At 44.9% G+C, this 72,089-nt stretch overlaps 1 long non-coding RNA gene across 1 annotated transcript; it reads right to left on the reverse strand.

The window, feature by feature from the left end:
• Positions 1-24,047: 24,047 nt before the first annotated feature.
• On the reverse strand, positions 24,048-57,392 carry LOC141174655 (uncharacterized). Its single transcript, XR_012252934.1, has 3 exons — positions 57,115-57,392; positions 24,705-24,781; positions 24,048-24,155 (listed from the first exon to the last, which is right to left on the reverse strand). It is a non-coding gene; the product is annotated as an uncharacterized lncRNA (long non-coding RNA).
• Positions 57,393-72,089: the final 14,697 nt, after the last annotated feature.

Here is a 72,089-nt window from a genome sequence, read left to right on the forward strand (position 1 = left end):
AGGAAGCAGGGTCCCTTCCTCAGAAACCCAGTGGTGGCAGAAGCGGAGAGATGTTGTGGGCCGATGTCAGCAGTGAGGCAGAGCTGCTCTTCTGGCAGCCATCTTCCTGAAGCCATGGTCTACAGGAAAAATATCCGCCGAAAGGGCGCATGCGCAGACTGGGATCTTGGAGCTGGGAAAGGTCTGCCTGACTGCCGATACCAGACCCGCAGCGTCACACCGCTTCTGCCACCGCTAGGTTCCCGAGGGAGGGACCCGGCTTCCTGCTATCCCGCTCCATCACCACCGCAACTCCCCGGTAAGCTACATTCGGACCATAAGATGCACTCCCCATTTTTCTCCCAAATTTTTTGGGAAAAAAGTGTGTCTTATGGTCTGAAAAATGCGGTATTTGATAGAATGTAGTCAGCAGTGGGCCACTGGAAAAAGTCAGTCACACTTAATTCCAGCTGAACTTGTTAAAATCAGGCATTTCAACCAACCTTTATCTTAAGAGTATGACCATCTTTAAAGGGGTTGTCTCATTACAGATATTTATGAGACTATAAGTGATAATGCTATTGACATTTGTTTTTTACCTTGAAAAAGGCGCCGGTCCAGCGCCTAAATGCGTTGGGACAACAAAGAACCATTTTGGGACACAAAAGGCTTCTCACTTACCACACTGCAGTCCGGTCAACGTAATATCACCCCCCTCTACTGATAAATGAAAAGGCAACTCTTAAAAGCAAAGGACCTAATGATACATGTATGGGCTGCCTTGTGGCTCCGTGGTTAGCACTGTAGCCTTGCAACTCTGGAGTCTTGGGTTCAAATCCCACCAAGGAAAACATCTTCAAGGAATTTCTATGTTCTCCCCATTCTTGCCTTGATTTCCTCCGGGTTCTCTGGTTTCTTCCCACACTCCAAAGACATACTGATCGGGGCATTAAATTGTGAGCCCCAATAGATCAATCTATTTGTCTTTCAATATTCATCTCATAGTGTTTTGCATTTATCAATGGAAAACACCTCCCAATTATTGTACTTTAAGATTAGACTCAATGCAGGAGACTTTAATGCTTGAATAATGTTACCAATTCCATAGTGGCACAGACGTTGGTCTAGTGTTAACAGCCAAAAAGTACAATTTACCCATGATTGGTTCATTAGAGTTTGAACAATTTGTGACGGTGATTTACACAGAATCAATAACTTTCCCCAAAAATTCTAATTATGCGAAATGCGTAAGATGCATTTTAACAGACATTTTATTGAGAACCTGTTAGCTTTAATTTTCCCTGTATATACAACTCTAAACTGAGCCAGCTGGGAAGGCATTATAGTTCAGCGATAAAGCTTTATGCAAGCTCTTTATTTAGTTGTACATTTTAGATCTTTATCTCCATCTCAGGCATTTATCTTATTTTATGTTTATCATATTGATTTTGCATGGCTCGGTGTGGATAGCATTGCTATGTAAATTCTTAGTGACTTAATGCTAAGCTGTGTGCAAAAGGAAATAAAAGGCTATAACTTGGCTATATGCAATATGGCTGGAAAGGGAAAGTGTTGCTTATCCAGAAATATATTTTAAATGATATCGCCAGAAGGTATTTTTTAGAGGCCAGAGGAAAACTTTCTTCTGGGGAGACATTGAGATCTTGGTAGAACTTTATTACACAGGTTTTTAAAATGCTCATTTAAGAACTGTATAAAGTAATTGAATATCATAATCTGATTGTAGGGATCCCCCCTAAAAAATTTTTTTTTTTAGGAATATGTGAATTTATTATTATTAGACATTTAACCCCACCCCGGGAATAGCCCAAAAAGCTATTTTACGAAAATTAGCATAAAACCAATCCTTTTCTTCATTGAATATGTAAAAAGTTGGTTTGTTGGCAAGACAAAAGTATAATGATGGTTATTGCTACCCACTGCACAGGGCTTTATTTGTGCATTTAAACAACATATTGCCTGGCATTGCTTATAGACAATGGAATAATGTAAGCTAAACCTTTTTGGTTTTGATGGGAATGGCAGATCATATAATGCAGTGTTCCCCAACTTCAGTCCTCAAGAGCCACCAACATATGTTTTCTGGATTTCCTTAGTATTGCACAGGAATTATTACTTGTGCAATACTAAGGAAATCCTGAAAAAATAATCTGTTGTTGGCTCTTGAGGACTAGAGTTGAGGAACACTGATCTAATGTGTATGGAGACCTTCTGACTGTCTTGCATAATTTTAACGCCCTACCCTTAACCACCAATAGAGGTCGCAGCTGAAGAAACAGGCGTCAAAATGCAACTAAAATGAGTCTGCATAAGTATGAAATGGTTGGGAGGATTAGCTTTCTTATGGACAGTTATCTAAGGTGAATGTGACCCTTCACTGGAGCATTAGATTTAATCAAAGTCAGTAAATAACCATTATAGCATCATCTGTCTGTAGGGAATCTTTTGGTTCAGTTAATGTTTAAAGGGGTGGTACCAAGCATATAAGTAATCACCTATCGATACGATAAGGGTTAACTTATCGATCACTTAAAGTCTGACTGTTGGGTCCTCCACTGATCCAGAGAGCAGGGAGCTAAAGAGCCCTGTCTGAATGACGCAGTACTTGGCTATGTCTGGCATTTCCCTATGGAATGAATTGAGAAGAGGTGCACATGCTCTGCTCCATTCAGAAAGGGCACTGCTCAGGAGAGGTGGGTGTCCCAGAGGTCATAAACTTTTGCAATCAATAAGCTATCCCCTATTCTGTAGATAGGTATAACCTAAATACTTTGTTCAACGCCTTCGCAGTCTTTTGATTTCCTCTTATAGACCATATATACAGTACAGACCAAAAGTTTGGACACACCTTCTCATTTAAAGATTTTTCTGTATTTTCATGACTATGAACATTGTACATTCACACTGAAGGCATCAAAACTATGAATTATATACTTAACAAAAAAGTGTGAAACAACTGAAAATATGTCTTATATTCTAGGTTCTTCAAAGTAGCCACCTTTTGCTTTGATGACTGCTTTGCACAGTCTTGGCATTCTCTTGATGAGCTTCAAGAGGTAGTCACTGGAAATGGTCTTCCAACAATCTTGAAGGAGTTCCCAGAGATGCTTAGCACTTGTTGGTCCTTTTGCCTTCACTCTGCGGTCCAGCTCACCCCAAACCATCTCGATTGTGTTCAGGTCTGGTGACTGTGGAGGCCAGGTCATCTGGTGTAGCACCCCATCACTCTCCTTGGTTTCCTAGCAGCTATTTTACCATGAAGGCCAGCTGCACAAAGTCTCCTCTTAACAGTTGTTGAAGAGATGTGTCTGCTGCTAGAACTCTGTGTGGCATTGACCTGGTCTCTAATCTGAGCTGCTGTTAACCTGCGATTTCTGAGGCTGGTGACTTGGATAAACTTATCCTCAGAAGCAGAGGTGACTCTTGGTCTTCCTTTCCTGGGGCAGTCCTCATGTGAGCCAGTTTCTTTGTAGCGCTTGATGGTTTTTGCAACTGCACTTGGGGACACTTTCAAAGTTTTCCCAATTTTTCGCACTGACTGACCTTCATTTCTTAAATTAATGATGGCCACTCATTTTTCTTTACTTAGCTGCTTTTTTTCTTGCCATAATACAAATTCTAACAGTCTATTCAGTAGGACTATCAGTTGTGTATCCACCAGACTTCTGCACAACACAACTGATGGTCCCAACCCCATTTATAAGGCAAGAAATCTCACTTATTAAACCTGACAGGGTACACCTGTGAAGTGAAAACCATTTCCGGTGACTACCTCTTGAACCTCATCAAGAGAATGCCAAGACTGTGCAAAGCAGTCATCAAAGCAAAAGGTGGCTACTTTGAAGAACCTAGAATATAAGACATATTTTCAGTTGTTTCACACTTTTTTGTTAAGTATATAATTCCATATGTGTTAATTGATAGTTTTGATGCCTTCAGTGTGAATGTACAATTTTCATAGTCATGAAAATACAGAAAAATCTTTAAATGAGAAGGTGTGTCCAAACTTTTGGTCTGTACTGTAATTTGAAATGACAGCTGTATATATTAATAATTTCTTTGTAGCTCTTGCTTTTTCCTAGTTCTATATTTCATCTGTCCATGGGTAAACCTGTTATCCTTACAATGGGCACTGACAGTGCGCTGTGCTCTGCTACCAGAATGTTACTACTGATCAGAGTTCGCAAAAGAGTGCACTGCCATTGTGGACATCACTAGAGATGAGCGTTGTTCTACTCGAACTGTTCGCCAATCTCAAATTCGAGCTGTTTTGGGCGGTGTTCGAGCCGTTCGGCGAACACGAACAATTTGAGAAAAATTCGGCTGTTCGAGGTTATGTTCGATAACTGTTCGTGCACCAAAATCATAACTGGATTTTTTCTCAGTAATGATGAAAATTAATGTTAATACGCAGCTTGAGTGTACAACGGGGTGGGGGGAGGGGCAGGGGATGGATCTCTGCAGGAACAATGAAGATCTCCATTTTTTTTTCTCTTTCCCGCATTTGCAGTGGGGAGGTGCAATCTGTCAGCCTATCAGCAGCGCACACACGGAGCGAAGTGCTTTTTTTCACACAAGTAAGGGCATGTGTCATTGGCAGTGTATGTCACATGTCCTTGCCCTATAAGACCAAGCCATTTTCCCCGTCGCCACCATTTTCTCACTGCTGCAGCTGCGTGTTAGACGGCACCACTGTTGCTGTGTGCGCTATACCTTGTTAATTTCAAGCCAATTTTCGCACAAATATACAGATAGCTTGGGAGTAGGGAATAGTTGTGATTGCAGTCCTTTTAAGGACTAGGTTACAGCATTTCCTACGACTTTTATCAGGGAGGTCTGTGCTCTTAAATAGATAGGTTGTGGGAGTAAAGACTAATTGTAATTGGAGTCCTTTTCAGGACTAGGTTACATCAGTTCCTATCAGTTTTTGCCAGGCAGGTCTGTGCCAGTGCTGTGCAAGTTTTATTCACAGCATTTGGCTGAATCTAGCAAAGCTAATCCTTTTTGGCCTATTGCAGAATGTGTTAGTCAGTGGAGTAGCCTATCTGTGTTGCAAGATATACCACCTGTGTATAGAATACCAATTTTTTTACTGCACCTAGTGAAGTAAAATCTTTTGGGCATAGCATCATTCTATTAGTCCATCTATACTGACCTCCATCAGGTTGCAAATTAAAACTAATTTTTATCTGCATCTACAGTACCTCTGAAAAAATATTTGGGCTTCTACCTGTGTGTGGGACTTGTTGTATTAGTCCATCTATACTGACCTCCATCAGGTTGCAAACTGAATATATTTTTTTCCTGCATCTACCTCTGAAAAAATATTGGGCTTCTAGCTGTGTGTGGGTTTTGTTCTATTAATCCATCTATACTGACCTCCATCAGGTTGCAAACTGAATATAATTTTTTTCTGCATCTAGCTCTGAAAAAATATTTGGCCTTCTAGTAGTGTGTCGGACTTTCTCTATTAGTCCATCTATACTGACCTCCATCAGGTTGCAAATTAAAACTAATTTTTATCTGCATCTACAGTACCTCTGAAAAAATATTTGGGCTTCTAGCTGTGTGTGGGACTTGTTGTATTAGTCCATCTATACTGACCTCCATCACGTTGCAAACTGAATATATTTTTTTCTGCATCTACCTCTGAAAAAATATTGGGCTTCTAGCTGTGTGTGGGACTTGTTGTATTAGTCCATCTATACTGACCTCCATCAGGTTGCAAACTGAATATATTTTTTTCTGCATCTACCTCTGAAAAAATATTGGGCTTCTAGCTGTGTGTGGGACTTGTTGTATTAGTCCATCTATACTGACCTCCATCAGGTTGCAAACTGAATATATTTTTTTCTGCATCTACCTCTGAAAAAATATTGGGCTTCTAGCTGTGTGTGGGACTTGTTGTATTAGTCCATCTATACTGACCTCCATCAGGTTGCAAACTGAATATATTTTTTTCTGCATCTACCTCTGAAAAAATATTGGGCTTCTAGCTGTGTGTGGGTCTTGTTCTATTAATCCATCTATACTGACCTCCATCAGGTTGCAAACTGAATATAATTTTTTTCTGCATCTAGCTCTGAAAAAATATTTGGCCTTCTAGTAGTGTGTCGGACTTTCTCTATTAGTCCATCTATACTGACCTCCATCAGGTTGCAAATTAAAACTAATTTTTATCTGCATCTACAGTACCTCTGAAAAAATATTTGGGCTTCTAGCTGTGTGTGGGACTTGTTGTATTAGTCCATCTATACTGACCTCCATCAGGTTGCAAACTGAATATATTTTTTTCCTGCATCTACCTCTGAAAAAATATTTGGCCTTCTAGTAGTGTGTCGGACTTTCTCTATTAGTCCATCTATACTGACCTCCATCAGGTTGCAAACTGAATATATTTTTTTCTGCATCTACCTCTGAAAAAATATTTGGCCTTCTAGTAGTGTGTCGGACTTTCTCTATTAGTCCATCTATACTGACCTCCATCAGGTTGCAAATTAAAAATAATTTTTATCTGCATCTACAGTACCTCTGAAAAAATATTTGGGCTTCTAGCTGTGTGTGGGACTTGTTGTATTAGTCCATCTATACTGACCTCCATCAGGTTGCAAACTGAATATATTTTTTTCCTGCATCTACCTCTGAAAAAATATTGGGCTTCTAGCTGTGTGTGGGTCTTGTTCTATTAATCCATCTATACTGACCTCCATCAGGTTGCAAATTCAAAATAATTTTTTTCTGCATCTAACCCAGCCAATAGTTTTGGCCTAATACCACAGTTTGGCCACTCAGCTCTGCTCGGTTACCATCCATTGTTTTTTTGTGCAAACAACTCCAGAGTTGTGAATTAGTTAACCACCAAAATGAGTGGAAAAAGGCCTGCTGCTGGTGGAAAGGGGAATGGGCGTGTTGGGAAGTGGAAAAAAGGTTGTGTCCTTGGGGTAGGTGTTAAAGCAACAGTAACATCTGCAGAAGAAAGACCATCTTCCAGCCAAACTAAAATGTCTACTTCTTTTAGCGGACAATGTGATAAGATCCCTTTCTTACGGCCACGCCAATCGCTACAAATTCCAGATGAGGCACAAAAACAGCAGGTGCTTCAACGGATATCAAGTGCTCCTTTAAGTGGGCTCTCCTCCACATCAACTTCAACATCACAAATACTCCAGTCCTCAAAGGTGTCACCCAAATCGCACTTGCTTCCTCACAGCTCCCAAATCTCCAGCTGCCCGTCTGAGTATGAGGTAGAACAGATGGTTGAGTCTGCAGAGCTGTTTACTCATACTATAGCCTGGGAATCAGAGGTCGACTCCAGCGCTTCTGTGAATCCAGACGAGGAAATGATCTGCACTGATGCCCAGAATCTTTATGAGTCGGATCCAGGACCAGACGCAGAAGGTTCTGACCATAATGTAGACCCTCATTCCCAAACTGTAACTCCTGTTGGTGGAGACAATGAGGAAGACGATGATAAGACTCAAATACCTGATTGGAGCGACAACTTTAGTTTTTTGTCAGGGCAGGAACAGGTTGGCTCTGAGGACGACGGGTGTGATAACGCACAGGGTGATGATGATGAGGTCGGAGATCCCACTTACTGTCAACCCACAGTCAGCCAAGAGATTAAGTCAGCAGAGGAGGTGGAGGAAGATGCTAGTGACGACGAGGTCAGGTTGCGCCTTCCTGGACAGAGACGTAGTACTGGAAGCACGTCAACAACTGCATCCTCAAACACAACTCTGCCTCTCACCACAAGTCGTGGTGGCTCTTCAGGTCGCATGGGTGCTAAGCCTTGCATAGCCTGGGCATTTTTTCAGATCGATAAAGATGACCCAACTTGTGTTATCTGTAACATTTGTCAGCAAAAGCTAAGTAGAGGCCAAAAAATACATAGTTTGAGTACTTCATGCATGAACCGGCACATGGACATGAAGCATAAGTTGCAGTGGGAAGCTCAGTGTGCTACAATGCGGCCTAGCCGGCCGGGCCAACCACCGTCTGCCATATCTTGTGCATCCACGGCCTCTTCATCCTCTGTGACTGGGGGGACAGCAGTCACACCTGTTTTGGGGCGCAGACCTGCCACCTCTTTACCCGCAACAGCCAGCGTGATTGGCAGGTCATCATTTTCTTTGGAGGTGGTAACACCAGCTGGTGTTGAGCGCTGTCCGACATCGATAGCACCACCTTTGGATCAAGGCAACCTAACATGTCCGCCTGCATCTTCCTCACAGACCGGCAGTTTGCCGGGGACACCCTTATCAACCCCGTCTAAGCACAATAGCCAGCCCTCGGTCCCTCAGATGTGGACAAGTAAAAGACCATTTCCTCCTAGCCATGAGAAAGCTAAGAGGTTGAATTTCACCATCTGCAAGCTCTTGGCTACAGAAATGCTGCCTTTCCGCCTGGTGGACACAGAGGATTTTCGAGACCTTATGTCCGTCGCAGTGCCCCAGTACCAGATGCCCAGTCGGCACTACTTCTCAAAGAAAGGTGTGCCTGCGCTCCACCAGCATGTCGCACATAACATCACCGCTTCTTTGAGAAACTCTGTGTGTGACAGGGTGCATTTCACCACAGACACTTGGACGAGTAGGCATGGACAGGGGCGTTACATGTCGCTGACTGGTCACTGGGTAACTATGGTGACAGCAGGACAAGGGGCTGCTGTCCAAGTCTTGCCGTCCCCACGAGTTGTGCGTCAATCCTCTTTATGTCAAAGTTCCTCCACTGCTTCTGCCTCCTCAACCTCCTCTCGGTCTTCCACCTGCACCCAAAGCCTGTCTGGTCATGCCACAAGCTTTCTAACTGCGCAGAAGGGATCCTGCACACCTCCTTACTATGCTGGCAGTAGGGCTCAACGTCATCAGGCGGTTTTTACATTGAAATGTCTGGGAAATGTGAGTCACACAGCTGAGGAGTTGTGGTCAGCTCTGGAGAACCAATTTCATGAATGGTTGTCTCCACTGGACCTGAAACCAGGGAAGGCCGTGTGCGACAATGCTGCAAACCTGGGTGCGGCCCTTCGCCGGGGCAATGTCACACACGTGCCTTGTATGGCTCACGTGTTGAACCTGGTTGTCCAGCAATTTTTAGCCCACTATCCCAGACTAGATGGCCTTCTGCAGAGGGCACGGTCGCTGTGTGCTCACTTCCGCCGTTCGCATCCCGCAGCTCAGCGACTTACATCTCTACAGAAGTCGTTGGGCCTGCCACTTCACCGGCTAAAATGCGATGTGCCTACCCGGTGGAATTCAACTCTGCACATGTTGCAGCGACTGTGGCAGCACCGACAAGCCCTGGTGCAATACGTTCTGACGTATAGCCTGGGCCAACGAGATTCAGAGGTGGGGCAAATCACGCTGGAGGAGTGGTCTCAGATCAGGGACCTATGCACCCTTCTGCACAGTTTTGAAATGGCGACGAAGATGTTTAGTGCTGACGATGCCATTATCAGCATGACTATTCCGGTGATTTACATGCTGGAGCACATGTTAAACAGAATTCGGAGTCAGGTGGTGGCACAAGAGGAGGTGGAGGAAGTAGAGGAGGAGGAGTTGTATGCGGAAGGGCTAACATCTGCAAGGTCCAGACGGTCGGCAGCACCAAGGCGGCAGGCATGTGAGGGTGGGGGAGATGGTTTTACCAGGGCGCATGGTAGCAGCCAAACTAGTGAGGAAGGTGCAGGAGCCCAGGAAGAAGTGGAGGACGAACTGATGGAAGACTCATCAGATGAGGGAGACCTTGATCACATTTCTTTTGTGCGAGGTTGGGGGGAGAGGACAGAGGAAGGAAGCATGATTGTTACCTCGCCACCAACACAACAGGGACTTGGTGCTCCTGGATGCGCAACACACATGAGTGCCTTCTTGCTGCACTACCTGCAACATGACCCTCGAATTCTGAGAATTAGAAATAATCCTGACTATTGGGTTGCCACACTGTTAGATCCCCTAACAAAAGTAAATTTGCAGAAATTATTCCTGCCATAGAAAGGGATGCACGCATGCAGGAGTATCAGCAGAGACTGTTGCAGAATCTTACATGTGCTTTTCCACAAAATACCAGTGGTGCACGTAGTGAATCTCACAGTTCCAACTTGCCAACCGTGGGACCGTCAAGTGTTCAGCGCTCAAACCATAACAGAACCACAGTATCTGCTGGTAACATCAATTTTGCAGAATCATTTCACCACTTTTTAGCCCATCCTTTGCAAGGCCACAGGAGACAAGAAGTCTGACACATAGTCAACGCCTAGAGACGATGGTACAGGAGTATCTCCAAGTAAACATTGAAGCCACGACTGTGTCACTGGACCCTTGCTCTTTTTGGGCTTCCAATCTGGATAAATGGCCGGAGCTAGCCACTTACGCCTTGGAGATCTTGTCATGCCCCGCAGCCAGCGTTCTGTCTGAACGTGTGTTCAGCGCTGCTGGTGGTGTGCTGACAGATAAGCGCACGCAGCTCTCCACTGATAATGTAGACAGACTCACGTTCATAAAGATGAACAAATCATGGATCCGAAACGACTTTTCTACCCCTGTGTCATCCTGGGGAGAGTAAAAGCTTGATGATTGGTTAAAATCACCCTACCAACCGTTTTAAGCTTTCAAATTACTAATCATGTTTATCTGTATCTTGACTGGAAAATAATTTGGGCTTTGTAGCAGTGTGCAGCACTGATCCTATTAGGCCATCTATACTAAAGCTTCACCAGATTTAAAATTAAAAATAATTTTTAGCTGCATCTAGCCCGGAAAATAATTTTGGGGCTCCGAGATGCGCAAGGCACATAAGTGCCTTCTTGCTGCACTACCTGCAGCATGACCCTCATATTGTCAGAATTCGAAGTAATCATGACTACTGGGTTGCCACACTCTTAGATCCCCCAAACTTTTCGATCAACCTTTTCATTTTAATAAAGACCAAAAAAATGGTCATTTTTGAAATTATAAGCATTAGCAGGTTGTTAGAAACTGAAATCAAACAGTTTTCAACTCAAAACTTTATTCTAGGTGATGTTACATTTTCACATAGGACCCCTTGTTCGAAAGGAGCTTCTGAACTCTCTCGTCCATTGAATTTGTCAGGTTTTGGATGGTTTCTGCTTCAATTGTTTTGCATGAGGACAGAATACCCTCCCAGAGCTGTTGCTTAGATGTGAACTGCCTCCCGCCATCATAGACACTCCTTTTAATGATGCTCCAAAGGTTCTGAATGGGGTAGAGGTCAGGGGAGCATGGGGGTCACACCATAAGTTTGTCCCCTTTTATGCCCATATCAGCCAGAGATGCAGATGTTTTATGTGCAGCATGAGATGGTGCATTATCATGCAAAAAAATGATCTTGCTGTGAAATACACGGTTCTTCTTCTTGAACCATGGCAGGAAGTGCTGTTTGAGAAAATCCACATACATTATGGAGTTCATCTTTAGCGCCTTCAGGGATCCTAAAGGGGCCGACAATCTCTCTCCCCATGATTCCAGCCCAAAACATTACTCCACCTGCTCCTTGTTGGCGCTGTAGCCGTGTTTGCGTGGGGTGTCCATCAACCAGCCATCCTCCACTCCATCCATCTGGACCATCGAGCCCTGCACGGCACTCATCCGTGAACAAAACAGTTTTGAAATCAGTCTTCATGTAATGTTTGGCCCACTGGAGCCGTTTCTGCTTGTGTGAAGTGGATAGAGGAGGTCGACAGGATGGCGCATGCACAGCTGCAAACCTCTGAAGGACCCTGCATCTTGTTGTTCGGGGGACGTTGGAGGCACAAGCAGCTTCAAAAACTTGTCTGCTGCTATGACAAGGCTTTTTTGCCGCTGCTCTTTCAACCTGACGTAATTGCCTGTAGGAAAGAGTCCTCAATTTGCCCTTATCAGCACGCACACGTGTGTACTGTGAATCAGCTACATACTTCTTGATTGCCAAGATACTTCATCCTGATCATCGCACAATGTTGATTGTAGTCATGCCTTGACCTCAACACTCCACAATTTGTTGCTTCTCAGCAGCCGACACATCCTTTTTCTTTCCCATTTTGGCAGAAAATGTAGGCTGCTTAATAATGTGAGAGAGCCTTCTTAAGTAGTCTTGCCTTTCATTGGACACACCTGCCAAACTAATTAGCACAGGTGTCTGCAATTGCTTACAGTGATATAAAGAGCCCTGACACACATCACCATCAATGAGTTTAACTGACAAACAAACAAATTCTTCCCTTATCACTCCTAAACACTTTTTGCATAATAATTTGGAACGCAGTGTACATGTGCTTTTCCACAAAACACCAATGGTTCACGTAGTGAATCTTACAGTTCTAACTTGCCAACCGTGGTCTGTATGGAGTTGTTCAATAAAGGGCCCAAAATTAAAATAACATAGATGGGAGAGGTCTCTATGAATAGGAATTCCTAAGTATTTGATACCCTGTGAGGGCCAGGCAAAGGGAAAGTTGGACTGGATGGAATCCTATATGGATTTGGGGAGGGAGACATCGAGGGCCTCAGACTTCGCTGCATTGATTTTAAAATTTTACCATGTAACAAAGTGATCTATTTCAGCCATAACAGCATGGATGGATATATGTGATTGAGTGATATATACTAGGACATCATCAGCAAATAGAGAGCACTTGTACTCGGTGCCTCCCACCTCAATCCACCTAATATTGGGGTTATGGCGAATTGATGAGAGCAGGTGCTCCGTCACTAGGATGTATAAGAGAGGGGACAGAGGACATCACTGCCTTGTCCCATTGGTGATTGTGAAAGGTGATGAAAATGTTCTGACGCACCCCCTGGGCCTTGGGACACCCGGAGCCGGACCCTTTTTGGTGGATGCTGGTGGTTGTAGTCTTCGTGGCGGCGACCCGGTTCCGTGGCTCAGGGCGGTCAAACCAGTGGCGGAACTATTTATGTGGTTTTGATGTTTAAATGTCCGACTACGCCACCCGTGGATTGCGGTCAGAGTGAACCGCCGCTACAGGGCAGACCGCTGAGGCTGGTGTTGTGGGTGCAGCAGAGCGTAGCATAACTCCCCACGGGAGGAGTATAGCCTCAGGGCAGTGTATGCGGAGGATGGGGGTGATGGTGCAGGGCAGCAGCAGTAACGACACGGAGTCAGTGATGCAGTTCAGGGCCTTTACTCACAGTTCTTATTATCCAGACCACGTCTGCAGGTAACGGCTGCCCACGTCGTACTGTGCTCACCAGGTGAGGGGCTCAGACAACTCCCAGATAACTTTGGAGCACTTCACAGGACCCCCTTTGTGTGTCCTTTGTCTGGCCTTTCTTACCAACACTTCTGTCCGGCTGCCTCGGGCCTCCTCTTGGTAAACTTGGCGCCAGTTTCCCTGACCCTATGTGGTGCCTTCCTAGCGGGTGTAGCGAGGGGCTGCGCCACATAAAATGTCAGAGCCTCCGGTTTCTAGCTGAGGGTCGTTTCCTGCCTCCACTAGTTCGGGGACCGGTCTCCCCCTTTGGCCTGACCCCTCCACGCAGGTGGATTCGGGCGTGCGGTGGCGACTCGCCCGTCCGCACCCCTGGGATCCCTTCATTCCTCGTTCCTGGAGCCTTCTCCGCTCCTCTTCCTTCCTTCTCCCTCTTCCAGGCCTGGGCCTCTGTTACTAGGCCCGCCTCCGGAGCAGAGCTCATGCAGAGCCCCTGCTCCCTGCCACTTCTGCTCAGACTTCTCTGCACTGAACTAAGATGGTGCCCACCTTTTATACTCCCTTCTCAATGCACCCAGGAACTGCTTCCTCCCTGCTCCTGCACTACAGGGTTCCCCTTCCTCAGTGTTCCCTCCCCCCACTCCAGCCAGGGACAGGGACTGTCGTGCCCATCTCAGGGGCATATTGGTCGCCCTGCCCCACGGCAATGTGGTGTAATGCATGCAGGTGTCGGGTCCTGATCCACACTCCATCCTTACCTGAGAGTGAGATATCACACCTCTGGGTGAGGTGCAATACGTCTGTAGCAACCGAGCCCTCAGGGTGCTACAGTTCCATTTATCTTCAGCCTAGGTGACGTATTGCGATACAGGGCCGTGATTTTGGCTATAAAAGGGTCCCCTAGACCCTTACCCCAAGCTTTTTAAGAGAATCATATATGGCGTGCCAGGAGACTCTATGGAATGCTTTCTCAGCATCCAACGAGAGTATCTAATTACAAATTTTTAACTGCATCTAGCCCAGGAAATACTTTGTGCCTAGTAGCAGTGTCTGCTAGTCAGCGGATTATCCCGGCTGTTAAGCAAGCTGCACCACCTGTAGTTTAGACACTTAATTTTTTCAAAGGAAATGCTTCGGGACCATGGGATACTTAATGAAGAGCATCAGGAGGCACCCCAAGGCATAGGGGCTGGGACTGGCAGTAGGATGCCTTGCGGTGGACAGCCGAGCTCGATCCTTATAAAAGCTTTTTAACTGCAGCAGCTTTAGTGGACGCTACTGGAGCTGGAATTACGCGGCTGCTGGCATGAGACTTGCCCTCCAATAGATCCTTGTAAATGGATTTAAAGTGTATTCATTCAAATTAGAGAGACAATTTAAATTAAAAAGCTTAGAGCTGCCTCCACCACAGGGGGGCTCGCTCGACCCACCAGCGGACAGGCACCAGTATTGGGAGAGGGGGGCTGGCCGTCAGGGTTCACCGCGGCTCTGGCACAAACCCGGCGACACGGAGGTGGCACGGGCAGGAGCGGACTGGCCGTGTCGGCTTCTCACTTTTTGGATTTTAGAAGGGCATGACATGCCTATATCTGTGTCTCCTCCTCCTTTTACTCCTCCACCTCTTTTATTTTCGCATGACTATATGTACTTGTCACTTTTCCATGTGTTAGTTATGTCTTCTGAGCAGTTTGTCAGCTTTTGGACACCTTTGAAGGTGTTTTCTATGTGTTTCTATGTGTTTTTGTTTGCCTGCCATTGGTTTTAACGGTGTTCGACGAACAGTTCGACGAACAGTTCGGCGAACACACGGGTGTTCGACGAACCGAACCGAACTCGAACACTACGGGGGTGGCTCAACACTAGACATCACACTGTGACAGAACAGGGACTAGCCCAACCCTGAAATGAAGGCCACAATGACATTTCATTTCAGGGAGGGGGCAGGGGCTGTGGCGGTGAACGTTGATTTTTCCCCTAGAAGCCGCTTTGTTTGAGTATCCCAGCATGTACTGGTATTTTCAAATGAAGCATCATCAAAAAGGAAGTTGTAAAGAAAGAAAAGCAGCTAAATAGTGTAGTTAGGGAAGGATAGGGAATTTTTAACTAAAGTGTATTAGAAAATAGATAATATTTTGGCATTAGATGGATAGAGATTTAAGAGGTATTCCTATCTCAAAGATCCTATCCAAATATATAGTAGATGTAATAATAATAATATTAGCAAATACCTCCAATTAGAAATGTAGTATAGTTTTTCTGATTCGCTATGTTTTTTGTCCTCATGTGCGGGCATTGCAGGACCTTAGGTATCCATGGATGTGACAACTAGCAACTAGGTAACTAACTGTCAATATATCAGTGGTCATAACCATGGATACCTAAGGTCCTATAATGCCTGCACATGAGGAAAGAGACGTAGCAAATCAGAAAAACTATACTATATTTCAAATTGGAGTTTTTTGCTAATATTATTATTATCACACCTACTACATATTATGATAGGATCTTGGAGATGGGAATATCCCCTTAGGATAAAAATTAATTTGTGTGTCACTCCAGCTCTGTTCCCTACCCAGCGTCGCCTCCTCCTTCTTGATTGATGGTTCCTTTTGGCTGAAGTCACACAGCATAGAGACTGCCAGTCAAGCAGGAGAAGGCTGTGCTTGCTGTGCGGGAAAAGAGCTGGAATGGCAGAGGCTTCAGATGTACAAATAGATATTCAGCCTCATTTGCATATAAATTAAAACACTGATTTCTCAGTATCGGAAGAACAGACTGGCCAGGTAAAGATGATGTTGGACTTTGAAAGAGCTCCATCTATAATATAATGGGAGATGCGTGTCTCTGTCTGAAGCCTTTATAGACTGCGCAAGAGCGACATGCCTGTGCAGACTGGCTCCAGACAGAAGCACGCATGGAGCCGTTACAGGTAAGAGGAGTGTATGGCGCCGGAGATTGCGTTATGTGTAGACACTGAACTCATACCGCGTTCTCCGGCGCCATACTTACATACTTATCTGACCGGGAGGAGTGTTGCCGCGGTGCCTTTCTTCGCCAGAGACCGGGGCAGGAGTGAGGCGTCGGAATCGATGCATGCGCATAGCGCTATCCGGCGCCATTTTACTGAAGACACATTTGAACTGTGTGTTCAGCAAAATGGCGCCGGACAGCGTGGTGTGGGCACGCACGTACTCCAGCGCCGCACTCCTCCCCCGGCCTCCAGCAGAACAGGACACAGCAGCGCTAGAGCACAGGGAAGAAAGGTGAGTATAAGTGTTTATTTTTTTGTATGTGTGCAGCATGAAAGGAATGAGGGGTGCCATACATACCCGGATTTGGGTGTGAGGGGCCCACACATACCAGGATTGGGGGATGAGGTGTACCATACATACCAGGATTGGGGGGTGAGGAGACCACGCATACCAGGATTGGGGGTGAGGGGACCATGCATTCCAGGATTGGGGGATGAAGGGTGCCATGCATACCAGAATGGGGATACCATAAAAACCAGGATAGGAATGTGTGGTATCATGCATACCAGGATGAGGGATGGGGTGCCATGCATACCAGGATGAAGGGTACCATACATACCAGAATAGGGATGCGGGGTACCATGCATACCAGGATGAGGGATGGGGTGCCATGCATACCAGGATGAGGGGTTCCATACATACCAGAATAGGGATGAGGGGTACCATGCATACCAGAATAGGAATGCAGGGTACCATGCATACCAGGATGAGAGATGGGGCACCATGCATACCAGGATTGGGGGATGAGGAGGCCATACATACCAGGATTCGGGGATGAGGGGTGCCATACATACCAGAATAGGGATGAGGGGTGCCATACATACCAGGATGAGAGATGGGGTGCCATGCATACCAGGATTTGGGATGAGGGGTGCCATGCATACCAAGATTGGGGATGAGGGGTGCCATGCATACCAGGATTGGGGATGAGGTGTACCATGCATACCAGGATTGGGGATGAGGGGTGCCATGCATACCAGGATTGGGGATGAGGGGTGCCATGCATGCTAGGATTGGGGATGAAGAGTGCCATGCATACCAGGATAGGGGATGAGGGGTGCCATACATATCAGGATTGGGGATGAGGGGTACCATGCATACCAGGATTGGGGATGAGGGGTACCATGCATACCAGGATAGGGATGAGGGGTCCCATGCATACCAGGATAGGAATGAGGGGTACCATGCATACCAGGATGAGGGATGTGGGGGGGCCATGCATTCCAGGATTCGGATGAGGGGTCATGCATACCAGGATAGGGATGGGGAGTACCATACATACCAGAATAGGGATGAGGGATACCATGCATACCACGATGAGGGATGAGGGGTACCATCCATACCAGGATGAGGGGCACCATACATACCAGGATAGAGATGAGGAGTGCCATGCATACCAGGATGGGGGTGAGGGGCCCATGCATACCAGGATTGGGTATGAGGGAGTCATGCATACCAGGATGAGGGATGAGGGGTGCCATGCATACCAAGATTGTTGATGAGGGGTGCCATGCATACCAGGATTGGGGATGAGGCGTACCATGCATACCAGGATTGGGGATGAGGGGTGCCATGCATACCAGGATTGGGGATGAGGGGTGCCATGCATGCTAGGATTGGGGATGAGGCGTACCATGCATACCAGGATTGGGGATGAGGGGTGCCATGCATACCAGGATTGGGGATGAGGGGTACCATGCATACCAGGATAGGGATGAGGGGTCCCATGCATACCAGGATAGGAATGAGGGGTACCATGCATACCAGGATGAGGGAAGTGGGGGGCCATGCATACCAGGATTCAGATGAGGGGCCATGCATACCAGGACAGGGATGGGGAGTACCATACATACCAGAATAGGGATGAGGGATACCATGCATACCAGGATGAGGGATGAGGGGTACCATCCATACCAGGATGAGGGGCACCATACATACCAGGATAGGGATGAGGAGTGCCATGCATACCAGGATGAGGGTGAGGGGCTCATGCATACCAGGATTGGGTATGAGGGAGCCATGCATACCAGGATGAGGGATGAGGGGTGCCATGCATACCAGGATGAGGGATGAGGCATGCCATGCATATCAGGATTGGGGGAGAGGGGTGCCATGCATACCAGGATTGGGGGAGAGCGGACCATGCATACCAGAATTGGGGGTGAGGGGTGCCATGCATACCAGGATTGGGGGTGAGGGGTGCCATGCATAGCAGGATTGGGGGTGAGGGGTGTCATGCATTCCAGGATTAGGGGTGAAGGGTGCCATGCATACAGGGATTGGGGATGAAGGGTGCCATGCATACCAGTATAGGGATGAGGGGTGCCATGCATACCAGGATAGGATGGTGGGGACAGGATGGGGGGCAGCACATATCAGCATGGGAGACCATATACCAATTAAAATACTTGCCACCCAGGCGTAGAACGGGTTCAATAGCTAGTGCACATATAAGTAGAAATACTGCTGACAGATTCCATTCAAGGCTGAACTTGATGCATAGATTTTCTTTCAACCTTAACCCCTTTATGATCTATGATGTATAGGTACATCATAGGTGGTATCCCCCTTTTTGGTGTGGGCTCCAGTGCTGAGTCCGCATCTTTTCAGGCACATGACAGCTAATCTGATCATCTGTCATCTGCTGCTAGCAGCCGCAAGTGGAATCGCGATCCACCCGCTGCATTTAACATGTTAATTGCCGCTGTCAATCTCTGACAGCGGCATTTAACATGTAAAACGCTGGAAGGGCTTCAAAAGCGCCACCTGTCGGTGCCCCGTCACATGATCACGGTTGGCATGTCAGCCGGGGATGTGCAGGGACCCCTGTGGTTATCATTGTCGATCTGCTATGAGCGCTGCCCAGTGGCCAAGGTTCATAACAGATGAGCATTCCTGATACACACAGTGACACAGGCAATCGGATGATAGCAGCTTCTAGTCTCCCATGGAGACTATTGAAGCATGCAAAAAGAAAAAACATAGTTTTTAAAAGTATTAAAAAAAATTAATACTGGTCGCCGCAACATTGCAATAAAATGCAATAACAGGCAATCAAAACATCATATCTATCTCAAAATGGTATCAGTAAAAGTTTCACCTAAGCACGGAAAAAATAAGCCCTCACTTGGCCCTAGATCCCGAAAAATGGAGACGCTACGGGTCTCGGAAAATGGCACCATTTATTTATTTATTTTTTACAACCTTTGGATTTTTTTTTCAACACTTAAATAAAAAAAGAACCTATACATGTTTGGTAGCTACAGACTTGTAATGACCTGTAAAATCATAATGGCAGGTCAGTTTTTGCATTTAGTGAACATGGTAAAGAAAAAAAAAACAATTGTGGAATTCCACTTTTTTAGCAGTTTCATCACACTTGGATTTTTCTTTCCTGTTTTCAAGTGCACTATGTGGTATAATCAATGATGTGGTTAAAAGTTAAAACTCGTTCCACAAAAAACAAGCCCTTACATGGCCATATTGATGAAAAAATAAAAAAAAGTTATGGCTCTGGGAAGAAGGGGAGCATAAAATGAAACCGCAAAACTGGAAAATCCCAAGGTGGTGAAGGGGTTACAATTATAAATCACATACTACAAAAACCCATGAAAGAGTGCAACTCACATCACAACATCTTCTTCCTTTTTAACCATAAACCAAAGCATATACATCTTCCAAAATTTAGAAATTAAAATTTTCTTCAAAGTTTGCCAACTCGGGATAAATCAAGCAAAGAAGAAAGGTAAGGAAGGACACAGAATGTCGGACTAAGGTGCCAAGGGCTCACCAGTGACCAACTCCTGGGCCCCACTTTTCAGCTACATGCAAATGTGACATTGTCCTCCATCACAAATTAATATACCAATGAGCTGGGTAAATTGTTAAATAAATAAAATGCTGCCTTTGTCTGTACATAGTGATTCAATGTTGTGCCACATGCTGTTCATATAAGAGGGTGGTGGCCCACTGGAGGATTCTCCTGTACTCCTGCCGGCCAGTCCAAGCCTGATGACACATTTCTAAGAGTAGTCAGTGCTGTTCACATAAGTGGGTGGTGGCCAACCCGAGGATTCTCCTTTTCTCGTGCCAGCCAGTCCAAGCCTGATGAAACATTTATAAGAGTAGTCAGTGCTATTCACATAAGTGGGTGATGGCCCACCGGAGGATTCTCCTGATCTCGTGCTGGCCAGTCCAAGCCTGATGACACATTTATAAGAGTAGTCAGTGCTGTTCATATAAGAGGGTGGTGGCCCACCAGAGGATTCTCCTGTTCTCGTGCCGGCCAGTCTAAGCCTGATGACACATTTATAAGAGTAGTTAGTGTAGCACCCCGAGGGCTCGGCTGCTACAGGGGTATTGCACCTCAAACCAGAGGTGTGGTATTCCACTCCCGGGTAAGGATGGAGCGTGGACCAGGACTCAGTAGCTGCATGCACCACACACACCCCATTTCCGAGGGACAGCTCAACGGTGCTCCCACAAAATAGAAGTGCAGGCACGACAGCATCTGTCCCTGACTGGAGTGGGGAGGGGAAAGTACACCCAGTGGTGTAGGAGCAGATAGGGGTGGGTCTCTGGGCATAGGCAGGAGCCCATTGGTTGCTAGTCACCTGGGCTCGGGTGTTAGAAGGAGGTATATAAGGTGGGCACCATCTTAGGACAGGAGCCAGTTCAGAGAGAGGAGAAGAAGACAGGAGTTCAGCCAGAGAGGGCTGACAGGGAGCTGTGGCTCAGTCTGGGCCCAGCTCCAGAGGCAGGCCTGGAGTGGAGGCCAGAAACAGCAGAAAGAGAGAGGAGAAGGAACGGAAAGGAAAGTAAGAAAGGAACTGGAACAGAGGAGAAAGGAAGCAAGGAACACAGAGAAAGGCCCAGAGACACGAAGGCAGAAGGAACCCCATATGCCCAGGAGATACAGGGTGAAGGGTTGGCAGAGCAGAGTACCGGAACCCAAATTGATGGAGGTGACTAATCCTCAGCCAAAACCGGAGGTTGTGACAACATCTTGGTGCGACCCCTCACTACATCCACCAGGAAAGCATACCACATAGGGTCAGGGAAACCGGAGAGAGGTTTCGCCAACAGAAGGCCCGAGGAAGCTGGACAAAGGTGGGTCACTGGTGGGGACGGCCAGAGAAAGGAAAGGAAGGGAGCCCTGTGACACTCTCTGGAATTGCCTGGGAGTTGGTCGAGTCCCTTGCCTGGTGAACGCAGCTCGGCTCAGGCGGTCCCTCATGTGCACAAGTGACCTGATAAAGAACTGTGAGTAAAGCATTGAAAACTGCAACTGCACGTCTCTGTGGTTCCTCGCCACACCAGCACCATTAGTACTGGGACGCTCCCACCATCACTCCCATCATCCACATTAGCTGCCCTGAGGCAATACTTCTCCCGTGGGGAGTTATCCCATACTCGGCTGCGCAAACAACATCTGCCTCAGCGGTCGGCAGCGCAGCGGCGGTCCCCACTGACCGCACTCCACGGGTGGCGTAGTCGGACAATTACAATACCAATAGACTGCCACTGGTTTGACCGCCCTGGGCACGGACCGGGTCACCGCCACGGAGGACTACAACCCCCAGCGATCCGGCTCCGGGTATCCCCCCGCACAGCACAGGCCCAGGGGGCGCGTCATTAGCGCTGTTCATATAAGAGGGTGGTGGCCCACCAGAGGATTCTCCTGTTCTCCCGCCTGCCAGTCCAAGCTTGATTACATATTTATAAGAGTAGTCAATGCAAGCAGCAAATACAGTGTTTCCAAGTCCATATTGAGTTATTCTTACCTAATGATATTATATATGCAGATCAGACCCATAGATGACCTTACTAGTTACCTGTAAATTAAAGACCAGATAGAGTGCACTGAGGTTTGAAGTTAATGCTCGGTACGGATGACTGCTGTACATATAATGGCTTTTAAGTGCCTAGTCTAATGTGAATTAAACATGCCTAATTTAATGTAGCGATAGATTCGCTATGCATCCTGATAGTACTTGTCATCTCTTACGTCTTCTCTTTCACAGATTGTAGCATCTACTGCTTGAAACCCTGACAACCAGCCCTCCAGGTCAATGTAATTTGTAAGCCTTATAATACCAGTAACATTAGAACATCTGTAGTCAATACTTTCTTTGTTTTCCGCCTTAATATAGAAAACTGTACAATCCTAGGAAGGTAATTAATTCCCCAACGTATAATATTGTTTCAGGTAGATTAAATATAGACCAAAAATTAAATCAAATTATATTTTGTGTGCTTGGTTTTCTTTAGGGAAACCAAAAACCGCTGAAGTGTAAATGTCTAATTAATTATGTTGAATGCTAATGGATTTTAAATTAAAATACCGGCAATATTTAGCGCGACCAATTTCCAAGTGACTAAAAAGATATAGATCTGAATCAAAATAAACTCTAAGTATGTACAATATGGTTTATTTAGAAAAGCAAAGTCATTAAAGGGATTTTTGAAGATTGGACTATCGATAGGTCCGATCAGTGAGGGTCCGCCCTTCGGCACTACTGCTGATCAGCTGATGGGGTCATGACACTCTGAACTTTTGAAGTATTATTCAAGAAAAGTGAATTCGACAATTTTACAATACCGTGCCTGCAACAAACACTATTAAGTAGACGGAGCACAGATAGAGCTCGTGCACATGACCATAATATCTGTCCAAGTGATATCCATCAAAACATCAGATTTCACTTGGACCAATGTTATTCTATGGGGCCGTGTATATGTCCAATTTTTTTGCCTTGGGCAGTCTGTTCGAGGAAAAAATTGCAGCATGCCCAAGTTGGATCCAATTATCGGATCGCACTCAGCCATGCAAGACAATGAGTCCGTGGAAAACATTGTGCTGCACTTGAATGACATTTGAGTGAAGAGCGATTTTCATGAATGACAGAATGGAGAAGATGGGGATCCAGTTGAAATCATATTTTTTTAGCCGGACAAAAAAGTTGTGTCTGAACAACATTTTTTGTCAATGGATTGCTTCTGGATCCGTTTTAATGGAAGCTTACTGGACATGTGAACATAGCCTAATAGGCAGGTAGTTGCTAACAATCTCTGGACAATTCTGCTGCATCAATTGACCACTTCCCAACAGAGCAGCTCCTCCTCTTACAATCTGCTCTGTTGATGAGGCATCATTGCAGACATCTTGCTGGTTGATAGCTGGCTCCCTGCAGTTAGGCAGTAGGGATCTGGCTGTCAATCAACATGACATCAGCAGAGACGCCCTGTCAATAGTGCAGAGTGGAAGAGAAAATGCTCTGCTGAAGGGAAGTCACGAGATGGAGCAGTCTGACCGGCAAAGATCTGAGCATGACAGCTCTGAGCCGGCAGAGATCAGCACTGGGCAGAACAGGCAGGTAGTTAGCAGGCAGATAACACCTCTAAACACAAATGATAACACAGGATCCACCATTTACAATAGGCGATATCACAGCTCACATGTTTCCTCTCCCTTCTCAATGACTTTTGAGCATGCACCTTAGATGCTTCCATACAAAAGATGGGGTCAGAGTGTTGCCCTTTTGTGTATTGACCACTAGTGGCTGCTATTATTTACTTTGAAAATTTTGCTGCATTTCCACTTCTCACCACTGGAGGCTGTTATTGTGTTTCTGCAATCACCCTTTAGTAAAATGGCTGATGTTGAACCAGTGGGAAGCCATCTGGTTTCCTATTTGGGTCAAATTAAAGCCACATGGAACTCTCACTCACTGACTTTAGTCTAGTTCCAATCTCCAGTTCCAGAGAATATTCTTACCCAGACTGTTCCCACTCTTCCTCGCATTATTCCTAGTATTCCAAGTGCTGCTTCCAACAACTTTAACTACCTTTTGCTTTGCCCTGCTTATGCTCCTCTGGCCATTGGATTCCAGCCGTGCTCCACCAATATCATAACACAGAGTCCGCTCATTGTTTCTAATGTACTTGTGAATTTCCTGAAACAGGAAACAGGAAGTTAAAGTCTCAAATGCCCCAGTGGCCAGTGTGAGTATTGCTTAATTTTAATTTATTATTTTATTTTTTGATAGGCATTGAGATACGAAAAATACAATTCTGAAAATTGTTAAAAATAATAAAAAAAAAGAGATTAAACACAAAACCTAAATTAAGCATCAGGTTATTTTCTCATTAAAGTTTCCCTTTAACCTATTAGGAATTAGTGACTGTCAATGGAATGGTGTCATTGTTCTTTTCTGTCCTCATTGGTGACATTTGCTTTTGTTCTCTCCAACAGTAAAATAAAACTGAGTTAAGACCTTGTTTTCCGAGACTTGATTAAAGTTTCATAAATAGAAGAGGCTTTTTGTCAGTAAGTAGCGAGTTCTGTACGGACAACAATGTAGCAAGAATTCTAAAAACCCATAAAACATCTCACTAGGACAGTCACCTTCACTGGAACACATTCAGTTTAAATTTACAGTAATAGTGTGTTTCTTTCAGTGGTTCTCGCTGTGTTTGTTTGCAAACTAGTATGCAGTACTTACAAGTCTGTGGTTTCATTGACATATTCTTTCCCTCTCCTGCGGTTTTTAATTGAAATTCCTACTGCTCGGAGAAGCTCCTGTAAAGAAAGGAGAAAATGAAATAAATAAAACTTTTGTGATTTTCTTCACAAAAAAAAAGATCTTCAATTAAATTTTTTTTTTCTACCAGATCTTTCAAAATTAATTAAATAGAAAATGAAAGAAAATAAAAATTGACCTTAGGAAAATAAATGATTCTATTCTGGAGGTCAAAATAACAATATACTTACTATATCCAATCTACTCTGATTTTTGGGGTCCTCTGCAGTTATGCTGTTCGATGCTGCGGCGAGCAGGAACAACAGATGTTATGTTCCAAAGAAAAGGAAGAACAGCGGGAAGGGACAAATGGCACTGGCAAGAAAAGGCAGGGCCACACGACAATGGCAGCGCAGGACCAACCTGGAATTGGAAAAGTATGCTGCATATATGGAATAGTTTCTTATTTTTTATTTTGACCCCAAACACTGAGATTTCAAAATCACATAAGATCTATGATATCCCACTAATTTCCACTAAAGAGTTTTTTGTAGACCATAAAAAATGACCTACCGTGTTTCCCTCAAAATAAGTCCAATTGGTGGCCAGCAGCCTTTGAACATAGGATCTGCAAATTCACAGTAGGTGATGTAACAGCTCACCTCCTCCTCCTCCTGTACAATGACTGATAACACCTCTATATACAGTAGATAACACAGGATCCACCATTCATAATATGTGATGTCACAGCTCACCTCCTCCTCCTGTACAATGACTGATAACACCTCTATATACAGTAGATAACTGTTATGATCTGCTACAAGCACTAAGGAAAGAAAGGAGATCTGTCCCTACAATAGAACTAAGCTAGATCCCTACGATGTAACGGGGAACCTGATCCTGCGATCAGACCCGCTAAAGTCCTCGGCTAGTCTGTACCAAGACCTATAGATGCAAGGGAGGGATCCCTACAAGAACTAGGGACTGGGATAAAGTTGGGCACCTCCTAGCAGAAATTGTAGCAGTAAAAGACAAACACACAACATAGAACATAAAGGTTCGAAGACCAAGCTAAACAGACTGAGAAAGGAATCTAAGCACCAGGCTAACTTAAGAGTAGAAATTACAATGAAGTCCAGCAAGGCCAGGAGGGCGGAGTAGGATTAAATAGGCAAACAAGGTCATGTGACCAGCAAGATAGAAAAAACCTAACAGGAGAGTTCTAACAGTACCCCCTCTTCTATGAGGATCCTCCGGATCCCCTAGGCCCAGGCTTATCAGGAAACCTCTTGTGAAATGCTCTGACAAGTCTGGAAGCAGAAACATCATCCGCCCTCACCCATGAGTTATCCTCGGGTCCGAAACCTTTCCAAGCGACGAGATACTGCAAACTCCCTCTATACCGTCTAGAATTTAGGATGCGGGAAATTTCGTAATCCCCGTCCTCCACCACCGGAGGAACAGTGGCAGAGACGTCTCCATCCGACACACAAGCTCTTTTCAACAGAGAAACATGAAACACCGGATTAATCTTCCAGGAGGTAGGAACCTCCAACCTAACAGCAGATTGGTTAACTACCTGAAGCACCTTAAAGGGCCCTACAAACTTGGGACCCAATTTTTTAGAAGGAATCCTCAACCGCAGATTCTTAGAGGACAACCAAACCATGTCACCAATAGCAAACAAAACCTCTTGCCGTTTCCTATCAAAGTACCTCTTAGATTTTTTGCTAGCCTCCTGAAGATAACCACGCACATCTGTCCAAACTCTCTCCAAGTCACCGGAAAAACTCTCCTCCTCAGGCACAGCCGATACCAATTTGGAGAATGACCCAAAAGACGGATGTCTCCCAGAACAACAAAAAAAAGGTGAACAACCAGCAGAAGAGGATGTATGGTTGTTAAGAGCAAACTCAGCAAGTGGCAGAAACTCAGACCACCCCTCCTGATTGTCTGCCACAAAACAACGCAAGAACTGCTCAACATCTTGATTCTTCCTTTCTGTCTGGCCATTAGACTCAGGATGATATCCGGATGAAAAGGACAAATGAACTCCCAACCTGTCACAAAAAGCACGCCAAAAACGAGCCACGAACTGAGGTCCTCTATCCGAAACAATGTCAGTAGGAACACCATGTAGTCTGACAATTTCCTTGACAAAGGCCTTAGCGAGTGTCTTAGCGCAGGGCAGTTTGATGAAAGGAACCAAGTGACACATCTTGCTAAAACGGTCCACGACCACCCAGATGACTGTGAAACCCTCAGAGGGGGGAAGGTCAGTAATAAAGTCCATAGCCAGATGTGTCCAAGGTGCACTAGGAACCTCCAGAGGGCAAAGAAACCCCGCTGCAGGAGTATGTGAAGACTTAGATCTAGCACACACCGTACATTGACGCACCCACTTAATGACTTCGTTCTGCCATCCAGGCCACCAAAAACTGCGACCCACAAGTCTCTTGGTCTCAGAAATTCCTGGATGACCTGCCAACCGAGACTCATGACACTCAACAAACAAATCTCTCCTAAAGGTCCTAGGCACAAGCAACCTCCCATGGGGAGTGTTAGATGGGCATTCTCCTGTGCTTTAAGAATCTCATCTTCCAAAAAGGAGTCCAATGCAGCAATCACAACACCTTCTTGTAAAATGCTCCCCTCCTCCTCAGCACCGACCATGGGAGAAAAGCTGCGAGACAAAGCATCAGCTTTAACATTCTTGGTACCGGGATGTAAGTAACGGAAAAATTAAACCGCGAGAAAAAAAGTGCCCACCTAGCCTGACGGGCATTCAAGCGCTTGGCAGCATCAAGATAGATCAGATTTTTATGATCAGTGAAAACCTGAATGGGAAATTCAGCACCTTCCAAGAGTTGACGCCAGTGTTCAAATGCGAGTTTAATAGCCAGCAATTCCCGATTACCAATATCGTAATTAAATTCAGTCTCAGAAAAATTTTTTGAAAAAAAAGCACAGGGATGTACTCCATCCTTGATTTCCTGAGACAACACCGCACCGACCCCCACCGAAGAAGCATCAACCTCAACCAAAAACGGCTTAGTCACATCAGGCTGCATAAGGATAGGAGCAGAGCTGAACCTTTCCTTTAGAAACACAAAAGCTTCAATGGCCTCAGTAGTCCACTGGACAGCATTAGCACCTTTCCTGGTGAGATCGGTCAGTGGTTTGACCATAATAGAAAAATCTTTAATGAATTTTCTGTAATAATTGGCGAAACCCAAAAACCTCTGTATCGATTTCAAACCAATAGGCCTAGGCCATTCCTGAACCGCCTGAACCTTCACAGGGTCCATCTCAAAGCCTTCGCTGGAGATAATGTAGCCCAAAAAACTAATTCTCTGTACAGCAAACTCACATTTCTCCAGCTTAGCAAAAAGCGAATTGTCAATTAATAACTGTAATACCTCACGTACGCTCCGCCAATGAGACTCCAGATCAGGCGAATAAATCAAAATGTCATCCAAATACACAACCACATTTTTGCCGATCAAAGGTCTAAGGATGTCATTAATAAGATTCTGAAAAAATGCTGGAGCATTGGTAAGACCAAAAGGCATAACCAGGTTCTCAAAATGACCCACAGGAGTGTTAAAAGCAGTCTTACATTCATCACCCTCCTTCATGCGCAACAAATTGTATGCCCCCCGGAGATCAATTCAGAGTAGAACCACAATCCACAAATATCCGAAATTCAATTAATTCTTCCTGAGCAGTGGTAGTAGCAGAAAGAAATACCCCTTTAGAATTTAAACAGGCAATACGGGCGTAACTGACCTTTTTTTTTCTTTGTTCATACGAAGTACACAGTTCTTAATAAAATGATCAGATTTTCCGCAATAAAAGCACAAACCTTCAGAAGATCTGCGGTCTTTTTCCTGAGAGCGGGGAGCCATCGCACCAATCTCCATTCGCTCTCCAATGTCAGTACAGACCCTCTCAAGACTCGGAGCTGACATGGCAGAGGATTTACTTTCATTAACCCTTGCACGCAGTCTCCTGTCCACCCGTATAGCTAATTGCATAGCCTCCTGCAAGTTTCCAGGTGTGGGATAAGCAATCAGCAAATCCTTAACCCTTTCACCTAGCCCCGCAAGAAACAAACTTTTCAAAGCTGAATCGTTCCACCCCACCTGGGCAGACCACCGACGGAAGTGAGAACAATATTTTTCCACATTACCGGATCCCTGCCTCAAATGTCTTAATTCAGTCTCAGCTGATGAGACACGATCAGGATCATCATACAACAAACCCAAAGCAGAATAAAAACTATCCACTGATCTAAAGCATGGATCACTAGGTTGGAGAGAAAAGGCCCATCCCTGAGGTTCTTTGCGCAAAAGTGACATTATGAACCCTATGCGCTGTGATTCATCACCAGAGGATCTGGGTCTCAAATGAGAATACAATAAACAAGCATTTTTAAAGGAAAAAAATTCCTGTTTTTCACCAAAGAATAAATCAGGCAAGCGTACCTTTGGCTCCACAAAATGTGCTCCAGAACAGCTACTCACGTGTTGTTGGAGCTCGGCCACCTCCAGAGAGAGTCCCTGCAGGCGTTGAGCCAAATCCTGAACCGACACCATGATGGAAACTGGAAGTCTTTCCTTTGAGATATTTTTGGGCTGGACTTACTGTTATGATCTGCTACAAGCACTAAGGAAAGAAAGTAGATCTGTCCCTACAATAGAACTAAGCTAGATCCCTACGATGTAATGGGGAACCTGATCCTGCGATCAGACCCGCTAAAGTCCTCAGCTAGTCTGTACGAAGACCTATAGATGCAAGTGAGGGATCCCTACAAGAACTAGGGACTGGGATAAAGTTGGGCACCTCCTAGCAGAAATTGTAGCAGTAAAAGACAAACACACAACATAGAACATAAAGGTCCGAAGACCAAGCTAAACAGACTGAGAAAAGAAACTAAGCACCAGGCTAACTTAAGAGTAGAAATTACAATGAAGTCCAGCAAGGCCAGTAGGGCGGAGCAGGATTAAATAGGCAAACAAGGTCATGTGACCAGCAAGATAGAAAAAAACTAACAGGAGAGTTCTAACAATAACAGGATCCACCATTCACAATAGATGATGTCACAGCTCACCTCCTCCCCCTACTGTACAATGACTGATAACACCTATATATACAGTAGATAACACAGGATCCACCATGCACAACAGATGAAGTCACAACTCACCTCCTCCTCCTGTACAATGACTAATAACACCTCTACATACAGTAGATAACACAGGATCCATCATTCACAATAGATGATGTCACAGCTCACCTCCTCCTCCTCCTGTACAATGACAGAAAACACCTCTATATACAGTAGATAATACAGGATCCACCATTTGCAATAGGTGATGTCACAGGTCACCTCCTCCTCCTGTACAATGACTGATAACACCTCTATATACAGTAGATAACATAGGATTCATCAATCACAATAGGTGATGTTACAGCTCACCTCCTCCTCCTGTATAATGACTGATAACACCTCTACATACAGTAGATAACACAGGATCCACTATTCACAATAGGTGATGTCACAGCTCACCTCCTCCTCCTCCTGTGCAATGACTGATAACACCTCTACATACAGTAGATAACACAGGATCCACCATTCACAATAGGCGATGTCACAGCTCACCTCCTCTTCCTGTACAATGACTGATAACACCTCTATATACAGTAGATAACACAGGATCCATCAATCACAATAGGTGATGTCACAGCTCACCTCCTCCTCCTCCTGTAGAATGACTGATAACACCTCTATATACAGTAGATAACACAGGATCCACCATTCACAATAGGTGATGTCACAGCTCACCTCCTCCTCCAGTACAATGACTGATAACACCTCTATATACAGTAGATAACACAGGATCCACCATTCACGATAGGTGATGTCACACCTCACCTCCTCCCCCTCCATTCACAATGGCCTTTGTCCAGATTGGAGGATACTCAGATTTGAAGCTCAGAAGGCTTCCACACAAATCAGTCTATTGCTGCTAATGTCCATGTGCCCAACAGGAAATAGAAGTCATATTAGGCCTAGACACCAGTGTGAAAATTGCAAGTATTTATTTTTTTATTTTCTATACATAGTAGTAATATAAATCATAATAATAATAATAATACTGCATAAAAATGCATTCAACATAAAAACCTTGTTTAAATAATAGGCTCTTTTGTAGTGTCACACTTCCTTTAAAATCAGTTATTTTTGCTACCAAATCGGTTCAGATCTGCTATACAATACTAATTTTGAAATGCCTACACTGCATCTGAATAAATAAAAATACAATTTTCCTCGAGTGCTTTCCGATAACTGGAGAACTGAACAGCTTGCGAATGTGTCAAATCTTCTGTTGTCTCCATTCCTTCATAGCGTCCTCGGCACTTATCAATCAGGCATTTCCCAATTGAATAAAATTAGTTCTTGTAATCATCGTATGAAGATTATGATTACATTGGCATAATGTACAGCACTCAGATTCATTTTATAAACTGCACTAGCGACTTCATAACCAGTGTCTAGTGGTTCAATAGCACATTTTGCCTAATAGGAATGCAATCTCTGCTGTAATTGCTGTCTATGATCATGCTTACTCTCAACTTACATTTTAAAGATGCGCTATCACTTTAACTTAATGATTTTTCTGCAAATGTCATTTACATATAAAATAAAGGAGATGTTAGAAAACTGTAGCTTTACAATACCAACTTCAGAAGAAAGATGGCGCATGGTCAATTTAATGAAATACTGAGATCAATTCGACACAAAATAGTATTTTAATATAGAACCCAATTGTGTAAAAAGCCTACTTTGCAGATCTCTAAAAAAAATAAAAGGAGTGCCAGCCGATGAGTTTTTTTATTTGTTATTGAATATTTTTATCTATTAAATTAATTCTGCAAGTATCTGGCTGGATTGGCAATCATTCCAGTATATGGTTTAACTTCCACTGTATTGTTCAGTGTGCAAGGAGGAGAGGCTGACCTGGAAGAAGGGGAAAAGGAATCTTTCTCCCCCCTACAAAGTAAGTGGAGCTTCAATCCTTCAACTCCCCTACTTCCTGTGTTGACTTACCGGGGCTCCTTGGCTGGCGCTCCTTTTTTGTTTGTTTGTTTCAGCTGTCTTACAATACGCGCGAACCTGGTATCAGCAGGCTGATTGAGCTGTAACAAAGTTTCTACATTCAAGATAGATATTTATTTAGTGTGTTTTGTTGGTTTTTCTTCCCCTCCTCGCCCCTCAGAAGCGCTCCTTTTCAGCTTTTTTCTTGCTTTTTACTTTGCAGATAAGTCCAGTGCAGGAAAAGTAGACAATTTTTGTATATATTCAAGACAAAAATTGTATTGTCTGGGATATAAATATATATATATATATATATATATATATATATATATATATATATATATACATTTTTTTTTTCTTTCTTTCATATATATATATATTTCAGATATTTCTTTTTTTCCAAAGCAGGACTTTGACATGGATGTACCAGAAATGTGAATTTTCTAAGTCATAATCAATATGGTGTTGGCAAGACAGGGATCCTATGTTTTTTTCTGTCAGGGTTTGTACCAATCAAAGCTTGGACTGGCCCACAGGAGAACAGGTAAATCCCCGGGTGGGCCAATGTACATGAGTAAGACCCACATGTTCATATATGAACAAATTTAGGAAATCTAATATTGACATGTAGCTGTATAGTGAGTCTCCAGAGTCGATGTTACTGGTGGGTCCACGGTAATCCAGTCTGAAACTATACCAATCTATATCTGGAATAGTGATGAGCGAGCACTAAAATGCTCGGGTACTCGTTGTATGAGTCAAGCAAATTGGAATGCTCGAATGCTCGGACCAAGTAATGAGCCGAATGTAAGTCTATGGGAAACTCGAGCATTTTTCCCGCGGCTCCCCCCTGGCGGTCTGCAGAGGGCCTAAAAATTGCCCAAATCAATGAAAACAGTGCTCAAATGCCATGGGAACAGCATGGGGAAGACCCCTGGAAGCATTTCTGACTCCCAGGTCACTGCATAAACAATGTTGGCAGAGGTATTACGCCACTTTTACGGACTCACAATAAAACATACAAAAGCGAAACCAAAATGGATTTTCCTGGGAAATATGTTAAAGAACATCCTTTCCAGGGTAATGACTTGTATATAAGGCAAAATAAATAACCAAAAACAAAAATGCTCCTCCACACCTTGGGCGATGTTCACACGTAGCGTTTTTGATGCGTTTTTGCATTTTTGCATTGCTTTCAACCAAGATTCACCGGGAAATGTCTTTTTAACATTTTACTACCTTATCTGACCATGTGGTGTGTGACACATCATCAGACACATCCTGTTTAATTTATTATGGAGGGACTCTGATAGTCACAAAGACTATTTTTATAGGGTCATCAGGCGACCCTTACTATTCTTAAAGGGCCAGAAGTTGGCTATGTTTTGTTGTTCCCATTATTAACGAATGAGTCTCCTATACTGTTATTATGTATGCAGTGACATTCAACGGCTGCAAAAAATTTGGAGGGACTCCAATGCCCCTTGCAATAGACGTAGAGGTTGGAGGGCTTCCTGCAAAAAATGCTCCCATTATTAGGAAGTGTGTCTCCCACACTGTTTGCCTATGCAGTGAAGCAACTGCAGCCAAAAATTTGGAGGAACTGCAATGCCCCTTGCAAGAGACACAGAGGTCGGAGGGCCTCCTGCAAGAAATTCTCCAATTATTAGGAAGTGTGTCTCCCATACTGTTTGCCTATGCAGTGAAGCAACTGCTGCCAAAACTTTGGAGGAACTCCAATGCCCCTTGCAAGAGACACAGAGGTCGGAGGGCCTCCTGCAAAAATTGCTCCCTTCATTCGGAAGTGTGTCTCCCATACTGTTTGCCTATGCAGTAAAGCAACGGCTGCCAAAACTTTGGAGGAACTCCAATGCCCCTTGCAAGAGACACAGAGGTCGGAGGACCTGCTGCAAGAAATTCTCCAATTATTAGGAAGTGTGTCTCCCATACTGTTTGCCTATGCAGTGAAGCAATGGCTGCCAAAAATTTGGAGGAACTCCAATGCCCCTTGCAAGACACGTAGAGGTCGAAGGGCCTCCTGCAAAAAATGCTCCCATTATTAGGAAGTGTGTCTCCCACACTGTTTGCCTATGCAGTGAAACAATGGCTGCCAAAAATTTGGAGGAACTCCAATGCCCCTTGCAAGAGACACAGAGGTCGGAGGGCCTCCTGCAAAAATTGCTCCCATTATTCGGAAGTGTGTCTCCCATACTGTTTGCCTATGCAGTGAAACAATGGCTGCCAAAAATTTGTAGGAACTCCAATGGCCCTTGCAAGAGACGTAGAGGTCAGAGGGCCTCCTGCAAAAAATGCTTCCATTATTAGGAAGTGTGTCTCCCACATTGTTTGCCTATGCTGTGAAGCAACGGCTGCCAAAAATTTTGACGAACTCCAATGCCCCTTGCAAGAGACGTAGATATGTTGATATGGTACATATGGTGGTGATATGGAGGTGGAGGATGAGTATGCGGAGAAGGAGGAGAACAAGAGCAAATTGACAAAATCAGGAAGCATATACCAATGTCTTGGTGTGAAGGCAGGGCTGCATGGGAATAGAGTTATTCCTCCCCAAAAAAGACACTCTATTTTAGTTTATGTTATGCTGCTATCATGCGGTGGTGTTGAGAAGTCTGGCCCAATCCAGCCCTTGTTCATTTTTATAAGAGTCAGCCTGTCAGCATTTTCAGTTGACAGACGGATGCGCCTATCGGTTATAATTCCAACGGCGGCACTAAAAACCCGCTCTAACAAAACGCTAGCGGCAGAGGAGGCCAGGACCTCCAAGGCGTAGACAGCCAGTTCATGCCACGTATCCAGCTTGGTACGATTTGTGTCTCTCTCACCTGTACTCCTTGGTTATCCAACGAACTGTGACCTTTGCCGCCAGCGTTTTCAGATGGGAATTTTTAAAATATTTCTGCAACAAGGGCCTTCTCGTACTGCGCCACTTTATTAAGCCTGTCCTGCAAGGGAATAAGAGACAGAAAGTTCTCCTTGTAGTGTGGGTCTAGAAGTGTCACCAACCAATAATGACTGTCACCCAAAATATGTAAAACGCGAGACTCATGGGAAAGGCAGCATAGCATAAACTTAGCCATGTGTGCCAGACTGCTAACAGGCAAGAAATTCCATGTCCTAACCAAGAGGACGACTGACCATGCTCTCCTCCTCCTCCTCTTCCTCCTCCTCCCTATCCTCATGCCATCCACGCTGAACTGACGGTATGACAGTTGTGCAGGTAGTACAATCTGTAGTACAGGAAAATAGCTCCTGTTCTTCCTCCTCCTCCTCTTCTTCATTGTCACCCAATCCACGAAGACAGAGAAGCAGGATGGTGATGCTAATTATGGTGTCATCACCGCTCACCATCTTGATGGAGTCCTCAAAGTTTTGGAGAATGGTACATATGTCTGACATCTATGTCCACTCCTGAGGTCTTATGTGTGTAGTCTGACCTGAATACCGACGGTCTTGTTGATGCTGGTAGTCAACAACTGCTCTCTTCTGCTTACCAATCCATCCCAACATCTGCAATGTAGAGTTCCAACACGTAGGGACATCGCAGATCAGTCAGTCAGCTGGAAGCTGCAAATGCTGCTGAAGCACGGCAAGGGCGGCGGGAGCTGTAGCTGACTTTCTAAAATGGGCACACAGGCAGCGTACTTTGAAGAGCAGATCCGACAGATCAGGGTAGGTTTTGAGAAACCACTGAACCACGAGGTTAAGCACATGGGCCAGGCATGGTATGTGTGTGAGCAGAGCCGCCACCAAGTTCCTGCCATTGTCACACATGGCTGGCTGTAGGTTCAGCGGTGTCAGTTACAGATCTGCCTTCTGTTTCAGAGCTGTCCACAACTCTTCAGCCTTGTGCGGTTTGTCACCTAAGCATATCAGCTTCAGCACAGCCTTTTGCTGCATGGCCGAGGCAGTGCTGCAGAGCTTTCAGCTTGCGACTGATGTGGCCATTTCGGAGATGGAGGCTGAAGAGGAGGAGGAGGTGCAGGAGCTGTAGAAAGTAGGGGCAACCCTGATTAACCCAGGGCCCGCAATTCTCGGCATTGGGAGGATGTGTTCTGTCCCAAGGTCTGACTGAGTCCCGGCTTCCACTATATTAACCCAGTGTACCGTCAGCGAGATGTACCGTCCCTGACCACAAGCACTTGTCCATGTGTCCGTGGTTAGGTGGACTTTCCCAGTAACTGCGTTGTTGAGGGCACGTCTAATATTGTGGGACACATGCTCGTGTAATGCGGGGATGGCACACTGGGAGAAATGGTGGCGGCTGGGGACCAAGTACCGAGGGACGGCCGCCACCATAAGGTTGCGGAAAGCTTCGGTCTCCACGAGCCTAAAAGGCAACATTTTGAGCACAAGCATTCGTGAAATGTGTGAATTTAGTAGTGTGGCCTGTGGGGCGTTGGCTGCTTATTTGCACTTGCGTTCCAAGGACTGGGGTAGGGAAAACTGAACGCTGCGCTGGGACAAGGACGTAGACGTACTTGCTGGTGGTGCTAGTTGAGAGTGTGCAACAACAGGTGCAGGGCGGGAAGCATCTTGGCATGCGTCATGGACAGGGTATTGGAGTGCGTGCACAAGAGCGGAACAAGCAGTGGTGTCACCCGTAATTGCTGTTGCTGGACCCTGGGGATCGTCCCACAATGTTTGGTGCTTTGCTGCCATGCGCCTGATCATGCTGATGGTGGTCAGGCTGCTAGTTTTGCTACCCCTGCTGAGGCTGGCCTCGCAAGTGGTGCAAATGACCTTTTTGGGTTATCTGCAGGGTCTTTAAACAATAACCAGACTCAGGAAGACCTAACAGTTGAACTGGCAACTTCCGTTGTGTTGTTGTTATGAGGAACACTTTCCCGCCTTCTGTCTGCGGCCACCACATTGATTCTTCCTGCCTTTTGTGGTAGAATGCCTCTCTCCCCCTGTGTACTGCTGTCCTCACTCTGTTTGTCCCCATGCCAGGTTTAGTCAGTTACTATATCATCCACCACCTCGTTTTCCACTTCCGCACCCTGGTCCTCCTCCTGACTTTCTGGCAATTGGGTCTCATCATCATCATCATCCACCTCTTGCGACAGTAATTGCACTTTCCCACCGTTACCTTCGTGTGTCCGTGGCTGCTCCTGTATTTGGGCATCGCTAAACACGTTCTCCTCTTGACTCACTTGAAGCTGGCCGGGCGAGAGGCTAGAATCTACAAATCGAAAAGTGAACAGCTCTTCTGAGTTTCCAAGTGTGGGATCAGTTGTCTCCGGTCACTCGGCATGGTGGGAAGAAGGAGGATTAGGGTAAGGAATATGCGGTCCGGACTCATGGCTACTGAGCCAGGTTGGGTCAGTTACTATATCATCCACTACCTCGTCTTCCACTTCCTCACCCTAGTCCTCCTCCTGACTTTCTGGCAATTGTGTCTCCACATCGTCCACCTCTTGTGACACTTTCCCACCGTCGCCTTTGTGTGACTATGGCTGCTCAAATAATTGGGCAACGCTACATGCGATTGCTACGCTGGCGTGTCCTTTAATAAAATAAAACTTAAAGGACACGTCGGGGTCCATTGGACTGCAGAGGAGCTGCAGCAGCTGAGTCCCAGAGGAATGTTCAGCTAAGCACAGAGAAAGAAATGAACTAGTGTGATAAGTGCACACACAAGTAGTAACTAAACAAGGTACAATGCTGGGAGTTAACAACACTCCAGAAACTAAACTAATAAACTTCTGCACTGCAAGACACCGCTGTGTAGAGCAGGAAGGATTTGGCAGCATGAAACGCCAGAGCACTAGATGGCGGCATATAGAGCTGCAGATAGCTGCAGGCCAGGAAAGTCCTGGAACCTAAGTTCCTAAAGAGGAGGAGTATCTCTGCAGCACCCAACACAAGGGTGTAAAAGCGGCAGCGTGACCACACATACAATGGTGGACCCTGGAATACTGGATCGGTAGCAAGGACGCCTCCGTGGTGTGGACACCGACAGGTGAACCGACACGGTAGAGCGTGCTGCTCACAGCATTCCCCTAGCCCTAATTGATGGCTAGGATGACTAGGGAGCTTTCAGCAGGAACCCTTGACAACGACTCTCACACACTGCATTTACTGCCAGAGACCTCACCCCAGGTTAGAAAGAGATAGACTAGGCCCCTGGGCGGAGCCCTTAAATACACTAGAGACAGCCCTAGCCCCCCAGGACAACCAACTACGCTGTACCAGAGAGCAGGGGGCATGGCTTAGCGGTACAAGACCACAAGGGGCGTGGCTTAGCGGCACAATATCACAAGGGGTGTGGCTTAGTGGCACATGACCACAAGGGGCGTGGCTTAGCGGCACATGAGCAGAAACGCAAAAACCACACTTAGAATCCCTAGAAAGGAACCTAAATGCTGACAATTACTGACCAGCAGGGAAGGGCTTGGCCGGACGCCGCGAGAAAGCCCTTCTCCTGCGTACCGGCCTAACAGCCATCTCCTCTTGCACCACTTCAAGTGGACCGGGTGAGATACCTGAATCTATAAATGGAAAAGTGAACAGCTCTTCGGAGTGTCCAAGTATGGGATCAGTTGTCTCTGGGCACTCGGCATGATGGGAAGAAGGAGGTTCAGGGTGAGGAATATGCGGTCCAGACTCACAGCTACTGAGACTTGACCGTGTGAAGACAGGGTGGTGGTGGTGGCTAAGTGACTGGAAGCATTATCTGCTATCCAACCAATAACCTTTTCACACTGCTCTGTGTTCAATAGTGGTGTACTGTGGTCCCCTATTAATTGGGACAGGAAGGTCGAGCGACAAGATGTTGGTGTTTGTTGTGGCACAATGTCAGCTAGCCCATGGCCACGTCCTCGGCCTCTGCATGCACCATCAGCATCACGTCCACTTTTCCGTCCCTTGCCACGCACCTTGCCCATTTTTAATGGAGGACAATATTTTCCACGTTCACAAGAAATGGCTGATTTTGGAAAGCAGTTATATGTGATACGTCTGACAGAGAACCACAATTTTAAAAAGCAGGCCTGTAATTTGCTAATACTATCCTTCACAGACACCTAGTGTGAATAACTTGACCGACACACTGCAACAGAATGAAAAAAGAGACCAATATTTTCCACGTTCAGTTTAAATTTCTGGATTTTTATCGCTGAAATATGGAAAAGATCTGGCTTTATTCTGCAGTGAGGACAAGTAAATGGAGCAGAAAAATGGTGTACTCTGGATTGCTTTTTAAGCAAATAACCAGGGTTAAGATCAAAAAAATGTTTTCCCTGGCCACTGATATCTGTTGCTATGTCTACAAATATCTGTAAGAACAGCAGCAGCAGGAATGTTCAATGGATCCTCTTGCACTATATGCACTGCAGTCTGCCACATACACTGCCTGCCTAACTCCTGCTATCACCATTGAATATATGCAGCTGGATTAGTCCTTAGAAGAACTGTTAGTTCAGTTGTATATATATTTATATATATATATATATATATATATATATATATATATATATATACAGTACAGACCAAAAGTTTGGACACACCTACTCATTTAAAGATTTTTCTGTATTTTCCTGACTATGAAAATTGTACATTCACACTGAAGGCATCAAAACTATGAAATAACACATGTGGAATTATATACTTAACAAAAATGTGTGAAACAACTGAAAATATGTCTTATATTCTAGGTTCTTCAAAGTAGCCACCTTTTGCTTTGATGACTGCTTTGCACACTCTTGGCATTCTCTTGATGAGCCTTGATGATGCTTTGCCAAACATTAGGGAACCCATGGTTGGATCCAAAAGAATGGATGCACACGTTGGAAGGTCTCTATGGGCATTTAGTTGTGCAGCAACCAATGGTGATGTGCAGCACAAGGAGCTGTGAATAATAAGGACACTGAAAATTAAAAAAAAAATCCTCTTTGGGATATGGAAAATTTAGAGATGAATAAATCATCCAAGATTAAAATTTGGCAAATCTCATGAAGTTAACAGGGAAATTCGATTTGCAAATTGAATGTTCCTTTTTTTACACTAGTCAGAAGAAGACTTCAGTTTCTGCTGGTCTACTTGACAATGTTGTTGGGTCTTAGACAAATCAATTCCCTTGGTCTAAGTTTTGTTTTCCCAACATAGGCAACCAACCTAAGGCCTAATTGACTTGTATCTGTGGGACACTCACCTACAAAACAAAAAATCCCTTGACCTTCTTTCCAATAGCCATTGACTGAAAAATAAAGGGACTTTGGCTCTTCAATAAGCGCTATGGAAAGTTGACAAAAGACATGGATAAAAATGTCTGTCTCTCTACTCTGTCTGCTGCTACAGAAGATCTAGCCAGGGAACTTCCATTATCATGATAGTTTGAGTTGGAACACCTACACCTTTAAATATTTATGGGAGATTCAATGCATGTACTTTAAACATCAAAATTGAGAAAACCCCTTTAAATACCGTGGCTTGCTCGTTTAAATTAAATTAAATTTCCATATTGACTAACTTCTTAAGAAAGCATTTTGCAAGTTTATTTGGGTGTATTGAAGCATTTAAAATCAGATTCATTTTGTGCTATAGAGAATCACTTTGTTCATTTCCATGGGAATTAGTGGAATCTATTAAATTTTAACTGATCAATCGGAATGTGTGGATGGGACACAACCGGGGAACCTAATTGTTATGGATGGCAGATGACTATGTTGCATGTTAAGCTAAAAAAGTATTTAATTCTATCATTATAAGCCAGTTACAATAGTAATCATTGTTTAGAAAATGGTCAACATGTTGGCTCAGTTGTTAGCCTTTTTGCCTTGCAGTATTGCGTTGTTGGTTCAAATCCCACCAAGGACAACATCTGCAAGGAATTTGTATGGTCTCCCCGTGTTTGCGTGGATTTCCTCCAGGTTCTCCAGTTTCCTCCCATGCTCCAAAGTCATACTATTGTAAGTGACTGTACAATGGAAGATGAGAGTCCTCAGCGTTGTGCACCATTTGTGATCCGAGACTGACACCTACTGCTCAAACAAAACCTTGTGGAGCCAGAAGAAAAAGGCTGTGTTGCGGGAAGGACGGGTTCAAAGGGGGCACCGGGTCAGGTGACATCTGTGACGCAGATCCCCAATATAAAAGACAGAAGTAACAAGGCAGGAAACATTTTGGCGTCAATAAGTGAGACTAGCAGGACGTGTGTTGAGAGGGATGCCACGGCCAAGTCACTAGTACAGGCCCAGGATGTCACATGCCAGTGAACAGGACCCAGTCGACAACAGTTATGACTCGCGAGACAGACTACACCTGACAAGACCTGAGGCCTAGCCCTGCACCGGTCAAGATCCGTGAACCAGACTACACCTTCGAAGACCCAAGGCTCAGCCCTCATCTGTCCTGGCCATACAGACAATCATCTGATCAGGTCAAACATCGAGTGCAGGGGACTCCAATCTGTAAGTGGACATACACTGCGGTGATTGAGAGGCACAAAAGAGCCGATCCGTTACTTCCACTGCTGACGTATAGTACAATCTTGGGTCCTGGTTGGTGCAGCAGATGAGACTGGGGATGGCTAGTGTGAGGAAGGCACAGAAAGCTTTAATTGACTTTGTTAGAAAAGACTTGCGACCTAGTGGGAAAACCGGGGACCCCCGTTTGAAGCTGCAACTAGTGTTGAGCCACACCCGTAGTGTTCGAATTCGGTTCGGTTCGTCGAACACCCGTGTGTTCGCCGAACTGTTCGTCGAACTGTTCGTCGAACACCTTCGAACACCGTTAAAACCAATGGCAGGCAAACAAAAACACATAGAAACACATAGAAAACACCTTCAAAGGTGTCCAAAAGCTGACAAACTGCTCAGAAGACACAACTAACACATGGAAAAGTGACAAGTACATATAGTCATGCGAAAAGAAAAGAGGTGGAGGAGTAAAAGGAGGGGGAGACACAGATATAGGCATGTCATGCCCTTCTAAAATCCAAAAAGTGAGAAGCCGACACGTTCAGTCCGCTCCTGCCCGTGCCACCTCCGTGTCGCCGGGTTTGTGCCAGAGCCGCGGTGAACCCTGACGGCCAGCCCCCCTCTCCCAATACTGGTGCCTGTCCGCTGGTGGGTCAAGCGAGCCCCCCTGTGGTGGAGGCAGCTCTAAGCTTTTTAATTTAAATTGTCTCTCTAATTTGAATGAATACACTTTAAATCCATTTACAAGGATCTATTGGAGGGCAAGTCTCATGCCAGCAGCCGCGTAATTCCAGCTCCAGTAGCGTCCACTAAAGCTGATGCAGTTAAAAAGCTTTTATAAGGATCGAGCTCGGCTGTCCACCGCAAGGCATCCTACTGCCAGTCCCAGCCCCTATGCCTTGGGGTGCCTCCTGATGCTCTTCACTGAGTATCCCGTGGTCCCGAAGCATTTCCTTTGAAAAAATTAAGTGTCCAAACTACAGGTGGTTTAGCTTGCTTAACAGCCGGGATAATCCGCTGACTAGCAGACACTGCTACTAGGCACAAAGTATTTCCTGGGCTAGATGCAGTTAAAAATTTGTAATTAGATACTCTCGTTGGATGCTGAGAAAGCATTCCATAGAGTCTCCTGGCACGCCATATATGATTCTCTTAAAAAGCTTGGGGTAGGGGTCTAGGGGACCCTTTTATAGCCAAAATCACGGCCCTGTATCACAATGCGTCACCTAGGCTGAAGATAAATGGAACTGTAGCACCCTGAGGGCTCGGTTGCTACAGAGGTATTGCACCTCACCCAGAGGTGTGATATCTCACTCTCAGGTAAGGATGGAGTGTGGATCAGGACCCGACACCTGCATGCATTACACCACATTGCCGTGGGGCAGGGCGACCAATATGCCTCTGAGATGGGCACGACAGTCCCTGTCACTGGCTGGAGTGGGGGGAGGGAACACTGAGGAAGGGTAACCCTGTAGTGCAGGAGCAGGGAGGAAGCAGTTCCTGGGTGCATTGAGAAGGGAGTATAAAAGGTGGGCACCATCTTAGTTCAGTGCAGAGAAGTCTGAGCAGAAGTGGCAGGGAGCAGGGGCTCTGCATGAGCTCTGCTCCGGAGGCGGGCCTAGTAACAGAGGCCCAGGCCAGGAAGAGGGAGAAGGAAGGAAGAGGAGCGGAGAAGGCTCCAGGAACGAGGAATGAAGGGATCCCAGGGGTGCGGACGGGCGAGTCGCCACCGCACGCCCGAATCCACCTGCATGGAGGAGTCAGGCCAAAGGGGGAGACCGGTCCCCGAAACTAGTGGAGGCAAGAAACGACCCTCAGCTAGAAACCGGAGGCTGTGACATTTTATGTGGCGCAGCCCCTCGCTACACCCGCTAGGAAGGCACCACATAGGGTCAGGGAAACTGGCGCCAAGTTTACCAAGAGGAGGCCCGAGGCAGCCGGACAGAAGGGTTGGTAAGAAAGGCCAGACAAAGGACACACAAAGGGGGTCCTGTGAAGCGCTCCAAAGTTATCTGGGAGTTGTCTGAGCCCCTCACCTGGTGAGCACAGTATGACGTGGGCAGCCGTTACCTGCAGACGTGGTCTGGATAATAAGAACTGTGAGTAAAGGCCCTGGACTGCATTACTGATTCCGTGTCGTTACTGCTGCTGCCCTGCACCATCACCCCCATCCTCCGCATACACTGCCCGAGGCTATACTCCTCCCGTAAGGAGTTATGCTACGCTCTGCTGCACCCACAACACCAGCCTCAGCGGTCTGCTCTGCAGCGGCGGTTCACTCTGACCGCAATCCATGGGTGGCGTAGTCGGACATTTAAACATCAAAACCACATAAATAGTTCCGCCACTGGTTTGACCACCCTGAGCCACGGAACCGGGTCGCCGCCACGAAGACTACAACCACCAGCATCCACCAAAAAGGGTCCGGCTCCGGGTGTCCCAAGGCCCAGGGGGTGCATCAGAACATTTTCATCACCTTTCACAATCACCAATGGGACAAGGCAGGGATGTCCTCTGTCTCCTCTCTTATACATCCTAGTGACGGAGCACCTGCTCTCATCAATTCGCCATAACCCCAATATTAGGTGGATTGAGGTGGGAGGCACCGAGTACAAGTGCTCTCTATTTGCTGATGATGTCCTAGTATATATCACTCAATCACATATATCCATCCATGCTGTTATGGCTGAAATAGATCACTTTGTTACATGGTCAAATTTTAAAATCAATGCAGCGAAGTCTGAGGCCCTCGATGTCTCCCTCCCCAAATCCATATAGGATTCCATCCAGTCCAACTTTCTCTTTGCCTGGCCCTCACAGGGTATCAAATACTTAGGAATTCCTATTCATAGAGACCTCTCCCATCTATGTTATCTTAATTTTGGGCCCTTTATTGAACAACTCCATACAGACCACGGTTGGCAAGTTAGAACTTTAAGATTCACTACGTGAACCACTGGTGTTTTGTGGAAAAGCACATGTACACTGTGTTCCAAATTATTATGCAAAAAGTGTTTAGGAGTGATAAGGGAAGAATTTGTTTGTTTGTCAGTTAAACTCATTGATGGTGATGTGTGTCAGGGCTCTTTATATCACTGTAAGCAATTGCAGACACCTGTGCTAATTAGTTTGGCAGGTGTGTCCAATGAAAGGCAAGACTACTTAAGAAGTCTGTCTCACATTATTAAGCAGCCTACATTTTCTGCCAAAATGGGAAAGAAAAAGGATGTGTCGGCTGCTGAGAAGCAACAAATTGTGGAGTGTTTAGGTCAAGGCATGACTACAATCAACATTGTGCGATGATCAAGATGAAGTGTCTTGGCAATCAAGAAGTATGTAGTTGATTCACAGTACACACGTGTGCGTGCTGATAAGAGCAAATTGAGGACTCTTTCCTACAGGCAATTACGTCAGGTTAAAAGAGCAGCGGCAACAAAGCCTTGTCATAGCAGCAGACAAGTTTTTGAAGCTGCTGGTGCCTTCAACGTCCCCCGAACAACAAGATGCAGGGTCCTTCAGAGGTTTGCAGCTGTCCATACGCCATCCTGTCGACCTCCTCTATCCACTTCACACAAGCAGAAACGGCTCCAGTGGGCCAAACATTACATGAAGACTGATTTCAAAACTGTTTTGTTCACGGATGAGTGCCGTGCAGCGCTCGATGGTCCAGATGGATGGAGTGGAGGATGGCTGGTTGATGGACACCCCACGCAAACACGGCTACAGCGCCAACAAGGAGGAGGTGGAGTAATGTTTTGGGCTGGAATCATGGGGAGAGAGATTGTCGGCCCCTTTAGGATCCCTGAAGGCGCTAAAGATGAACTCCATAATGTATGTGGATTTTCTCAAACAGCACTTCCTGCCATGGTTCAAGAAGAAGAACCGTGTATTTCACAGCAAGATCATTTTTTTGCATGATAATGCACCATCTCATGCTGCACATAAAACATCTGCATCTCTGGCTGATATGGGCATAAAAGGGGACAAACTTATGGTGTGACCCCCATGCTCCCCTGACCTCTACCCCATTCAGAACCTCTGGAGCATCATCAAATGGAGTGTCTATGATGGTGGGAGGCATTTCACATCTAAGCAACAGCTCTGGGAGGGTATTCTGTCCTCATGCAAAACAATTGAAGCAGAAACCATCCAAAACCTGACAAATTCAATGGACGAGAGAGTTCAGAAGCTCCTTTCGAACAAGGGGTCCTGTGTGAAAATGTAACATCACCTAGAATAAAGTTTTGAGTTGAAAACTGTTTGATTTCAGTTTCTAATAACCTGCTAATGCTTATAATTTCAAAAATGACCATTTTTTTGGTCTTTATTAAAATGAAAAGGTTGATCGAAAAGTTTGGGGGATCTAAGAGTGTGGCAACCCAGTAGTCATGATTACTTCGAATTCTGACAATATGAGGGTCATGTTGCAGGTAGTGCAGCAAGAAGGCACTTATGTGTCTTGCGCATCTCGGAGCCCCAAAATCATTTTCCGGGCTAGATGCAGCTAAAAATTATTATTAATTTTAAATCTGGTGGAGCTTAGTATAGATGGCCTAATAGGATCAGTGCTGCACACTGCTACAAAGCTACAAAGCCCAAATTATTTTCCAGCCAAGATACAGATAAACATGATTAGTAATTTGAAAGCTTAAAATGGTTGGTAGGGTGATTTTAACCATTCATCAAGCTTTTACTCTCCCCAGGATGACACAGGGGTAGAAAAGTCGTTTCGGATCCATGATTTGTTCATCTTTATGAACGTGAGTCTGTCTACATTATCAGTGGAGAGCCGCGTGCGCTTTTCTGTCAGCACACCACCAGCAGCGCTGAACACACGTTCAGACAGAACGCTGGCTGCGGGGCATGACAAGATCTCCAAGGCGTAAGTGGCTAGCTCCGGCCATTTATCCAGATTGGAAGCCCAAAAAGAGCAAGGGTCTACGTGCACCACTGGTGTTTTGTGGAAAAGCACATGTAAGATTCTGCAACAGTCTCTGCTGATACTCCTGCATGCGTGCATCCCTTTCTATGGCAGGAATAATTTCTGCAAATTTACTTTTGTACCGGGGATCTAACAGTGTGGCAACCCAGTAGTCAGGATTATTTCTAATTGTCACAATTCGAGGGTCATGTTGCAGGTAGTGCAGCAAGAAGGCACTCATGTGTGTTGCGCATCCAGGAGCACCAAGTCCCTGTTGTGTTGGTGGCGAGGTAACAATCATGCTTCCTTTCTCTGTCCTCTCCCCCCAACCTCGCACAACAGAAATGTGATCAAGGTCTCCCTCATCTGATGAGTCTTCCATCAGTTCGTCCTCCACTTCTTCCTGGGCTCCTGCACCTTCCTCACTAGTTTGGCTGCTACCATGCGCCCTGGTAAAACCATCTCCCCCACCCTCACATGCCTGCCGCCTTGGTGCTGCCGACCGTCTGGACCTTGCAGATGTTAGCCCTTCCGCATACAACTCCTCCTCCTCTACTTCCTCCACCTCCTCTTGTGCCACCACCTGACTCCGAATTCTGTTTAACATGTGCTCCAGCATGTAAATCACCGGAATAGTCATGCTGATAATGGCATCGTCAGCACTAAACATCTTCGTCGCCATTTCAAAACTGTGCAGAAGGGTGCATAGGTCCCTGATCTGAGACCACTCCTCCAGTGTGATTTGCCCCACCTCTGGATCTCATTGGCCCAGGCTATACGTCAGAACGTATTGCACCAGGGCTTGTCGGTGCTGCCACAGTCGCTGCAACATGTGCAGAGTTGAATTCCACCGGGTAGGCACATCGCATTTTAGCCGGTGAAGTGGCAGGCCCAACGACTTCTGTAGAGATGTAAGTCGCTGAGCTGCGGGATGCGAAAGGCGGAAGTGAGCACACAGCGACCGTGCCCTCTGCAGAAGGCCATCTAGTCTAGGATAGTGGGCTAAAAATTGCTGGACAACCAGGTTCAACACGTGAGCCATACAAGGCACGTGTGTGACATTGCCCCGGCGAAGGGCCGCACCCAGGTTTGCAGCATTGTCGCACACGGCCTTCCCTGGTTTCAGGTCCAGTGGAGACAACCATTCATGAAATTGGTTCTCCAGAGCTGACCACAACTCCTCAGCTGTGTGACTCACATTTCCCAGACATTTCAAAGTAAAAACCGCCTGATGACGTTGAGCCCTACTGCCAGCATAGTAAGAAGGTGTGCAGGATCCCTTCTGCGCAGTTAGAAAGCTTGTGGCATGACCAGACAGGCTTTGGGTGCAGGTGGAAGACCGAGAGGAGGTTGAGGAGGCAGAAGCAGTGGAGGAACTTTGACATAAAGAGGATTTACGCACAACTCGTGGGGACGGCAAGACTTGGAGAGCAGCCCCTTGTCCTGCTGTCACCATAGTTACCCAGTGCCCAGTCAGCGACATGTAACGCCCCTGTCCATGCCTACTCGTCCAAGTGTCTGTGGTGAAATGCACTGTGTCACAAACAGAGTTTCTCAAAGAAGCGGTGATGTTGTGTGCGACATGCTGGTGGAGCGCAGGCACACCTTTCTTTGAGAAGTAGTGCCGACTGGGCATCTGGTACTGGGGCACTGCGACGCAAAGGCAGCATTTTTGTAGCCAAGAGCTTGCAGATGGTGAAATTCAACCTCTTAGCTTTCTCATGGCTAGGAAGAAATGCTCTTTTACTTGTCCACATCTGAGGGACCGAGGGCTGGCTATTGTGCTTAGACGGGGTTGATAAGGGTGTCCCCGGCAAACTGCCGGTCTGTGAGGAAGATGCAGGCGGACATGTTAGGTTGCCTTGATCCAAAGGTGGTGCTATCGATGTCGGACAGCGCTCAACACCAGCTGGTGTTACCACCTCCAAAGAAAATGATGACCTGCCAATCATGCTGGCTGTTGCGGGTAAAGAGGTGGCAGGTCTGCGCCCAAAAACAGGTGTGACTGCTGTCCCCCCAGTCACAGAGGATGAAGAGGCCGCGAATGCACAAGATATGGCAGACGGTGGTTGGCCCGGCCGGCTAGGCCGCATTGTAGCACACTGAGCTTCCCACTGCAACTTATGCTTCATGTCCATGTGCCGGTTCATGCATGAAGTACTCAAACTATAAATTTTTTGGCCTCTACTTAGCTTTTGCTGACAAATGTTACAGATAACACGAGTTGGGTCATCTTTATCGATCTGAAAAAATGCCCAGGCTATGCAAGGCTTAGCACCCATGCGACCTGAAGAGCCACCACGACTTGGGGTGAGAGGCAGAGTTGTGTTTGAGGATGCAGTTGTTGACGTGCTTCCAGTACTACTTCTCTGTCCAGGAAGGCGCAACCTGACCTCGTCGTCACTAGCATCTTCCTCCACCTCCTCTGCTGACCTCATCTCTTGGCTGACTGTGGGTTGACAGTAAGTGGGATCTCCAACCTCATCATCATCACCCTGTGCGTTATCACACCCGTCGTCCTCAGAGCCAACCTGTTCCTGCCCTGACAAAAAACTAAAGTTGTCGCTCCAATCAGGTATTTGAGTCTCATCATCGTCTTCCTCATTGTCTCCACCAACAGGAGTTACAGTTTGGGAATGAGGGTCTACATTATGGTCAGAACCTTCTGCGTCTGGTCCTGGATCCGACTCATAAAGATTCTGGGCATCAGTGCAGATCATTTCCTCGTCTGGATTCACAGAAGCGCTGGAGTCGACCTCTGATTCCCAGGCTATAGTATGAGTAAATAGCTCTGCAGACTCAACCATCTGTTCTACCTCATTCTCAGACGGGCAGCTGGAGATTTGGGAGCTGTGAGGAAGCAAGTGCGATTGGGGTGACACCTTTGAGGACTGGAGTATTTGTGATGTTGAAGTTGATGTGGAGGAGAGCCCACTTAAAGGAGCACTTGATATCCGTTGAAGCACCTGCTGTTTTTGTGCCTCATCTGGAATTTGTAGCGATTGGCGTGGCCGTAAGAAAGGGATCTTATCACATTGTCCGCTAAAAGAAGTAGACATTTTAGTTTGGCTGGAAGATGGTCTTTCTTCTGCAGATGTTACTGTTGCTTTAACACCTACCCCACGGACACAACCTTTTTTCCCCTTCCCAACACGCCTATTCCCCTTTCCACCATCAGCAGGCCTTTTTCCACTCATTTTGGTGGTTAACTAATTCACAACTCTGGAGTTGTTTGCACAAAAAAACAATGGATGGGAACCGAGCAGAGCTGAGTGGCCAAACTGTGGTATTAGGCCAAAACTATTGGGTGGGTTAGATGCAGAAAAAAATTATATTCAATTTGCAACCTGATGGAGGTCAGTATAGATGGACTAATAGAACAAGTCCCACACACAGCTAGAAGCCCAAATATTTTTTCAGAGGTAGACGCAGAAAAAAATTGTATTCAGTTTGCAACCTGATGGAGGTCAGTATAGATGGACTAATAGAACAAGTCCTACACACAGCTAGAAGCCCAAATATTTTTTCAGAGGTAGATGCAGAAAAAAAATATATTCAGTTTGCAAACTGATGGAGGTCAGTATAGATGGACTAATAGAGAAAGTCCCACACACTGCTAGAAGGCCAAATATTTTTTCAGAGCTAGATGCAGACAAAAAATTATTTTTAATTTGCAACCTGATGGAGGTCAGTATAGATGGACTAATAGAGAAAGTCCCACTCACTGCTAGAAGGCCAAATATTTTTTCAGAGCTAGATGCAGATAAAAATTATTTTTAATTTGCAACCTGATGGAGGTCAGTATAGATGGACTAATAGAGAAAGTCCCACACACTGCTAGAAGGCCAAATATTTTTTCAGAGCTAGATGCAGAAAAAAATTATATTCAGTTTGCAACCTGATGGAGGTCAGTATAGATGGACTAATAGAACAAGTCCCACACACAGCTAGAAGCCCAAATATTTTTTCAGAGGTAGATGCAGATAAAAATTATTTTTAATTTGCAACCTGATGGAGGTCAGTATAGATGGACTAATAGAGAAAGTCCCACACACTGCTAGAAGGCCAAATATTTTTTCAGAGCTAGATGCAGATAAAAATTATTTTTAATTTGCAACCTGATGGAGGTCAGTATAGATGGACTAATAGAGAAAGTCCCACACACTGCTAGAAGGCCAAATATTTTTTCAGAGCTAGATGCAGATAAAAATTATTTTTAATTTGCAACCTGATGGAGGTCATTATAGATGGACTAATAGAGAAAGTCCCACACACTGCTAGAAGGCCAAATATTTTTTCAGAGCTAGATGCAGAAAAACATTATATTCAGTTTGCAACCTGATGGAGGTCAGTATAGATGGACTAATAGAACAAGTCCCACACACAGCTAGAAGCCCAAATATTTTTTCAGAGGTAGATGCAGATAAAAATTATTTTTAATTTGCAACCTGATGGAGGTCAGTATAGATGGACTAATAGAGAAAGTCCCACACACTGCTAGAAGGCCAAATATTTTTTCAGAGCTAGATGCAGACAAAAAATTATTTTGAATTTGCAGCGTGATGGAGGTCAGTATTGATGGACTAATAGAACAAGTCCCACACACTGCTAGAAGCCCAAATATTTTTTCAGAGCTAGATGCAGAAAAAAATTATATTCAATTTGCAACCTGATGGAGGTCAGTATAGATGGACTAATAGAATGATGCTATGCCCAAAAGATTTTACTTCACTAGGTGCAGTAAAAAAATTGGTATTCTATACACAGGTGGTATATCTTGCAACACAGATAGGCTACTCCACTGACTAACACACTCTGCAATAGGCCAAAATGGATTAGCTTTGCTAGATTCAGCCAAATGCTGTGAAAAAAACTTGCACAGCACTGGCACAGACCTGCCTGGCAAAAACTGATAGGAACTGATGTAACCTTGTCCTGAAAAGGACTGCAATTACAATTAGTCTTTACTCCCACAATCTATCTATTTAAGAGCACAGACCTGCCTGATAAAAGTCGTAGGAAATGCTGTAACCTAGTCCTTAAAAGGACTGCAATCACAACTATTCCCTACTCCCAAGCTATCTGTAGATTTGTGCGAAAATTGGCTTGAAATTAACAAGGTATAGCGCACACAGCAACAGCGGTGCCGTCTAACACGCAGCTGCAGCAGTGAGAAAATGGTGGCGACGGGGAAAATGGCTTGGTCTTATAGGGCAAGGACATGTGACATACACTGCCAATGACACATGCCCTTGCTTCTGTGAAAAAAAGCACTTCGCTCCGTGTGTGCGCTGCTGATAGGCTGACAGACTGCACCTCCCCACTGTAAATGCGGGAAAGAGAAAAAAAATGGAGATCTTCATTATTCCTGCAGAGATCCATCCCCTGCCCCTCCCCCCACCCCGCTGTACACTCAAACTGCGTATTAACATTAATTTTCATCATTACTGAGAAAAAATCCAGTTATGATTTTGGTGCACGAACAGTTATCGAACATAACCTCGAACAGCCGAATTTTTCTCAAATCGTTCGTGTTCGCCGAACGGCTCGAACACCACCCAAAACAGCTCGAATTTGAGATTGGCGAACAGTTCGAGTCGAACAACGCTCATCTCTAGCTACAACTTGAGTAGAATCATGTTGATGACAAACTAAGCCCTGTGAATGTTGCACCCATGAGGAATTATAAATATGGGGAAGAGGAATTCTGCTGTATGAGATATATTGTTTTTTTTATCAGCTTTGCCAACGTTTTATTTTGATCTATTCTGTTCTCACACTATTCACTTTTACCACTCCCTATATTTGTGCTAAGAAAAATAAACTGTTGAGTTGGTTTCTTCCACCTTGTCTTTATCTGCGTGTTGAATCCCAGTAACCTGCTTACACTAGCATGAAGTATAGATTGTAAACCCCAATGGGAACTGTGATGATGCTGTCTGTAAATTCTCCGTGGAATTAATGGTGCTCTATAATAAATAAAATATAATTCCCACCTATGATGGATGACATCTTGATAAACTGTTCACTACCAACTGACCCTGCACTAGTCATAAAACAGTGTATAACTTCCACCCAGAGCATTCTTAAGATATAATCCTAAAATTCAGCTCTAGAAAGATCTTCGAGACTAGAAAATTAGACCTTATAGAAGTACTATATGGTAAGACACAGAGTACCTAACATTTTTAAAACAGACCCATAGAGAGTGCTACAATCCAGGGTGGTAGACATTGCATGAGTCATTGGAAATTGTTTTGAGGTCCATATTGAACTCAATGACTTTAAAGTAACCTGTCATGTTGAGAAGGATGTCTAATCTCAAGGCAGCATGTTAAAGAGCATATGGAATTGAGCCAATTGATATATGGTTTTGTGGGAAAACCTTAAGTAAAAATTGTCTCATTTTGTTTTTGCATCTCTGGCATTTCTATGGTTTAGAAGTCCAGTGGGCAGCCCTACTTAGTAGTCCTGAAAAGGGCCACCCATGGGACTCCTAAGCACTAGGAGAATAGGTTATTAAATGTATATGATATAATACAAGTTATACTGAATCTTTAGCAAAAAGTGTGTGTATATATATATATATATATATATATATATATATATATATATATATATGTAATAAAAAGTTCTGGCCCTTTGAGAGTAGATTGAAATTGACTGATATTAAACCTTTATAAGCTGCTGTGTCCTCCTATTAACAGATTACTCATTTGAAGAAGCTATGTCCTCTGCCTTTAGTTGGTCTTCAGAATACAAGCAACATTTTATTACAAGTATGATAAATAGCACTAGTCAGTATCAAGTAGTGCTATCGGCTCAGCTCCTCCTGCTCTATAACATGCTGTCAACAGATAAGTCTGCATATATAATGTTTTAATTTCCTATTAAAGGGAACCTGTTACCATTTTTTCCCATATTAAGAACAGCCACCAGCTTTAAGGCCTCTTGTACAGCCTACTCGAATGATGTAAAAAAGTCCCCAATCCACTCTGCAAATCCCAAAAATGATCTTTTATTATACCCGCAGACGGCATAGTCTGGTCCAGTGGGCATCTATGGTCTTGATCCGGCACCTCCACTCTTCCTACAATGGCCATCCTCCAGCTTCGTTTATGTGGATGACACATCCCATCTGTGGGTATAATAAGTTTTTTTGGATCTGCTGAAGGGATTGGGGAATTTTTTACAGCATTCTACTATGCTGTAAAAGATGCATTGAAGCTGGTGGCCACACATTAAATGGGAAAAACCTGGTGACATGTTCTCTTTAAGAGCTCATTCACAGGTGAGTATTTGGTCAATATTGTGCATCAGTTTTTGGAAGACAAAACCAGAAGTGGAACTGACAGAGAAAATTCTAATTGAAAGATTGACATCTGTTCTGTGTTTTGGAGACACTCTTGGTTTTGGCATATAAAAACTGATGAAATACTGATCAAAAATACTGATTTTTGAAAAGGAAATGGCAATGCTCTGTGTGTTCAACATTGTACCTGTACCTATGTTGATCCTGCTGTGGGTTCCTAAACTTTACATATAACATCTCAAGATTGGGCAATAAAGGTGTGCGCTGTCCTAATCCAGGATAAGTCAGATAAACCTCATCTATTGTATACATTTACATTTTAAGTTGTGTAATCATGTTATTATCTGAAACTAATACCATGCTGCTGAAATGTAGATAAAGTGTCCTGCAATGCATACAAAATACTCATTTGTTGAAGGCCATTAAGTTAATTTCCTGGGAACAAGATTAAATGCAAAGCATTTACATAATCATTAGTTGAAAGGTGTAGAATAGATAATTAAATATTCCACCACATTACTTTTTTATTTAATTAACTAAGCTTTTCTGATCCTTCTGCTTGAATATTAATAGTAAGTAAATAAACAATGGCAGAAAATAATATCCCTGCGCCTTGTGACATTTCAGATTGTGGGTATTGTTTTGTAAGATTTATAACCAAAAATGCAGTTCATCAATTGGAACAAAAACATTGGGCAAAAATAACATTATTCTAAAATGAAAATGGCTGGTGTTGGATGTAATTTTTTTACAAATGCTTGCACCATATTCTATAGCGCCTATATATTACACAACTCTGTACTGAGGATAAATGATGAGCGAGTATGTTCGGTTAACCCTTTCGGCGAGTATACTCGGGCGAGTACCCAGTATCTTCAGCGTACTCGGTGATATGTTTGAATCACTCCTGTGTGCATGATTTGCGACTGTTTGACAGCTTTAATACATGTTATTCTTGTTTCTTAGGCTATGTGCCCACGATGCAGAAATGCTCTGGATTTTTTCCTGAGCGTTTCTGCATCTCCCTGGCAGAAAAAACGCATGCGGATTGTACATGCGGATTGTACATGCGTTTTCCTGCCAGGGACAAGCGTATGTCCCTTGTTTTTCACATGCGGGTTGTCAGGCGCTTTTCCAAGCGATTTTAGCATCACTTGGAAAAGTGCTTGACAACTTGGTCACACTATATAAATTCATGCAACCGGCATGGATTTATATACTGTGACCAAGTTAATAGTTAAAAAATAATAAAATGGTAAAAAATAAAAAACTTAAACATTATACTCACTTTCCAATGGCCCCCGGTCTCCTTCTCCAGTCCGTCCGGTGTGTTGGGCAGCTCGCGGTGTTCTAAAAGGACCTTCCATGATGTCATTTAGTCATGTGACAGGTCACACGACCGCCGACATCAGTGGTCGCGTGACTTGTCCCATGACTAAATGATGTCATGGAAGGTCATTTTAGACCATCACGAGACACCGGGGAGCCAGGACGCACCATAGAGGAGACCGGGGGACATCGGAAGGTGAGTATAATGTATATTTTTTATTTCAATTTTTTTTTTTTTACAGGAACTATGGTACCCAGGTCTGGATGAGAGTCTCCTCTTCTCCAGACCCGGGTACCATCCGCATATTGAATCGCTTAATATCTGCATGTGCACATGTAGTCATGCGGATATTAAGCGATTCAATGCAAGTCAATGGCGGCAAAAAAGCCGCAATTACGCAAAATTAATGGTAGTGCTGTGGATTTTTCCACAATGATAATCCGCATCAGAAATTTCCGCAGCATGTGCTCAGCACATGCGGATTATCATTGGAGAACATTGCAGACCTTCTACCAAGCGTTTTTTAAGCATTTGACGCTGCGGAAACGCTTAAAAAACGCATCGTGGGTAAACAGCACAGCCTAAGGCATTCCTCACATGTATTAAAGCTGTCAAACAATCCCAAATCATGCACAGTATGAATAAGAACTCGTAGTTCGAAAACACATCAGTTGTGCATGCCTCTGATAACCGCTTTTTTTAATACCATGAATTTTTTTAATATTTATTCAATAAAATGTTGTTTTTAATTTGATTATTCCTTTATTTTTGTGCTGGACGTACCTTTTCCTGTTCCTATCCTCCTTGCTACCGACACAAGTCTCAAATCCGTACACTACGGGATGAATATTCACAGTCAGTGGGAGAGCTGGATAAAAACTTTTTTCTACTCTTATTTTGCTCTTGTTTGTGCCTCTTTACTCTGCCCTCACCCACCCATACACATTAGATAAATGTCAAACGACTATGGCAGAAGCAGCCAAACACCTACTGTGTATAAGAGCCTTGCTGCTCTTCACCAAAGAGGACAATGGATCAAGGAAGAGTCTAGGAATTTTGAATTACAAAATCCTATACTTTTCTTTTTGCATGAAATAAGCTTCTACCGGAGGTTTCTGGCAGCAGTCACAAGTATGTTCAGATGAACAAAGAGTGCACGAGCATGAGGAGTGGGACAGGAGTGTAAAAGTTTGGCCAATCGCTGTCTAATTTGTGGACATTTTTATAACCCCTTATTGGATGTTCAGTTGATTCTCTAGATTGGCTACCAGCATGACCTGTCATCCTTGCCAGGATGGCAAGAGTTCAACTGGAGTTGGAAGTGTTGGTGCTTGGCTGAGATGACCAGCGCTGGAACATGGCAAGGTAAGTTTGTGAAAAATGTAGAATTACAAGATTTTGGGGATTTAATAACACCTTATTAGATGGGCAAAGGATTAAGGTGAGGGATGGAGACAAGGCAAGAGATCGTCTTTCAAAGACATCCATCCAACAGTTATCTTGGTGAATTGTAGGGTGCAAATTGAAACCCTTGACTTTGGCATCAACACAGTATGACAATTTAACAAATATGAATAAACTGTAAAAGTCATAATTTTTAGCTTTCTATTGGTTAATATGTAAATTTTTGAGTTTTTTCTCTTTATTTCAGCCTTAATAAGTTACAATACTGTATTAACCTATGACAATCTTGCCTCAACATGATAGGCTTTTGGTACGGTATATTTTCAGTTTCTGTTATTTTTGGCTTCCTATAAACCAAAGCTACTCAAGTATCACAATTATTTCATGACATTTTTCGAAAATATCTCAAATTTGTGACCACAAGATATTTTTCATTGGGGAACTTCTTCTCCGAGTATGTTTTTTTGCGTGTGACTTTTGCAGACTGCGGTGTGACAAATAACCCTGGTGTGTCATGGATCAATATTAGAAAACTGCTCCAAGGGATGACATTGATTTTTATTTTTGTTGTTCCGGTGTTACCAACAGATTTAGCAGGATAAAAATGGCTCCAAGTAACATATATCTCACTGCTAAATCTCTCAAAGAGAGAAAATAAAGTACGTTCTTAACAGAAACCTGTAATTTCTCATTTCAAAGAATATACTAATTTACCATATTTTGCTCAGTATGAGACATTTTGGCCATATATATGTTTTTTTTTTTCAATTCTGAAAATGAGTATATTAGTTTCAATTAATGTATAACTAGATTTCGGACCATTTGTTCTGTCCCCACTTAAGGCGATTGAAGGTGCGCAGTAAAATTATGATGTGAGAGGTGTTACCTTCTTATCCTTGAAGCGAGGCAGACAGGACCAAGTGCGGCTCCAGGTGGATGGAGTCAAACGTGGATGCAGAGAGATGAATCAGCGGTGGTTTATTTGAACCATACCCGAAGACAGTGAGGTAATACAGTGCAGATGATACAAGTAGCCAATACTGTAATAGTCTTGTAGGTGTTCTCCTCTGGAGCCGCTACTGAGCTGCGGAGCTGCTGCTGGTCAAAAGACTTTGCTTTCTGCAGCCCAAAGGGGAATGTGTACCTCTCACGCTGGTGGCTGGAGTAAAAAATGGATGCCAGGAAGTGAGGTAGTACACAGAGCTGCAGGACACTCCCACATTCTAGAAAAAATGTAAAAGGAGGAGCGAGGGAGTGACACAAAGCTTCAGGTCAGCAGGTGGCAGCAGACAAGCATGAACAGGAAACAACAGAACAGCAGACCGAACTATAAGAAAGAGACACAAGGGAACAGCACACTCCCCGTCTGAAATTTACTTTGGGGATTTCACTACTAGAGTCTATAACTGAAAACAACCTGTAAAGAAAAGGCATGTTAAAATGCAACGTTAAACATAAGTTAAGTCCGTATCGAAGAAGAAGACTCAAAGGTTCGAGACTTGTACTGTCCATTCAATAGGGATGCTCTCAACAGGCAACAACAGAACAAGTTCGTGGATGGGTCTTGTAAAAGTCTTTGCCTCGCCTTTCCTGACGACCTTCAATTCCACCTTCCGAAATAGTCCGCCAAGTATTGAACACATTTCCAATGCTTCTGATAAATGTTTGCATGAGTAAAATTTCCACTAGGCAATATTGCATTGTCGGTCTTTTGAGAGATAAGAATTGCGGGATATCTTGTCCATAAAGGTGACAATGTGCTCTCTCATTTTGGGCTTGTTGCTCATGGTACGCTGAAGGGAGTTAAATCTAGGCAGAACTTGTTCCCGATTGTTTGGGAGTCTTACGCTGGTAGCTCAGAAGGGTAATGGAGAAACTCAGTGGTTTGTTTCGTCTTTAGAAAACTCACAGACCATTATTTAGATGAATTCTTTGTCCTCTACTGACAGGGCTACCTTGTCGTCGTCCTTAGTTGTGTGGAAGACTGATCTTCCCAAGTTGCTGATACTAGAGAAGCAATGCCAGTGGTCTGTGTGGGGCCTGGAGACTTCTCTTTCACCCCATAATGATCAGGACATGGCTTGATAAAGGTAGTGTGTCCATCTCCACGCACGTAAGTCTTGAAGGAATTAATCTCTGAACTATTTACACATACATTTCCTATGACTACCCATTCTAAGTCCAGTCTCTGGGCGTATGGTGCATAGTCAGGTCCATTGTACCCTTAGATTGTCTCTACCGAGCAGGAGCAGAACCTCGGCATTGACATCCATAGGAGGAATAACACTGGCCAGGTGCCTTAGGTGTGGTTGGTGAAGTACAGTTTCGGGAGTAGGAATCTCGTCCTTGTAATTAGGTATTTGGTCGCATTCAATAAGAGTTGGTAGGGGTATTTAGGTATCTCCATTGATAGGAGAAGCAATGAATCCCCGCGCTCTCCTGCCGCTGGTGTCTATACGGCCTGAACAGGTATTTAAGGTGTAGGGTTCTGATGGACCTTTAATTCCGAAGGCTTCAAAAAACTTGGGTCCTGCCAAGGACTGGTTGCTTTGGTCGTCTATTATGGCATACATCTAAACTGCCTTTTCTGGAAGCCCTTCTGGATAGACCTTGATTAGACATATTCAGGCACAACACTTCTCACCTTGACCCTCACCACATACCTCAGAGCATGAGCATGAGACACCTGTGGCAGTGTTAGACTGATTCTGGGGCTCCCCACCATGACTTGAAGTGGTAGCGATGTCGGAGACTGCAGTCGGTGAATCTCTGGCGAGCGGGGTCGGGTGCATAGCTGAGGTGTGGTTTTCGCTATTACACTCCTCACACTTGATGACAGCTTCACAGTCTTTGGCCATATGCTCCACTGAAGCGCAGCATCTGAAACATACCCCAAGCTCGGTGAGGACTTTCTTGCGCTCCTGAAGGGTCTTGGACCTGAACCCTCTGCACTTGCTCAGTGAGTGAGGTTTCTTGTGAATGGGACACTCCCGATTGAAGGACTTGTCTCCTGATGATGCGGTGTACTGTGTACCGGTGGGTACTGCAGGTGATGGGAGATTAGTCTTTCTAACACTCACAGTGTTCTCAAAGTCTCTACGTTTCTGTATGACACCTTCATACTTCGATGATCGTGTAGTTGAGGTTGCAGTGTTAAACTGTAGGAAGTCGAGGCTGGGGTCGTTCCTCATCTGGGATTGCTCGTCGACGAATCTGCAGAAATGAATGAATGGTGGGAAGGTGACGTCGTGCACTCTCTTGTACTTTGTGACTGACGTTGCCCACTTATCCTGCAAACTGTACGGTAGCTTCATCGCGATTGGGTTCACTCCATGTGCTGTATCCAGGTAACACAGGCCGGACAGACGAGGGTCTCTTTTGGCGAGCTCCAGCTCCATGAGCAAATCACTTAGGTCTTGAAGCTTGAGGACTTCCTTGAGGTCGATCTTTGGGACGTTCTGAAGTCTCTTGAATAGGGCCTTTTCTATTGCTTCTGCACTGCCAAAGGTGCGTTCCAGTCTTTGCCAGGCAGCAGCGAGACCTGCTCCTGCTTGTCCCACGTAGACAGTTCTAAGGTTCTTGATACGGTTTGTAGAATCTGGACCCAACCATTTGATCATGAGGTCAAGCTCCTGCTCTGCGGTGAGACTGAGGTTGGCGATTGCAGCCTTGAAGTTTGCCTTCCAGGCCCTGTAGTTCTCTGCACAATCATCAAATTTGGAAAGACTGGTGTTGATTAGCTCGCTGCTCACCATAAACCTGGCAAACTCCGACATATCGGATTTCTCACTGCTTGTTGCCACGACAACTTGTGATGTCCTTTGGGTGTATGGGTTGCCTGGCGTGAAAGGTTGAGATGTTTCCGGGTAGAATGATGTTGCGGCAGGGTTGAGCTGTGGTTTAGCCTCGGTAGATTGTGATGACTGCTGCTCGAGCTGTGGAGGTGGATGAAGAAATGCTTGGTAGACAGCTTGCTGTTTAGACTGCATTTGAGAAGGCACCTCCTGGTGACTGTCATTAACTTGCTCAGGTGCTGTGGAAGGCCTTGGTGCTGCCAGTGGAGCTGACTTGGAGATCTCAGTTTTGTTGGCTTGGACGGTGATGCAGCCTGGGGTTGACTCAGGTAACTGGTTCAGCACATAGTCTCTGGTGTGATCAAGCGGATCGTGTATTTCCTGTGGTGGAGAGCATACTGGATCGGGACCTTGGCTCAACGCTTGCTCGAGTAGCTTCACTTCAGCTAACGCAACTTCCTCTTCCGTCTGTAAATGAAGAACCTTTATCCGAGCCGCCGCTTCTGCCCTCTTATTCTCTGCTTCTACCCTCTTATTCTCTGCTTCTACCCTCTTAGTCTCTGCTTCAGCTCTCTTGATCTCTGCTTCTCTTTCTGTGAAGGAACGTCTCACCTTGGATTGTTCTGCTCTTATGCGGGCCTCTAGAATTCATTCACTCAAGGCTAAGCTTCTTGAGGATGATGCTCTTGATGACCGAAAAGAGTGTCTAGATGAGGTTGTTCTGTGAGATCTAGTTTCTTGCTGGTGAGAAATACGGTATTCTGCTTCATCTTTGACATTTTGTACCTTGGCGTCTCTTTCCCTGTATACCAACTCTGCCTTGCTCAGATCTGAAAGGGCTTCGTCAAGATTGAAGCTTTTTAGAAAGGTAGTGTACCTCGTAAACAGCCTCTGGTATTTTTCTTGAGCTGTGTTCAGTCGTTCAATGGCAGCTTGTACGTTTGCAGTGTCACCTGAAGAGGATTGAAGTTTTGACATGTGGCAAGAAACCTGTTCCCATAGTTCTTCAAGGTTGTCACATAGTTCGTCTTTTGTATTGCCATAGCCTTTATTGTTGGTTTCACAGAGCGTCTTTGTCGAACAATTTGATCTGCTGGGAGCGTGGTTTCTGCTTCCTGCTCTTCATCGTGGACAGTATCGGGTTGTATTTGCTCTGTTTATGCAGTGGGGAACTGTGCAAGGTCTTTTTCGGCCATTTTGGTTTAAGGTGTGCTGTCTCTTTAAGAAACTAAACTTTTGAATTGGGGGCTGGAAATCGTGGTGCAGCTTCGTTAAACGCCCTGATAAGATTCCTAAGGTGTTTTGTAGAGAAATGTGGGTTTTTGTTTGTTTTTCGGTGCCGCGATCAACAGCGATGTGGTATAATATACTGCATGTTTATAGCAGGGCATGGACGGAGGGAAACCTCTGGCACAGATGTGAGGCTTCCTGTTAGGCTTACCCAGGCGAGCGCTGCTGCTGGGCAGATTCCAGAGAGAGGTGCTGGATTCTTAGGGAGTCAGTAGCCGGATAATGATCTTAAGGCACTGTTTTTGCTGGGGTTAAAGCAGTCTTTTGACTGTTCTGTCCCCACTTAAGGTGATTGAAGGTGCGTAGTAAAGTTATGATGTGAGAAGTGTTACCTTCTTATCCTTGAAGTGAGGCAGACAGGACCAAGTGCGGCTCCAGGTGGATGGAGTCAAACGTGGATGCAGAGAGATGAATCAGCGGTGGTTTATTTGAACCATACCCGAAGACAGTGAGGTAATACAGTGCAGATAATACAAGTAGCCAGTACTGTAATAGTCTTATAGGTGTTCACCCTTGGAGCCGCTACTGAGCTGCGGAAGCTGCTGCTGGTCAAAAGACTTTGCTTTCAGCAGCCCAAAGGGGCTGTGTACCTCTCACACTGGTGGCTGAGGTAAAAATGGATGCCAGGAAGTGAGGTAGTACACAGAGCTGCAGGACACTCCCACATTCTAGAAAAAATAAATCCAAAAGAAGACAAAATAATTGGTGACCAGATATCCCTTATTGAATAAAGAACCTATAGATGTGACTCATGGTCAGTATAAAATGGACATTTATTGAAAAATTCATAAAAACACATACAAGACAATAATATAAAAGAGGAAAAAAGTAAACAGAAAAATGGGCATCTGAGGGTAGGTAGAAGCATAAATCAACATTTTAAACCATGTACAAAAGCACAGTGACCAAAGTCAGCCTAAGATAAAGATGCATATGAAGACCATCATTTAAATAAAGTGCAAAGTGCAACAAAGATGTCCCAAGTGAGTAGGTATTAGGCTACATAGAAAAGGGGTCAGTAAATAATTTAATAAATAAGACAGCTGAAACAAAGGTCAGAGGTACTGGAAAATAGGCATGAAAGTATCACATGAGCTACCTGAAGATCCCTCAGAGTCCACCCAGGTCTGACGCGCGTTTCGCCGTAGGCTTTTACCAGGATACAGAAAGGAGGGTGAGGAGGGGGTATATATAGGACAATTGGCCAATGAGGAGAAGAGTATGAGAATAGAAGCATAGCGCTATGCAAAAAGTGCGCCAAGCAGCGATCTGTTAGGAGACCGCGTCTCATCAGAGCGCAGTCTATCCACAGCATCGGTGTTGGTGTGCGTGTCACGTTGGAACGCAAACGCGCCCGGAAGTGACGTAAACTGAACATCCGGGATGCATGTGGAACGCAAACCGGAAGTGAGGTGATAAGAATCACCAGGATTGAAGTAGCGAGGAGGGGAGGAGAATATCTGCAAGGAGTTTATGCGTGCCAACATGGAACGCAAGGAAACAGTGGTACAGGTAAGAGTAAAAGAAAAGACAGATGTATATAGAAATAAGAACGTGAAAGTGACTAAAAGAACAATGAAAGACAAAAGAAAGAAAAAATGGGATATATATGTGAAAATAATACATGAGAGAATATAATATATAATAAATAAATACATAAAAGGCGGCCGATGTAACAAATATGCACCCGATAAATATTATGTCCACGCTCACAAGAAATGAGAACATGGAATTATTGTGATAATCAAAAAATACAGAAAACAACATAATAATAAAAGACAAAGCAAAAAGTGAAAAAATTAGGTGAAAATATTCATAATAAAATGTGTATATCCATATTATGGTACGCATGCAGTCCATCCCAAAGAATGTTTCAAAATACAGCATAATGGTGTATTTCTTCTCTTCAACTCATGGCCAAAACGAGACTCCTCAAGAAATACATCAAATAGGCGAAAGAACTAATAAGCAAAAGAAAAATAAGTAAAGAACAAGCAGTAAAAACATCATAAAAACAATAAAAATAGACCAATAAAAATAGTGATAAGCAGAAATATTATCAGCAGACAACAATAAAGAGACAGCAAAGAAGAAAGGAGAGAAAGGAGAAAGAAACTGAGAAAGCAGAATACAACGGAAGAGGGAAGTAAATTTAGAGGAAAGGAACAAAGCTATTGGATTCATTAAGACCATGGGGTACCATGGTATTAAGAGTAAAAATCCATTTCACTTCTTTTTGGGCCAAGACCTTTTTCCAATTTCCGCCTCGGATCCCCACATAGACTCGATCTATACCACTAACCTTGAGGAGAGAGGCATCACACTCATGGTGCCTTTTAAAATGGCAGGGTAAAGTTCTCAGTTCATCCAGGTTAGTTACTTCTTTGGCTGCTATGATGTCCAATAAAGAAAATATCATCAATGTATCGACCCCAGTACAGGATGCTATCAATACCCTGTACTGGATCGGTCATGAAGATCTCCCTCTCCCACAGCCCCAGGAACAGATTAGCGTAAGAGGGGGCACAAGACGCTCCCATAGCTGTCCCCTGGAGCTGTAGGTAGAAGGACTCTCCATACAGAAAAAAATTGTGACTTAAGGAAAACTGTAAGAGCTCGACCACAAGATCCAGTACAGGGTATTGATAGGATCCTGTACTGGGGTCGATATATTGATGATATTTTCTTTTTGTGGCAGGGCTCTGACACGGAGGTTGCGCATCTCATCTCCACTCTAAACCTCAACAACCACAACATCAATTTAACTTTCCAGACTGGGAGACATCACATGGAGTTTTTGGATGTTATGCTGAGCATTGACCGTGATGGACTCATCCAAACGGACATTTTTCGGAATCTGTTCCAATGATGAGAGTTTTGAAAAACAGGCATTGGACCTCAAAGATAGGTTCAGAAAGAGGGGTTATAGTGAGAAAGCTATACAGAGAAGTTATCGAAGAGCAAAATTCTCAGATAGGAAGAACCTACTATACCAACAACGAAAAACTGGAGGAAAAGATATCGTGAGATTTATCTCAACATTTAATACTAGAAGTAATGAGATATGGAATGCTTTGAACAAACATTGGCAGGTTCTTCTTTTGGACAAAACCCTCTCCTCTTATATCCCCCGCAAACCTATGGTTACTTATAGACGGGCTCAGAATTTACGGGATAGACTTGTTCATAGTCATCTTAATAATAATAAGAAAACCTATATATTTGGATCAAAAGGCCCTTCATGGGGATGTAGACCCTGCGGGTCATGTGTGGCCTGTCCAAATACTTGTTCTGAGAAGACATTCACTAACGCGGACAAATCTAGGGAGTATACCATAACTCATGCCATCACGTGTACAACAATAGGGGTCATCTATAGTGCCAGAAGCCCCTGTGATAAGATTTATATTGGCATGACTACTAGGGAGTAGAGATGAGCGTTGTTCTACTCGAACTGTTCGCCAATCTCAAATTCGAGCTGTTTTGGGCGGTGTTCGAGCCGTTCAGCGAACACGAACAATTTGAGAAAAATTCGGCTGTTCGAGGTTATGTTCGATAACTGTTCGTGCACCAAAATCATAACTGGATTTTTTCTCAGTAATGATGAAAATTAATGTTAATACGCAGTTTGAGTGTACAGCGGGGTGGGGGGAGGGGCAGGGGATGGATCTCTGCAGGAACAATGAAGATCTCCATTTTTTTTTCTCTTTCCCGCATTTGCAGTGGGGAGGTGCAATCTGTCAGCCTATCAGCAGCGCACACACGGAGCGAAGTGCTTTTTTTCACACAAGCAAGGGCATGTGTCATTGGCAGTGTATGTCACATGTCCTTGCCCTATAAGACCAAGCCATTTTCCACGTCGCCACCATTTTCTCACTGCTGCAGCTGCGTGTTAGACGGCACCGCTGTTGCTGTGTGCGCTATACCTTGTTAATTTCAAGCCAATTTTCGCACAAATCTACAGATAGCTTGGGAGTAGGGAATAGTTGTGATTGCAGTCCTTTTAAGGACTAGGTTACAGCATTTCCTACGACTTTTATCAGGGAGGTCTGTGCTCTTAAATAGATAGGTTGTGGGAGTAAAGACTAATTGTAATTGGAGTCCTTTTCAGGACTAGGTTACATCAGTTCCTATCAGTTTTTGCCAGGCAGGTCTGTGCCAGTGCTGTGCAAGTTTTTTTCACAGCATTTGGCTGAATCTAGCAAAGCTAATCCTTTTTGGCCTATTGCAGAGTGTGTTAGTCAGTGGAGTAGCCTATCTGTGTTGCAAGATATACCACCTGTGTATAGAATACCAATTTTTTTACTGCACCTAGTGAAGTAAAATCTTTTGGGCATAGCATCATTCTATTAGTCCATCTATACTGACCTCCATCAGGTTGCAAAATAAAACTAATTTTTATCTGCATATACAGTACCTCTGAAAAAATATTTGGGCTTCTACCTGTGTGTGGGACTTGTTGTATTAGTCCATCTATACTGACCTCCATCAGGTTGCAAACTGAATATATTTTTTTCCTGCATCTACCTCTGAAAAAATATTGGGCTTCTAGCTGTGTGTGGGTCTTGTTCTATTAATCCATCTATACTGACCTCCATCAGGTTGCAAACTGAATATAATTTTTTTCTGCATCTAGCTCTGAAAAAATATTTGGCCTTCTAGTAGTGTGTCGGACTTTCTCTATTAGTCCATCTATACTGACCTCCATCAGGTTGCAAACTGAATATAATTTTTTTCTGCATCTAGCTCTGAAAAAATATTTGGCCTTCTAGTAGTGTGTCGGACTTTCTCTATTAGTCCATCTATACTGACCTCCATCAGGTTGCAAATTAAAACTAATTTTTATCTGCATCTACAGTACCTCTGAAAAAATATTTGGGCTTCTAGCTGTGTGTGGGACTTGTTGTATTAGTCCATCTATACTGACCTCCATCAGGTTGCAAACTGAATATATTTTTTTCTGCATCTACCTCTGAAAAAATATTGGGCTTCTAGCTGTGTGTGGGACTTGTTGTATTAGTCCATCTATACTGACCTCCATCAGGTTGCAAACTGAATATATTTTTTTCCTGCATCTACCTCTGAAAAAATATTGGGCTTCTAGCTGTGTGTGGGTCTTGTTCTATTAATCCATCTATACTGACCTCCATCAGGTTGCAAATTCAAAATAATTTTTTTCTGCATCTAACCCAGCCAATAGTTTTGGCCTAATACCACAGTTTGGCCACTCAGCTCTGCTCGGTTACCATCCTTTGTTTTTTTGTGCAAACAACTCCAGAGTTGTGAATTAGTTAACCACCAAAATGAGTGGAAAAAGGCCTGCTGCTGGTGGAAAGGGGAATAGGCGTGTTGGGAAGGGGAAAAAAGGTTGTGTCCGTGGGGTAGGTGTTAAAGCAACAGTAACATCTGCAGAAGAAAGACCATCTTCCAGCCAAACTAAAATGTCTACTTCTTTTAGCGGACAATGTGATAAGATCCCTTTCTTACGGCCACGCCAATCGCTACAAATTCCAGATGAGGCACAAAAACAGCAGGTGCTTCAACGGATATCAAGTGCTCCTTTAAGTGGGCTCTCCTCCACATCAACTTCAACATCACAAATACTCCAGTCCTCAAAGGTGTCACCCAAATCGCACTTGCTTCCTCACAGCTCCCAAATCTCCAGCTGCCCGTCTGAGTATGAGGTAGAACAGATGGTTGAGTCTGCAGAGCTGTTTACTCATACTATAGCCTGGGAATCAGAGGTCGACTCCAGCGCTTCTGTGAATCCAGACGAGGAAATGATCTGCACTGATGCCCAGAATCTTTATGAGTCGGATCCAGGACCAGACGCAGAAGGTTCTGACCATAATGTAGACCCTCATTCCCAAACTGTAACTCCTGTTGGTGGAGACAATGAGGAAGACGATGATAAGACTCAAATACCTGATTGGAGCGACAACTTTAGTTTTTTGTCAGGGCAGGAACAGGTTGGCTCTGAGGACGACGGGTGTGATAACGCACAGGGTGATGATGATGAGGTCGGAGATCCCACTTACTGTCAACCCACAGTCAGCCAAGAGATGAGGTCAGCAGAGGAGGTGGAGGAAGATGCTAGTGACGACGAGATCAGGTTGCGCCTTCCTGGACAGAGACGTAGTACTGGAAGCACGTCAACAACTGCATCCTCAAACACAACTCTGCCTCTCACCACAAGTCGTGGTGGCTCTTCAGGTCGCATGGGTGCTAAGCCTTGCATAGCCTGGGCATTTTTTCAGATCGATAAAGATGACCCAACTCGTGTTATCTGTAACATTTGTCAGCAAAAGCTAAGTAGAGGCCAAAAAATACATAGTTTGAGTACTTCATGCATGAACCGGCACATGGACATGAAGCATAAGTTGCAGTGGGAAGCTCAGTGTGCTACAATGCGGCCTAGCCGGCCGGGCCAACCACCGTCTGCCATATCTTGTGCATCCGCGGCCTCTTCATCCTCTGTGACTGGGGGGACAGCAGTCACACCTGTTTTGGGGCGCAGACCTGCCACCTCTTTACCCGCAACAGCCAGCGTGATTGGCAGGTCATCATTTTCTTTGGAGGTGGTAACACCAGCTGGTGTTGAGCGCTGTCCGACATCGATAGCACCACCTTTGGATGAAGGCAACCTAACATGTCCGCCTGCATCTTCCTCACAGACCGGCAGTTTGCCGGGGACACCCTTATCAACCCCGTCTAAGCACAATAGCCAGCCCTCGGTCCCTCAGATGTGGACAAGTAAAAGACCATTTTCTCCTAGCCATGAGAAAGCTAAGAGGTTGAATTTCACCATCTGCAAGCTCTTGGCTACAGAAATGCTGCCTTTCCGCCTGGTGGACATAGAGGATTTTCGAGACCTTATGTCCGTCGCAGTGCCCCAGTACCAGATGCCCAGTCGGCACTACTTCTCAAAGAAAGGTGTGCCTGCGCTCCACCAGCATGTCGCACATAACATCACCGCTTCTGTGAGAAACTCTGTGTGTGACAGGGTGCATTTCACCACAGACACTTGGACGAGTAGGCATGTACAGGGGCGTTACATGTCGCTGACTGGGCACTGGGTAACTATGGTGACAGCAGGACAAGGGGCTGCTGTCCAAGTCTTGCCGTCCCCACGAGTTGTGCGTCAATCCTCTTTATGTCAAAGTTCCTCCACTGCTTCTGCCTCCTCAACCTCCTCTCGGTCTTCCACCTGCACCCAAAGCCTGTCTGGTCATGCCACAAGCTTTCTAACTGCGCAGAAGGGATCCTGCACACCTCCTTACTATGCTGGCAGTAGGGCTCAACGTCATCAGGCGGTTTTTACATTGAAATGTCTGGGAAATGTGAGTCACACAGCTGAGGAGTTGTGGTCAGCTCTGGAGAACCAATTTCATGAATGGTTGTCTCCACTGGACCTGAAACCAGGGAAGGCCGTGTGCGACAATGCTGCAAACCTGGGTGCGGCCCTTCGCCGGGGCAATGTCACACACGTGCCTTGTATGGCTCACGTGTTGAACCTGGTTGTCCAGCAATTTTTAGCCCACTATCCCAGACTAGATGGCCTTCTGCAGAGGGCACGGTCGCTGTGTGCTCACTTCCGCCGTTCGCATCCCGCAGCTCAGCGACTTACATCTCTACAGAAGTCGTTGGGCCTGCCACTTCACCAGCTAAAATGCGATGTGCCTACCCGGTGGAATTCAACTCTGCACATGTTGCAGCGACTGTGGCAGCACCGACAAGCCCTGGTGCAATACGTTCTGACGTATAGCCTGGGCCAACGAGATTCAGAGGTGGGGCAAATCACGCTGGAGGAGTGGTCTCAGATCAGGGACCTATGCACCCTTCTGCACAGTTTTGAAATGGCGACGAAGATGTTTAGTGCTGACGATGCCATTATCAGCATGACTATTCCGGTGATTTACATGCTGGAGCACATGTTAAACAGAATTCGGAGTCAGGTGGTGGCACAAGAGGAGGTGGAGGAAGTAGAGGAGGAGGAGTTGTATGCGGAAGGGCTAACATCTGCAAGGTCCAGACGGTCGGCAGCACCAAGGCGGCAGGCATGTGAGGGTGGGGGAGATGGTTTTACCAGGGCGCATGGTAGCAGCCAAACTAGTGAGGAAGGTGCAGGAGCCCAGGAAGAAGTGGAGGACGAACTGATGGAAGACTCATCAGATGAGGGAGACCTTGATCACATTTCTGTTGTGCGAGGTTGGGGGGAGAGGACAGAGGAAGGAAGCATGATTGTTACCTCGCCACCAACACAACAGGGACTTGGTGCTCCTGGATGCGCAACACACATGAGTGCCTTCTTGCTGCACTACCTGCAACATGACCCTCGAATTGTGAGAATTAGAAATAATCCTGACTACTGGGTTGCCACACTGTTAGATCCCCGGTACAAAAGTAAATTTGCAGAAATTATTCCTGCCATAGAAAGGGATGCACGCATGCAGGAGTATCAGCAGAGACTGTTGCAGAATCTTACATGTGCTTTTCCACAAAATACCAGTGGTGCACGTAGTGAATCTCACAGTTCCAACTTGCCAACCGTGGGACCGTCAAGTGTTCAGCACTCAAACCGTAACAGAACCACAGTATCTGCTGGTAACATCAATTTTGCGGAATCATTTCACCACTTTTTTAGCCCATCCTTTGCAAGGCCACAGGAGACAAGTAGTCTGACACATAGTCAACGCCTAGAGACGATGGTACAGGAGTATCTCCAAGTAAACATTGAAGCCACGACTGTGTCACTGGACCCTTGCTCTTTTTGGGCTTCCAATCTGGATAAATGGCCGGAGCTAGCCACTTACGCCTTGGAGATCTTGTCATGCCCCGCAGCCAGCGTTCTGTCTGAACGTGTGTTCAGCGCTGCTGGTGGTGTGCTGACAGATAAGCGCACGCGGCTCTCCACTGATAATGTAGACAGACTCACGTTCATAAAGATGAACAAATCATGGATCCGAAATGACTTTTCTACACCTGTGTCATCCTGGGGAGAGTAAAAGCTTGATGATTGGTTAAAATCACCCTACCAACCGTTTTAAGCTTTCAAATTACTAATCATGTTTATCTGTATCTTGACTGGAAAATAATTTGGGCTTTGTAGCAGTGTGCAGCACTGATCCTATTAGGCCATCTATACTAAAGCTTCACCAGATTTAAAATTAAAAATAATTTTTAGCTGCATCTAGCCCGGAAAATAATTTTGGGGCTCCGAGATGCGCAAGGCACATAAGTGCCTTCTTGCTGCACTACCTGCAGCATGACCCTCATATTGTCAGAATTCGAAGTAATCATGACTACTGGGTTGCCACACTCTTAGATCCCCCAAACTTTTCGATCAACCTTTTCATTTTAATAAAGACCAAAAAAATGGTCATTTTTGAAATTATAAGCATTAGCAGGTTGTTAGAAACTGAAATCAAACAGTTTTCAACTCAAAACTTTATTCTAGGTGATGTTACATTTTCACATAGGACCCCTTGTTCGAAAGGAGCTTCTGAACTCTCTCGTCCATTGAATTTGTCAGGTTTTGGATGGTTTCTGCTTCAATTGTTTTGCATGAGGACAGAATACCCTCCCAGAGCTGTTGCTTAGATGTGAACTGCCTCCCGCCATCATAAACACTCCTTTTAATGATGCTCCAAAGGTTCTGAATGGGGTAGAGGTCAGGGGAGCATGGGGGTCACACCATAAGTTTGTCCCCTTTTATGCCCATATCAGCCAGAGATGCAGATGTTTTATGTGCAGCATGAGATGGTGCATTATCATGCAGAAAAATGATCTTGCTGTGAAATACACGGTTCTTCTTCTTGAACCATGGCAGGAAGTGCTGTTTGAGAAAATCCACATACATTATGGAGTTCATCTTTAGCGCCTTCAGGAATCCTAAAGGGGCCGACAATCTCTCTCCCCATGATTCCAGCCCAAAACATTACTCCACCTCCTCCTTGTTGGCGCTGTAGCCGTGTTTACGTGGGGTGTCCATCAACCAGCCATCCTCCACTCCATCCATCTGGACCATCGAGCGCTGCTCGGCACTCATCCGTGAACAAAACAGTTTTGAAATCAGTTTTCATGTAATGTTTGGCCCACTGGAGCCGTTTCTGCTTGTGTGAAGTGGATAGAGGAGGTCGACAGGATGGCGCATGCACAGCTGCAAACCTCTGAAGGACCCTGCATCTTGTTGTTCGGGGGACGTTGGAGGCACAAGCAGCTTCAAAAACTTGTCTGCTGCTATGACAAGGCTTTTTTGCCGCTGCTCTTTCAACCTGACGTAATTGCCTGTAGGAAAGAGTCCTCAATTTGCCCTTATCAGCACGCACACGTGTGTACTGTGAATCAGCTACATACTTCTTGATTGCCAAGACACTTCTTCCTGATCATCGCACAATGTTGATTGTAGTCATGCCTTGACCTAAACACTCCACAATTTGTTGCTTCTCAGCAGCCGACACATCCTTTTTCTTTCCCATTTTGGCAGAAAATGTAGGCTGCTTAATAATGTGAGAGAGCCTTCTTAAGTAGTCTTGCCTTTCATTGGACACACCTGCCAAACTAATTAGCACAGGTGTCTGCAATTGCTTACAGTGATATAAAGAGCCCTGACACACATCACCATCAATGAGTTTAACTGACAAACAAACAAATTCTTCCCTTATCACTCCTAAACACTTTTTGCATAATAATTTGGAACGCAGTGTACATGTGCTTTTCCACAAAACACCAGTGGTTCACGTAGTGAATCTTACAGTTCTAACTTGCCAACCGTGGT

Source organism: Phyllobates terribilis, unplaced genomic scaffold (assembly GCF_046119375.1).
Source record: "Phyllobates terribilis strain yellow unplaced genomic scaffold, ASM4611937v1 Scaffold_13__5_contigs__length_258822181, whole genome shotgun sequence".
NCBI classification, from domain to species: Eukaryota; Metazoa; Chordata; class Amphibia; order Anura; family Dendrobatidae; genus Phyllobates; species Phyllobates terribilis.